This window comes from Silene latifolia, chromosome 10 (assembly GCF_048544455.1).
Source record: "Silene latifolia isolate original U9 population chromosome 10, ASM4854445v1, whole genome shotgun sequence".
Lineage (NCBI taxonomy): Eukaryota > Viridiplantae > Streptophyta > Magnoliopsida > Caryophyllales > Caryophyllaceae > Silene > Silene latifolia.
The window spans coordinates 102,644,853-102,716,941 of record NC_133535.1 but is presented as its reverse complement, the minus strand read 5'-3'; the positions used below and the strand labels follow the sequence as shown (position 1 = coordinate 102,716,941).

Here is a 72,089-nt window from a genome sequence, read left to right as displayed (position 1 = left end):
GATTTTACCTTTTGTCATGTAGGACGAGGTCCCTTCGCAAGGGTACTTGAAGAAGGACACACAGTGCATTGGAATTTGGAGTTCACTTGGTTCAGCATTATCCTCGTGCCTTCATAGTGCTGAACATCAGAACTCCGTTACTGCTGCTGCAGCTGGTCAGTCCCCATCTTAAAGACTCCTAGTGGATTTTCAAACCATGATTATAGATAGCTAATGTTTACTGCTTTTTTGTTGACTCTACTCTCGAGTATAAATATAGTAGGCGGTTTGAAACATACATAAGAGCCGTCTGCTGTTTAAAACCTCAAATGTGGACATGGATGATTAATTCCTGAAATCAGGGCTTACATTCAATCACACATACACTTTTATTAAGTAAGTACCATGTGAGGAGCAATAAGATAAGTATGAGGAAAAGAAGTTAATCAAATAATGATACAACTGACGGCTAATTAATTAAGTCAATCAATTAATAGAATAAACAAAAAAGCATGGGGCAGGTCAAGGAATCTAAAACAATGTTGCGGCTGGTCTCATGGCATAAAGGAACATATTTGAATAAACTTAGGTAACAAATTATTTAGTTCACTTTTGTTTTTGACTTCTTCGCCAAAGGTACTCATTGAAGCCAGTCAAGGTAATGTATTATGTTGCATTAATGACAGGTGAACATCCAGTAAAAGCGGTCGATATGTCAAAAGGATGGATATATCCTTTGGTGTATCACCTTCACATCTTAAACAAAAAGCAGATGGCTCTAACGTAGCAGTCCGCAGAAGCTCAAGTGTTCAGGGCAACTTGAAATTACAAACTGTTTCTTATTTAGAGTTTGGTTTGTCAGAAATAATAGATACATTTCGAGAAGATGATAAGCTTGTGTAATCAGTTTCCTGAGATCATGGACAAGAAACAGATGGTTTCAGTGTGGCAGTAGAAGGAGGCTCGTCTGTTCAGAATGACTTGGAATTAAAAAGCAAAGTCAGATTCTAGATTAGAGTATTGTAGGGGTTTAATTGATTGATTTATGAATTTAGACTATTAATTAAAATCATGTAAGATTGTATTGTATAAAATTGTATTTGATATTATTCATATATAAATCATTTGTTTGGATTGAATTTTTTTTATTTCTATTTTTTTTTGTAATTTAGAATACCTATTTGCTGCTCCTTTTTCAAAAAAAAACGCCGCAAATAAATACCTATTTGCTGCGCCTTTTTAAAAAAAACGCCGCAAATAGGTATTTATTTGCGGCGTTTTTTAAACGCCGCAAATGACTTTCCTATTTGCGGCCGCCTCATTTATTGCTACATTGAAAACGCCGCAAAAGGCCCATTTTTTTATGCCGCAAATAAATATTTTTGTACTAGTGTGTTGTCCTTGGTTCAAAGGTAATATCATAGGTGCTAAGCTGGACTGACCATTTGGCCATCCTGCCTGATAGTTCAGGCTTCTGTAGGACAGATTTTATGGGTAGGTTAGTCCTGACTACTATGGGGTGACGTTAAAAAAAAAGGACGCAACTTAGCACATGACATGATTAAAGCTAAAACATACTTCTCAAGTAAACCATACCTCATTTCAGCATCTAATGGGATTTTACTTACATAGTAGACAGGATGTTATTGGCCTTCATGTTCCTTCACCAGAACTGTGCTTACTGCAATGTTAGTAACGGATAAGTATACTGACATGGTTCTCCCTTTTCTGGTTTGGCCAGTAAAGGTGGAGACGACATATATAGCTTTAAATCCTGGAAGGCTGCTTCATGCTCAGGCGTCCACTGGAAGTGCTTACTTTTTCTGAGTAGGCTGTAAAATGTTTTACATCTTTCAGAAGACCTGGATATGAACTTGTTCAGGGCAGCAACCCGTCCTGTCAATTTCTGGATGTCTGAGACAGATTTGGATGACTGTAATTCTAGTATGGCTTTTATCTATTCAGGGCTAGCTTCTATGCCTCTCTTAGTCACCATGTATCCCAAGAACTTCCCTGCAGAAACTTCAAAATGGCATTTCGCAGGGTTCAGCTTCATGTTGTATTTCTCCAGGATCTGAAATGCTATTTCCAAGTGTTTTACATGATCTTTTGCATTGTTAGATTTCACCACTATGTCATCTATATAGACTTCCATGATGTCTCCTAGCTGATCTTTGAACATCATGTTGACCAGGCGCCGGTATGTTGCCCCTGCATTCTTCAGACCGAATGGCATGGCAGTGTAACAATATATGCCTCAATCTGTAATGAATGCAGTATTTTCCTGGTCAGCAGGGTGCATCTTGATCTGGTTGAATCCACTAGAAGCATCCATAAATGTCAGCATTGCGTACCCTATTGTCGCATCTACCAACTTTTGTGATATACCTCTTTGTTTGATAGCTTCTATATGGTAGCTCCTCCCCACCCACCACATAATACTCGTGATTGTCATCTATTATGTAAAACCACTGCTCATCCATGTGGATTGTGTTGCTAATCTCAGAAAACATGAATTTAGTGACTGGCATTGCATTGAGATCAAAAAATTCTTCTAATACTTGTTTAACCACTAATGATTTTAGTGAATGGATTAATCTCTGATTCTTGTGTAAATATGTGAGTTTAGGATGTCGTGGGCTTGAATGGGGTTTAAGTACACCTTCTTTCACCCATGAGTGGAGTGTTCCCACTGAAACTCCAATATGTTTTGCAATCCTCCCCATGGTATTTCTAAGAGAAAAATGAAGTGATTTGATATGCTTAACATCTGGTAGAATTCTTTCATATTTTTGTTGCCTATTCTGCCACGCTTTAACATCTAATTTTTCACCTACTAATCTTGGTTTTTTTTTGCAAGTCTCCAAATGTTAGAGATAGTTCTATCCTTGACATTATACCTTACAGCTGTTTTCTTGATAACACCACGAGAAAGCGTGCCATCTTTGGATTGTTGAAGCAAGTAAATGGCTACTTCATTCCTTCCATCTTCTGACATGCACTTGGCTTCCATTTCTGGATGAAGATTTCATTTTTTTGGCTGTGTAGTTTATTGTCAAGTGTAAATTTTTGGACTTTGTAATTTATGGATGTGTAAAGGTGTTGTTTGTTGTTTTGTTATTGAATGAAGGACTGTAAATATTTAGAGGGCTTTAATCTGTTTTTATAAAGCTGTTTAGGGATGAATATTGTACTTTGATTTGATTTAGTTTGGGGGGAGTTTGAAACAGTGTACATTTGGTGAGAGATTTGAATACTTATAATTTTTTTGTGGGAGTTTTAGGCACTAATCTTGTAGCTATTACCCAGTCATTCAGATTTAATAAAGCAGATTTTTTCTAACCTTTTGTCCTTTTATTAGTATTTTATTTTCTTCTTAAAACTTATGCATAAAGTATAGTGATAGTGTGGAGTTGAATGGAGGAGATATATTACTACTTGGAGGTTTTGTAAGTGTCATGACATTAGATTAGAAGTCAATAAATTTAATGTAGAGAGTTTTAGTCTCTTTCCTAAAAGATATGGAAGTTGTTGTTCCTTCTGTTGTAACGAAGGCGTCCCGTTACCCAAACAGTTACTTGATAAGGCGATAAGAACAATAAATAACGAATGTAAATAAAGTTGACACAAAAATTTACGTGGTTCACCAGTAAAATAACTGGCTACGTCCACCCTGGGAGGAGATCAAATTTCACTATAGTGGAGAAAATAGTACAGCAGTAGACCGGTACACACGCGCTCAATATGAGCCAAAAGTATACCCTATTCTACCAACAAATATAGTAGTCTCAAAGGAACAAAAGAGACTACCCCAATAAGACGGAGGACAAATAATCTTGAGGCCTACCAAGATCTGAACAAACTCCTCCGATCTTCAAAGACAAACGAACAACAATAATAGAGCTCGGAACAAACTGAGTTTTCTTCTTCAGAAGGAACCTCACAAATCGACCCTCTTTATTGTGCTCTCAGAACTCTCTCTTAATTAACCTAGAATAAAATTTGGGCCTTTATATATTTATTCCACCCAAGATAAAATATCTAGACTAATAAAGAATAAACTAATAGGAAATTAAATAATTAATTTCCTAATCACAGCCATACCACGGAAACTTACGTGCAAAACTAAACATACAACAATATAACTAGGAAGCACCAAGTGGGGTCCACGACCACTAATTTTCCTAAAAACATAAAGCCATTAGCAATGCACGCTGACTTGACTTACGGTACACATGACCAAATCAAGCTTCTTGTTACCGTAATTCATGCGACCCGGGAATGTATAGGAGTGACTCGCCCGTGTTACGAGCTGCATCTTCCCTTAGCTTATTCGTCTTCGACACAAATTCAAGGCACAAATTCCTAACAAATCTCCACCTTGACTTGAATTACCCAAAAAACGAACCAAACCCAAATCAGCTTTAATAGCGTTGATCCTCAAGTCACTATCTGTCCCGATAGTCTCCACTTTGACTTGAACACAACTCCCAAAATGGACAAACGAACCAAGTGTGCAACAAATGTGACCAATATACGAAGTACCCAGCGTAGTAAGCTGAAAACTACCAATTGTACTAAGTACCCAACATATCTTCATACCAATAGGAAGGCCAAACGCAGCAAACTCCGAAGAGGGCAAAAGCTACCAAACGCCAACACAAATATATGAGATACCAAAAGTCACTAAGATGGAACGGTGTACCAAAACAACAAACACAAGACTCCAAACAAAATCTCCTCCAAACTACATGGCTAAATGTACCGTCGAACCAAACTGTCCCAAAAAGAACACAAACGCCACGAACAAAACAAATGTCTCACTTGAGTATACTAGGTGTCATGACCACCACAGAAATGCCTACACCAAGGCAACAAAACTCAAGCCGAAACCAAAACAAAAAACAAACATTCTAAGTGAGCACAAATTACCTCCATCAAAGGTACAAATTGTTAGACAAGATAGTCCAACCCAAAAGCTCCAAAGAATAAACTCCCGTCAAAGTTTCAAATGACCCCTTCCGAGGTCCCAAACGGCTCTCTTTCAAGAGCCACAACAGCTCCATCTGGAGCCCCAAACCGCCCCACCTCTTGGGGTGCAGACCGCCTCATTGAGGCGCAGAGACAAAAGTAGATAGCTTGTCTTGAGAACCCTGTAGCTTGACCTGTACCGGAATAGACTCCACCTTACTGTCAACACTACCATTCTCACTAAAGCTATCCAAACCCGAATTATCCAGAATATCACCAAGTGACCCAAGCTGGATGTGCTTCAAAGTATCGTTCACATATCCAAGTTGCATATGCCCCAACTTAGACTCGAGAGAGACAAAAGAACGATTACCTGATGGTCCAACAGTCAGCACAGTGCCTTGAAGGACATAAACAGTTCCTTCCTTAACACCCCTCCAAGCAACAGAAGAACCCTTACCAACGCACAATGATCCACATCACCTTGAAAACTGTAGCCCTGATCAACTAACATCCCAAGTGATACAAGATTTCTCTTCAAACGTGGAACATGTCTAACACCTTCTAGGAAGACAACAACACCATCACATGTCCTAACCTGAACAGTCCCAACTCCAAGCACCTCACAAATAGACCCGTCACCCATGACAACATTAACCCCATGTGAAGCTTCATAAGAAGTAAACCATTCTCTAAAAAGACACATATGATAAACGCATCCCGTATCCAAAATCCAACTATCCGAAGAACGTGGAACAACATCAACAACGAGAGCATAATCTTCCTCAGAATCGTATTTAGCAACCTTTTGTGCAACAGCAGAAACACCAGCTTCCTTCAACTTAGGACACTGATTTTTCCAATGACCTGGTTCTTTGCAGTAATTGCAGACATTCTTACGAGGACCCTTAGACTTGGCTTTACCCTTACTAGAACCCTCCGAATTCACAACAAGCCCTACAGGACTACTGTCTACAACACCACCTGACGCTACTCGGCGCAAATCCCTAGTGTGAAGCGCTGACCTCACTTCCTCGGGGTCAAAGAATCTTTACCAACAACAAAAGACTCCACAAAAGTCTCAAACGAATTTGGCAAAGAAACTAACAAAATCAAGGCAGCATCCTCATCATCTACCTTAACATCTAAATTACGTAAATCAAGTAAAATAGAGTTAAGAAGGTCTAGATGGTCCTTGAGAGACGTACCTTCGTGCATACGAAGACCAAACAAACGCTGCTTAAGAAGCAACTTGTTGGTTAGAGTCTTTGTCATATACAAAGATTCCAACTTCAACCACAAACCTATAGCAGTTTCCTCATCGGCAACCTCAACCATAACATGATCAGATAAACATAACATAATTAAAGAATGAGCCTTCTCCTCCAAGACTACATCTGCATCTGTCTTTCTTTGTCTTTCTTTGCATCGATTTAACTAAGCTTTGAATTTGCCTTTGAGATAATAGACCAGACGCCTTGTTGTCTAAGCAAAGCTCTCATTTTTAACTGCCACAGCCCAAAACTATTTCTCCCAGTGAACTTTTCAACATTCAAAACATTCGTTCCCGACATCTTTTCACCTGAAAATCAAGAAACCCAAATAACGCCTAAAAGACAACTAACGCGGAAGCAGATCCCAAATCAGAACCATAGCTCTGGTGCCAATTGTTGTAACGAAGGCGTCCCGTTACCCAAACAGTTACTTGATAAGGCGATAAGAACAATAAATAACGAATGTAAATAAAGTTGACACAAAAATTTACGTGGTTCACCAATAAAATAACTGGCTACGTCCACCATGCGAGGAGATCAAATTTCACTATAGTGGAGAAAATAGTACAACAGTAGACCGGTATACACGCGCTCAATATGAGCCAAAAGTATACCCTATTCTACCAACAAATATAGCAGTCTCAAAGGAACAAAAGAGACTACCCCAATAAGACGGAGGACAAATAATCTTGAGGCCTACCAAGATCTGAACAAACTCCTCCGATCTTCAAAGACAGACGAACAACAATAATAGAGCTCGGAACAAACTGAGTTTTCTTCTTTAAAAGGAACCTCACAAATCGACCCTCTTTATTGTGCTCTCAAAACTCTCTCTTAATTAACCTAGAATAAAATTTGGGTCTTTATATATTTATTCCACCCAAGATAAAATATCTAGACTAATAAAGAATAAACTAATAGGAAATTAAATAATTAATTTCCTAATCACAGCCATACCACGGAAACTTACGTGCAAAACTAAACATACAACAATATAACTAGGAAGCACCAAGTGGGGTCCAGACCACTAATTTTCCTAAAAATATAAAGCCATTAGCAATGCACGCTGACTTGACTTACGGTGCACATGACCAAATCAAGCTTCTTGTTACAGTAATTCATGCGACCCGTGAATGTATAGGAGTGACTCGCCCGTGTTACGAGCTGCATCTTCCCTTAGCTTATTCGTCTTCGACACAAATTCAAGGCACAAATTCCTAACACCTTCTAGTAGCATAAATAACTCATGTGTTGCTTTATGAAAACAACAATAAAGCTACAAATTATTCTAGCAATATTCTTTAATCTTTGTTTGATTATATTGTCCCTAAAAACCATCACTTTGTAACCATAAACTCGTATGGATCCTGCGTATACATGCCGGTATTTAAAGATCCTTTATTTTATAATGTATTATTTGCATATTTAAAATTGACGTACTAATAATTTTTTCATATTTTAATATGAGGATAAAAAATTGAAATGGAAAACTAATCAAAGGAATTGAGTAAAGTAATGAAATGTGTATTTTAATAAAAATATTTACTGAAAACTAATGATTTCAATTTATAAATTTTCTCAAATATTTTTAAAGATTTTTTTTTTGTCATGAAATTAATAATATCAGTTCATGATTTTTTTTAATATTACGCGGTAATTTTTTTTATACGAAACTAATAGTATCAATTCATCGGTTTTTCATATACGAACTTTTAGATTTATACCTGTTTTTTTTTTTAATTAAAAGATTATATATTAATTAAAGATAATAATTTAATTAAATTATAGTTTTGTTTCCTTATTTAACTAGATTACTTTTGGAGTGATAATTATTGAGAACTTTTACTCTCTCAGTAATAATACACAAATTCTCATTTAAGACGGAAACTATCGTAACAAAAACAAAATGCCTACATATTAACAAAAAAACTTGTCTTTATCTATGAAAGTAGCATGTATTTGATCTGTTTTAATCTTAAGACCGATGTATCCGGCTTAATAAGAGAGACATTGAAATTCATAACTAATGATTTCCAGTTGGTGCATGTCGTATCACCGGATTTTGCATGCCGTATTTTACTAAGGGGGTGTTTGGTTGACTCTCTTGGAATGGATTGGAATGGATTTGCTCCATTCCAATGTTTGGTTGGAGTGTTTTGGAATGGAGTTAGATACCCAATGGATTCTAACTCCATTCCAACCCCCTAGAATCTCATACCCAACTTCTACCATTGGTATCAAACTCCATTCCACTCTTGTACAATTTTAAGATGAACCAAACAAGTTTATGAAGGAATGGATTTAGAATCTCATACCACTATGGATTCATATTCCAATCCATTCCATTCCATGCTAATGAACCAAACGCCCCCTAAGGAGTTAAGGGTAAGATAAGGATTCAAATTTTACCTTTTTTTCCAGTTAAGGAACACAATGTTCAAAGTTTACGGTTAAGGACCTAAGCACTAACCGTTAACTTAATCATCATTAAAAAAAAAAAAAAAAAAAAAAGCTTAACTCCTTACAACATGTTAATTAGTAACCCAAGATGTGTGAGTCTAGTGGAATTCCAGGGTAACCTCAAAGCCTCCTAAGGAGAAATTGCGAGGTCCTGGGTTCGATTCCCTAGATGAACACTTTCCTGGGGACCTGACGCCCGGAGAGGGAATAATCCCCGCGGGAAAGAACTCACATGGTACAGGCGCCTAGCAGGGTGGGGTCCTGTATCCGGGGAGGATCCAACCTCCTCGTCATCAAAAAAAAAAAAAAAAAAACATGTTAATTAGTACTCCCTCCTATTTACAATAAACGTGTCTTTCATTTTGACACAAAAATTAAGGAAACACACTACCCCATCATATAAATAAATTTAGACTACACAAATATACTATTCCACCATACAATTAAATTTGAACCACACAAACAATTACCAAAAGAGTAAATAAGAAAGTTATTGTGAATAGACGAAAAAGAAAATAAAGAAGTTTATATTGAATAGGAGGGAGGCATAAGGTACAATACATAATTATTTCTTGTGCCATAATCTTCTTGAATTGTTCATAAGCCTCGTAACACCTATGTATGCATAATCATTTACCCAACGTGATCCTAAAAATTTTTAAAAAAAAGGATTGTGGCATATCTATAAATTTTACACATGTAATTTAGAAATACTCTTATATTGATCGTTCATGGCCTTAAAATATGTGGGAGGATCATGTGAGGGAAGCAAACTAAAATTGACTACCAGCCATGACATCCTCACCTCCCCTATAGCACTGCCAATAAGACCCAGGCTGTGACGCCTCAAACAGTCAAACTCGACACATAGCGTTTCCTTTGCACAAAGGAATGAGACGACCATGTTGCTAGTTGGCTTGGCTAGACAGGGAAGACGAGATGTATTATACTTGTACATGTTAAGTGTTTGAGCATGCATTATGAAGAAGTGTGGAAGCATACATTACGAAGAAGGTGTATGTAGAATTGTGGCGTGAGTTTAGGGGTGTTCATTCGCGGTTCGGTTCACCGAACCTCTAATTTAATTCGGTTCGCACACGGTTCGGTTCGGTAAAACTCCGAACCTAAACCGCACCGTTAGAAACGGTTCGGTTAACCACTTTAAATGGTTATTAGCGGTTCGGTTACCGGTTAACCGATAATTGTTCTATATTACTTTTTTTTAAGTTTTCGTTAATTTTTGGGAATTTTTTCTAATAGTTAATTAAATTTTCATTATATATTATACCCAACAATAAAATTAATAAGCTAAACTTTAGCATTAAGCAATTTAAGAAATTTTAAATTTGGATACACTAAGAAAAGTAAACGAACGAACAGTTTTTTATATAATATTTTAATTTTTTGCTTACTTTTTTGTGAAACGGTTCAGTTCGCGGTTAACCGGTTATCTAAAATTGCGAACCTTAACCGAACCTTTTCCATAATAAAGTTAACGGTTCGGTTCAAAGAACCGCTTTGTCGAAACGGTTCGGTTAATCGAACCTTAAAAATGGACGGTTTTTCGGTTTTATGGTTCGGTTATTGCGGTTCGGTTTATTCTGAACACCCCTACGTGAGTTTATTGGAAACAAGTTCACTTAGGTAAATCAACATTCTGATAAAGATATTCTCATTCCCAAACGTGATCTCAAACATAATGAAATTACTATGGGTGAACAAAACTGTATACCCGATATGGTTTTGAAAATCGTATCGGGTATACGATTTTAAAAATCGCGAAAATCATTTACGGATCTGATACGATTTAACCATATATACGGAAAAACCGTATATACGGTTTTCGAGTACCCGGAAAAACCGTGTATACAGAATCCGTATATACGGATATGGTTGTTTGGGCCAAAATCCACACATTGGCCTAATAGGAAACAAGCCCATCTGATTTCGTCTAATGAGTTGGGCCGAGGAAGCTTGGCAATTACAAAAGGCCGTGAATAAAAGGAGCCCGCGCATTGAAGAATCATCAGGGAGAATTCAGGGAGATTCCAAAGAGATCACGGAGAACAGAGTATAGGGGGGGAGGTTATGGAAAGAAGCATGGTAGGACTAATATTGCTTACCATAAACGGAGTAGGACACGTCTAGGGTTCCTAGACTATAAATAGCCAAGAAGACAAGGAAGAGTATTCATTCAAGAACTATCATACAAACACAACATATTGTACTAGCTAGTTTATCGTGCCATCATCACTGTATTCGTCCTCCTACTTAAAGCTAGTGCAATCATTGGAAGGGTACCGTCCCTTCCCGCGATCGTTTCCCACATTGGGTTTTTCGCGTCACCAAATCTCTTGTGTTAATCTTTACTTACATCTCTTATTTCTTTATTAAGCATTAAACGTAAACAACTCAATCACATACAACGAGTAAGACCACATTGACCCTACTTAACCTAATTCGGTAGAAAATTACCAAAACAGTTTGGCGCCCACCGTGGGGCATTGTGGTCGTCAATCGTTAATTACTCAGACACATAATGGACAAACAAACATCAGCAGCTGTGTCAGGGAGCGGTCAGCCGTCGATACCACCAAATCCAGTTCAAAATCCAGCATCAACGGCTCAAACTCAGGCCCCCGGGCACACACCAAGAACCACATCCGTGACAAAAGTCACTCTGCCTCCCAAAACTCCTGCTGTGGCGGCACAACCCAGATCAGACAGGGGAACAGGAAGTTCAAACCTTACTCCACCGCCAAGTCCAACACAAACCTTGCTTAGTGGCATGGAAAATCTGTAGAAGGTCGTGGAAGGTATGCGAGAAGACCGGAGGAAGGCATAAGCTGAAGCAAGAAAGAGGAACAGGGAACTCTGGGCACAGATAAACATCCTGAGACAACAATCCAGCACACCAGCAAGCGCGGGGGATGAAGGTCAGGCTCCAGTAGTAGATCTCACACAGGGGGCATCAGGCAGCAGGAGTCAACCTCGGCAGATACCAGCTGAAATAGTAACAAGATTAGATCTGACAGCAGTACCAACAGGAGAAAGTATAACCCCATAAGGACTGGATACCTCACACTAGACATCTGGCAGCCAGCCAGCCGCATTGAAATACAACCACGTAACATCCCAGTTGGTAACCTCGTGATAACTAACCAAACACCAGGTGTATGATCCACAGGTAGTCCGCAAGTAAGCTGGCACCAGGGAACGCTCGTGACTTCAACTCCATTAAGGACCACGCCGCATCAGAATCCTCAGGAATTCGGGCCTGGAAGCAACACTCCAAATCAGCAGATAGCAGACAGACGCAGCTCGGACTCAGGAAGCCTGACCAATCAGCAGTATCTAGAACTGAGGGAGATGCTAAGCAAGGTCCCAGGACTGCCACCTCTACTCGAGAAGGCAGCACTCGACAATTATGCTGACTCGACATTCGTGGATGCAATATCTGTTATCGTCATGCCAAAGGGATTCACAAATCCAAACATGCCTCTCTTTGATGGCACAACAGATCCCTTTGACCACGTAAGCCAATACAAGCAGAAAATGATGACAGTGACAGCTGTAGGACACGTAAAATAAGCCTGTATGTGTAAGGGGTTTGGATCCACACTATCGGGGCCAGCACTCCGATGGCTCGTAAGTTTGCTTAGCAGATTGATATCCACGTTTATCGACCTGGTAAACGCATTCACTCAGCAATTCGCAAGCAGCCGAAAGCCACAAAAGCATGCAGGCGACTTGTACAGAATTGTTCAAGGAGCAAGTGAGACAATTCGAGAGTACAACACTAGATTTAACGATGAGAAGGTGGCGGTACGGGAGTATGACGTGTCAAAAGCAGTGGAAGCCTTCATAAGGGGCCTACATCATGAGTCAGACCTGTTTAAGCAGCTGACTATGCACCCTTGCCATAGCTTTGAAGCAGTGCAAGAAAAGGCAGCAGCTGCGATCAGACTAGAGGAAGATATCCTAGCCAGAGCCAACATACCAAGTACGCCAAGCGTACCCAGCACATCAGCCATGGAGAAGTCAAATAGAAAGCAACCCACCAGCAAGAAGGAGGAAAGATACAGGCCATATGGTAGGGGAGTCAACAGAATCGACAACAGAGAAGAGAATCAGCAGCTCCCCACACTGGCAGAGTATGGATTCACAAGTGGCGTCGGAGGGATCCTGAAAGCACTCAGAGAGATGGGAGACGGGGTAAGGTGGCCAAGGCCACCAGTAGAAGGACAGTCATGGCGAAAAGACAGTAAGAAAAAATGTGAGTTCCATCGTGACATCGGGCATAACACGGAGGATTGCTACACGCTGCGCAGGGAGATTAGGCGCCTATACGAGCAAGGGGAACTGAGCCACCTATAACCACGTGGGGACAAGCAGCAGGATAAGGTGGGCTCCGCAAAGCCTGCAGCGCCACCTACGTGCACCAAGATAATAAACGTGATAACATGCGGCTCAGACTTAAGCGGATTGACATATTTAGCAGCCAAAAGGCGTGCTACTGAGACTAAGGGAGATAGGCCAGAAGCTTCCTGTAGAATTCTCACAGTGACCTGCCTGCTATTGCTTTCGACGAAGAGGATTTACATGACGGACAGGAACATCGTGATGCACTTATCATAACACTGTCAATGGCCAATTGCACAGTTAGAAAGGTTATGTTAGATACTGGTAGCTCGGTTAACCTAATCATGCTGAAAACCATAGAAAACATGGGGTTCAGCGAGAAAGACTTGCAGAAGAAAACCATCTCGCTGGTAGGGTTCAGTGGAGAGACAGCTAACTCATTAGGAGAAATCGTGATCCCAACCTATGCAGGAGGAGTCAATAAACAGGTAAGGTACTTGGTCATAGATGGACCATATACCTACAATGTTATCCTTGGAAGATCATGGTTGCATCTAATGAAAGCAGTCCCTTCAACATATCATCAATGTGTAAAATTCCCCACACCATGAGGAGTGAAAACAATCCGAGGAGACCAGGAGGAAGCTAGAGGCTGCTACAAGAAGGCGTTAAAGTGCACCGCCAGCCCTCCAGCTTAGCAATTATAGAAACAGCGTGTCCAGGACGAATACATTGAGCCTCCAACCGAGGAGCTATATCAGATCAACCTAGACACGCTGCACCCAGAGAGAACCGTGCTAATAGGGGTAGGATGCACATGAGACCTCAGACAACACCTAATCAGGTTTCTGCAAGCCAACATGGATTGTTTCGCATGGTCCCATGATGACATGATAAGAATAGATCCATACATCATAACACATAAACTCAGCGTAGACCCAGGGTGCAAGCCTATCCAGCAGAGACGGAGAAAGTTCGCAGCTGAAAGGAATAAAGTGGTCAACCAGGAGGTAGACAGCCTGCTAGCAGCAAACAAGATAAGAGGTAAAGTATCCAGAATGGCTATCAAATGTGGTAGTGGTGCCAAAAAAGAATGGAAAATGGAGAGTATGCGTGGACTTCACCGATCTCATCAAGGCATGTCCAAAGGACCCCTTCCCACTACCACGCATTGACGCAATGGTGGATGCGACTGCTGGACATGAAATGTTAACATTCTTAGACGCCTGGAGTGGTTACAATCAAATCAAAATGGATCCAGCAGATCAGGAGAAGACAACATTCATGTCTGAGAGAGGAATATACTGCTACAACGTCATGCCCTTCGGCCTGAAGAACGCAGGATCCACATATCAAAGGTTGGTCAACCGGATGTTTAAAGAACAAATAGGAAGAACTATGGAGGTATATATTGACGATATGGTGGTGAAGTCAGAGAAAGCTAAGGATCACATGCAGCATCTGGCAGAAACATTCAGCACCCTCAGAGAATACAAAATGAAGCTAAACCCATCCAAATGCACCTTTGGAGTTTCATCCGGCAAATTCTTGGGCTACTTCGTAACTCAAAGAGGAATAGAGGCCAACACCGAGCAGATTAAGGCCGTACTACCAGCTAAAGTCACCGGAAAAACCGAAGGATGTGCAAAGGCTAGCTGGAAAAGTGGCAGCTTTAAGCAGATTCATCTCAAGATCCTCAGACAAGTGCAGGATATTCTACGATATATTGAGAAATAACCAGAAGTTCGAGTGGACAGCAGACCATGAGCAGGCGTTCAGGGAGCTGAAAGCACTACCTCAGCACCCGCCCGCTACTATCAAAGCCAGAACAGGGAGAACCACTGTTTCTCTACTTGGCTGTCACAGAGGTAGCAGTAAGTGCGGTTCTAGTCAGAGAGCATGATAAGGAGCAGAAGCCAGTCTACTATGTAAGCAAGTATCTGCTACCAGCAGAGACCAGGTACACATATCTGGAAAAATTGGTACTAGCACTTGTTATTGCATCATAAAAACTGCGCCCCTACTTTGAGTCCCACACCATACATGTCGTGGCCAATTATCCATTAAAATCTGTAATGAGGAATCCTGAGTTGTCAGGCAGAATGTCAAAATGGTCCGTACACCTTAGTGGCTACGACATCAGGTATGATCCAAGAACGGCGATAAAATCACAGGCGCTGGCAGATTTTGTGTCAGATTTCAGCCCAGCTATCCAGAATTTGGCAGACGAGGAGATCCTAACCCTTAAAGGGAACAAGGAGGTAGAAGTCTGGCAGATGCACATCGACGAAGCCTCCAACCAGGGAGGGGGGGGGGGGGGGCAGGTGTAGGACTAATTCTGCGATCACCACAAGGAGATCTGATAGCGCAAGCAGTGCGATGTGAATTTAAGGCAACTAACAATGAAACAGAGTATGAAGCCCTAATACTAGGAATGCAGCTAGCTCTGGGATTAGGAGTCAGGAACCTACAGATATTCAGTGACTCCTTACTGATAATTAACCATGTGAATGATGAATTCATAGCCAGAGACTCAAAGATGATCGCCTACTTAAAGGTGGCAAAGGAGCTGAAATAAAAGTTCAAAGATTGCAAGCTCAAGCAGATCCCCAGAGACCAGAATGTGGAGGCAGATGCCCTAGCAACTCTGGGGGCAACCTTCAAACCAGCCAAGTTGGCTAACATCCCCATCGCACACATGCTGGAACCATCTATCCAAAAATTAGAAGAAGCAGATAAAGGAGAACTAGAAGATCAGCAAGATGGGGCGACAGTTCTACCTACCACTGATGATCAGACAGCTGTCCAGCCAAACGATCAGACAGCTGACCAAACAGATGAGTGGGACTGGCGGATGCCATACCTAGATTGGTTGAGACACGGCAAGCTGCCAGATGACAAGAAGGAGGTAAGGGGCTTTAAAATGAAAGCCTCCAGATTCATACTAATTGACGACGTGCTTTTTAGGAAGTCGCTGGCAGGACCCTACTTACAGTGCCTAGATAGGCAAGAAGCACAGACTGTGTTGCATGTCCTCCACAGTGGAGAATGTGGAAACCATGTAGGGGGCAGGAGTCTGTCAAAAAAAGCCCTCAGACAAGGCTACTTCTAGCTGTAATACCCCGTATTTTGATAGTAATTTATGATAATAATTTACGTAATAATATAATTAATATAACTAGTTTATAATTAGTTTAATTGTATAGATTAATAATTGTGATTATTATATTTGTTTAGGTGACGGAATCATTGGGAAGCTTTGTTTATTGGATTTCTATTTATTCGGATTGCGTTATTGGAATTTGTTATCAAGGTAGGATAGCTACTCAATCACTTTAATGATGACTTGGATAATGTTATATGATTGTTTGATTGAATTGTGTTGGATGAATTATGATTGTTGAATTGTTGGATTGAGATGGCTATATCGAGATTAATTGTTTAATGATTACCTTAGCTCGTGACTGAGATGATTTGATTATTGACTACCTCAGCTCGTGACTGAGATGATTATATTGATTATTGGATTCCTTAGCTTCGTGTCTGAGATGGTAAGAAATTGTGTTGCTCAATTGTTTGCATATCATATCATGAGCACTTGCATTGGTTTTCCCAGGCTGGTTCTGTAGGACTTGTCTCTAGGATGTTATTGAGATTACCCCGGCCAGGGATTGGCGGGATGAACGGGAGCGTCGGAGGATTGATCATGAGCATGTATTGCATTTGCATTTAATATTGTTCTTGTATCCATTTATTGTGGTTGTTTGGCTATTCCTACTCAACCTCGTGGTTGCTAGTGTATTCGTGAACACCTGTGGTGAACAATAATAGGGAGCAGATTTGACAGGTACTAAAGATTAGCTGACTTGGGAGCTATGGGATGCGTGAGGACTTGGCCAATCTACCTAGAAGTCTAGATCACGTAGATTATGAGATCACTTTATTTATTTCCGCTGCGAGTTGTAATTATTTTATATTAAGTTTTAGTAAGTTAAGTTGTAATGAACATGTAATCGCTAAGTTTTAATTTAAAGTACTTTGGTGAGTTGGACTTTATTATTCACTACCTCGGGAAACTGAGATGGTAACAGTCTTATTTATTTGGGAATGTTTAGCTAAAGGCTCCTAAATAAATGGGGGTGTTACACTAGCCCACAATGAGGGCAGACTCGACAGAATATGCCCGGAAGTGCGACGCCTTCCAGCGCTCAGCACCAATGATCCATCAGTCAGCAGAGCCCTTACATCCCATCATTTCTCCCTGGCCATTCATGACGTGGGGAATGGATATAGTGGGTCCTCTGCCTAGAGCCACAGAAAACAGAATATGGATGCTAGCAATGACAAACTATTTTTCCAAATGGATAGAAGCAGAAGCATTCACAGAGGTAAAAAACAAACAGGTCATTTCTTTTATCAAACGTAGCATAATTTGCAGGTTTGGTATCCCGTCAGAAATTATATGTGACAATGGATCACAATTCATCTCAAACGACGTGGAAGGATACTGTGCCAGATGGAACATCTCCCTGAAAAAGTCAGCACCCAGGACTCCAAAGTCCAACGGGCAAGCTGAATCCAGCAATAAGATCATCATGGATAACTTAAGAAGGAGGTTACAGGAGTTCGGAGGAAAGTGGGCAGATGAATTGCCACTAGTGCTATGGTCAGAAAGAACGACACCAAAGACGGCGACATGCCAGACACCCTTCAGCCTGGTGTTTGGCGCAGAAGCAGTAATTCCATCAGAAGTTCTAGTTCTAACCCACAGGTATGGATGTATGACAGGGGAACTAAACAGTGCAGAGATGATCAGGAGCCTGGACACGATTGACGAGCTGCGAGCAAGTGCAAAAATACGTATGGCTGCCTACAAGCAGTCAGTCGCCAGGAGTTACAACAAGAACGTAAAAATCAGGCTCCTGGAGGTAGGAGACCTGGTTCTCCGTGAAGTGTTCCAAAACACCAAGAATCGTAAGGCAGGCAAATTCGCCTACAAATGGGAAGGACCATACCAGGTAGAAGGCGTTGTTGGCCATGGGGCGTACAGATTAATGATTATGGACAGTCAAATTATACACAAACCATGGAACATACTTCACCTGAAGAGGTATCACTTTTAATAATAAGTAGAGTTTAGTGTACAGAGTAGTGTATCTAGAAAAGTAAAAAAAAACGGTAGTAGGCATATTGCCAATTTTGTTCCATTTTCTTTTCTTTTATTTCTTTAAACTTTAAAAGCTACTATTGAAGTTGTGTGGTTTGTAAGCTTCCTGGGACCACAATTGCTCTGGCACCCCATGAGACAGCATCAGGTACTTCACATCGCTCTGGTGGAATTTTCTGTTTTCAGGCTTCTTTGAATGCATCACTCTGAACTCTAATATCTATGGTACATTGAAATTGTTGCTAGCAGGACTGTCAACTGCAAACGCGGGGTGACAAGGCACATGGCACTCCAACATGCCTAACCTAAATTCTCCAGTAGGAGCGCCCTCACCAGGTGGCTTGTGGAACATACGAAAGGGAGCCTGGCTGACAGCTTAAAGCTCATCCAGCTACCCTGGATACCACCCCCAAAAAACATAGCTCGCAATACCAAGTACTCGACGCAATCAATCAGGGCCCCAACATGCATGCACAAACATATGGAGCGCAGGGATCTCTGAGCTACCAAAATCTTGCAACGTTCTATTGGTCCTGGAATGACGATAAACTTGCCTAAGATACGCCCCTGTTGGCTTTAAACTTGATGAACACACCTTGCGTCATGAACAAGGTTAAGTAGTCAGAATGCGGCATACGCCTAAATCAGTCATTGGACTGACACGGCAGCTAGCTGAGTCTAAATCAGTCTTTTCAGGCTGACACGACTGGTCTAAATCAGCCTCATAGGTTGACACGGCCACTCCACCCAAAGTGCGGCATATGCCTAAATCAGTCATTGGACTGACACGGCAGCTAGCTGAGTCTAACTCAGCCTCGTTAGGCTGATGTGACTAGCCTAAATCGGCCAGCAGGCTGACACGGCAGCTTCCTAAGCTAAGTATATAAGTAAAAAAAACAAAGCAACACAAGTTGTGACGCAAATAAAACTTGCCAAAACTAAGGCAAGGGGTATTTTAAAATATGGCCAAAACACAGCCTCAAGTTCAGTTAACCGTCACCACGACGGGCAAACACAAGACAAAATGTTTTGAAATTCTTACAAGTCTGCCCATACAGGGTCAGACTACCATTCAGAGAAATAATTTTTTTTTAACTGGAGGCCAGATCAATGACCTCCCTTTCTGGCATCTCCTCTGCCTTCTTCTGCTGACCTCCCATTTCAGATACAGGACCAAGTTGCACGCCCTCAGTACCAGCAGCTTCTTGAGCTCCCTCAGCCACGACAGTCTCCTGAAAGGAACCAGCCTCCTCAGCAACTGTTTGCTCCATCAGCGCAGGAGAGTTCACCTCGCCAACCTCAGGCATCAGCACGCTCAAGTCAGGCTGAATCGGATAGAGAGTCGTCAGCTGCCTTTCTTCCTCCTCAATAGACTACAGGGTTGGAGGCTCATCAAGTGCAGCACGCATCCCGCTAATCTAACCCCGCCAGGTAGCATAAGCAACGATATTGGTGGCAAGGGTGATAAGCTCGCTGATCTTTTCATCAGAACGCTTAAGGGAGTCAGCAAAAGTGCTGCACACTTCCTGGGTGCGCGCCAGCTGGTCAGCCCCCTCCTTCAATTTCTTCTTGGCACCAGCAAGTTCAGCTTTCAGCTCCACCACACGTCCTCTCAGATCAGAGCGCTGATGTTCCAAATCAACAATGGTCCCAAACAACTCTTGGTTCCTGGCACTGGTAGCTCGACTAGTGGTCTGCACCACGTTGATCATTTTTCTGTTATAAAGAGCTAACTGGAAGGCCTGTGAGTAGAAAAGGAAGAGTTAGCAGGTTCGACATAAATAATTCAGAACAGGTGGCAGAGGAAGAATACTCACTATGAAGGCATTGTGCACGTCATTCTCCACCATCTCTTCCGGCCAGAATTCTGAGAAGACTTCCAGTGGAGAAGGGAAGGGGATCTGGTCGATCTCAGGCCAATATGGCACCTTATCCACGTTCCTAAAACCCTCACGGAAGTGAGCAATGATGCCACCATTGGCAGCATCAGCAGGACTAGCAGGCGGAGTAAGGGGATGACGGGACAGTGGGCTGACTTCCAGAGGCTCAGGACGAACAATGCTAGAATGGGTAGGAGGAGACTGAAAGGAGGCAGCAGGGGCACTCCTCTTCGACGCAGACTCCACATCAGGACTCCCAGCGACTCTCTTTCTCTTAGCACTCTGAAGGATGGCCTCCAGAGGATCGACTTTGGAACCTGCAATCAGCCAGACGTCAGGTATCGCGAGTCACCAGATAAAACAGCAAGATGTCAGGCATCAGAAACGTTAGATAAAATAGTTAGCATAAGGCGACATACCAGACGACATGCTGTGAGCTGATTGTTGAGGGTTGGAAGAAGAAGCATGTGAGAAACCAGGTAGCAGATCAAGAAACCTTCTCTCAGGCACGGAGATGCAAAATAATTTGTTGCGGGCAAATGCTGAATCACCCAGACGGATCAGGTTGCAGGGGCCTGCACAAAAGCAAAAAGTAAGCCAGTAAGCATTGGAGGAGCAAAGCAGGCGCCAGGAGAGTTACTTACTCGAGGTTATGACCCAGTCTTCGAAAATATAGTCGGCATGTGGCTGAATAGAGGCCTTCCTCAGGTAGAAGAAATCCTCAAACCATTTTTCATCCCTCGACTTTGACACGTGCCTGAAGGGAGTCTCACCACGGCCGCGGAAAGAAAACTGGCCTCTTCCGAAGGACCGGATCTCATACATATGAGCCAGCTCACCCAAAGAGATGGTGCTGCTGGTATTCTGGCTGGCTGACAGGGAGTAGAGGAGAACCCTCCAGATGGAGGCCGAAATTTGGGCCATTGCGAAATTGTTGGTTCGAAGGAAATCTTACATGAGTTTGGGGAAGGGGATACGGAGACCATATCTGAAGGGATAGAAGTAAAGGCAAACCCATCCTGCACGGACAGCGTCCGCCTTTTGGCCCGACTCAAGGATAGCGATATAGACCCCATCGCCAAGACCAAGAAACTCCTTGATCAGGGGGATATCGACGGTGGTCAGGGAGGATTTACAGTCGTGGGGGTGGACGAAAAGATTACGGGAAGGAAAAGTAGGATCTGGGTTTTGGTCGGTCGGAGTAGAGGTCGAGGCAGTGTGACGAGTTTTACCCATGGTCAAAGAAGGAAAGAAAAAGAAGATCAAAGAAAGATTGCAAGAGAAGGGAAGTACCTGACAAAGCAAAGCACCGATGAAGATGGCGGAATACGGCGAGGGAGCGAGGGGAAGAAGAAGGGTTTTAGAAAGAAGGTGGGCTTTTGAATTTTAGAATTAATGAAGTGAGGAAGGTAGGGAGTTGAGATTATAAAGGAGGAGAGAGGGAGAGGAGCGCGAGAAATGAGGAGAAGGGGTAGGGGTAATGATGAGTGCTTGGGAAGTTGTGTGAAAGACAGCGCGAGATTTAAAATCCGTAATTCCTTATTCGATGCCTCGAGACGTATCTCACAAGGAATTAGGGGCAAATTGTTTGGGCCAAAATCCACACATTGGCCTAATAGGGAACACGCCCATCTGATTTCGTCTAATGAGTTGGGCCGAGGAAGCTTGGCAATTACAAAAGGCCCGTGAATAGAAGGAGCCCGCGCATTGAAAAATCATCAGGGAGAATTCAGGGAGATTCCAAGGAGATCACGAAGAACAGAGTATAAGGGGGGGGGGGGGGGAGGGGGGGTTATGGAAAGAAGCATGGTAGGATTAATATTGCTTACCATAAACAGAGTAGGACACGTCTAGGGTTCCTAGACTATAAATAGCCAAGAAGACAAGGAAGAATATTCATTCAAGAACTATCATACAAACACTGCATATTGTACTAGCTAGTTTATCTTGCCATCATCACTGTATTCGTCCTCCTACTTAAAGTTAGTGCAATCATTGGAAGGGTACCGTCCCTTCCCGCGGTCGTTTCCCACATTGGGTTTTCCGCGTCACCAAATCTCTTGTGTTAATATTTTCTTACATCTCTTATTTCTTTATTAAGCATTAAACGTAAACAACTCAATCACATACAACGAGTAAGACCACATTGACCCTACTTAACCTAATTCGGTAGAAAATTACAAAAACAATGGTTTGGTGACAAATGCGCAATTAAACATTGTATTTATTCAAGAGCTAATAATTACCTCTAACACGACTACCTTTGATGAAGGGCTAATTTTTATTTATTGAGATAAGTTAGTAAAATAAGTGATAAAAAACATTAGGAGTGGAAGTTGAAAGAGGAACTTTGCGTTTTTTTTTTTGTTTTTTTAAACAAAAACTTTAAACCGTGTCGAAAACCGTATATACGGTTTTGTTTTTGCCTGACCCGGATACAATACGGTTTTATGAAAACCGTATGGTATATACGGATTTTCGTATCGTATATACGGAAATCTGTATAACTCAAACCGTATACCGTATCATATTCGTATGAGTAAGTCTTGCTTAAAACGGGTCGGATTTTAAGACGGGTCGTTGTGTGAGAGGAAATGGGTAGAGGGGACAAAGGTGGGACCCTCCATGTGCTTCTCCACTCACCCTAAATGGGTATTTTGTGAGAGAATATGGTATCCGTCTTATTAATAAGACGGATACCTTGGTCTGAAATAAGAATTGGGGTATTCGTATTATAAAACCGTATCGTATATTATTGCTCACCCCTAAGGTAATTATTGGAGTATAAAATTAGTATCAAACTTTAACAAAATTTGAAAACAATGTAAAGATAAAAACTTTAGACATGACACAGGAGTTCTATTCCCGTATAAACCAAACGAGGCCTTACATAATACAAACAATGATCAAGATTGAATTATTTGGCTCCAAATTGATAGAGATGTAATTCCCCAGTGCCTACTTTGATGGAGAAAGACGTAAAATAAATTGAGAATGATTTAGCTGTTTAGGCTGCCATATTTTTAAAAAAGGAATTAACATAAATATTTTAGGTGGGCTCATTAAACATTAAAACACATGGAGTTAACAACGTTAGTTTTCGAGTCTGTAAAGTTTGAACGTTGAATTCCTTAACTGGAAAAATAAGTAAAGTTCGGGTCCTTGTATTATCCTTAACTCTCTTACTAAGCATATACGGAGTATATTATTTGATTCGGCATCTGACAGATATATGAGATAAACATAACATAGATATGAAAGGCAAACTAGAATGTGAATATAATATTGTGATCAAGGATTCCGACCTTGAAATACAAATCTAAAATGATGACTTGGTGTTAATGTGTCACTACAAAAGCGACGGGCACATGACTCTATGCTCCACGAGACACAATCACACTAAACACGCTGCGAGATCCCCTTTTTCATACTCCCTCAAATTAACAATAAACCTCCCATTTTATTTTGGCGCACAAAAATTAAGAAAACACACTATTCCACCATATAATTAAATTTAGACCACACAAATACACTACCCCACCATATAATTAAATTTGAACCACATAAACACTTATCAAAAAAGAAAATAGGGAGATTATTGTGAATAACCGAAAAAGGAAATAGGGAGGTTTATTGTGAATTGGAGGGAGTATTAAACTGTTATAGCTTCACAAACGGCAAAAGCAGATTCATTATAGCGAATAACTTAATAAAATACGGTTAGTAATTTTGATAGCAGGTTTGACCATCAAATTAAATTAATAAAATTATGAAATGGTGTTTGGTCATCAGCAAATTATAGGATAGTTAGAATGATTTTTCATATATCAATTGAATATATTAGGTTCCGACTAATATGCTGTCACATAAAAATACTAATTAATTAATTAATAAATAAAACAAAGTCAAAGCAGTATACTACTAAGGGTGTGTTTGGTTGGAGTTTTTGGAATGTATTGGAATGGATTCAATCCATTCAAGTGTTTGGTTGGAACATTTTGGGATGAAGTTAGATTGGATTATAACTCCATCTCAACCCCTTGGAATCTTATACTCACATCTCCCTCATGTTTTAACTTCATTCCATCCAATATTCTATTATTCTTCTCCATTCCAAGGTTGAACCAATCAACTACAAATAAGTATGGGTATCTAAATCTATACCACCATTGAATTTACACTCCATTTCGATCCATTTCAATACGTTGAACCAGAGGACCCCTAAGTGTCAATGGAGTAGTACAATTTAGTGGAAAACACCCTGATTCAGAAATTCAAAGCATTGCCTAACATATTAACATTCCTTTTGAATAATAAAGGCTCCTTTGTTCCCCACAAAACTTCTTTCCCACAAAATCTTTGATTATTAGCGCACTAATAATTATACGAAGTAGTGTATATCTTAATAAATTCTTCAGCTATGTCTTCTTGTAATTTCTCATCAATCTTATTCATAGCAGCTGTAGTTATATACACATTTGCAGTATTAACCTTATTCAAAGATGATAATCCCGTTAGATTAGTATCCGACTATTTATATGACTTGGACCATCTTGATTATCTCTTACATCCTCGTCTTTCCAGGTTTGATTTCATCTCCTTTCTCTTATTGCATTTTTCATTCATTTAATCTCGCATTTCTTTCTATCATTTTCCAGTTAATGTCCTTATACAATTGAACTCCGTATTACTTTCAACTTTTTGACTTAGTGAAATACCGTCTCTCATAGATATCCGTGTTCTTAAATGTCTGTCACATTTGTTGTGCAAATTTGTGTTCACTCTATAAATCGCCACATTCCATCAATTTGAATTAACCCCATTGATTCAAACCAGTCGTGAAAGTAAGGCCACATTCCATCAATTCGTGTTCTTATTGGGGCAGTGGCCACAATGAAAATTTTGAAAATTTTTAATTTTTAAAGTTGCTTTCTAATTAACCTAATTTTAATATGGAGTTTATTTTCGCAGCCATAATAGTTTCCAATTCTAGTTAAAACTTAAAACTATCTGTTCCCCTGGCATTAAACTTTAAAGTAAGCCCTGGTTTGGGAAGATGAACTGATTCTGGTTAGAAACTTTGAGTACAACACTATGGCCCACAAACGAAGGACATCATTGACTATTTTTAAATATAAAATTTGGTTAATGGTTGCTTTCCTTCAATTCTGTAAAATTAACAGTTGCGTTACAAGAATAGTAGCCGCTATAAACTAGTTCCTGACGACCCACAAATTTATCAATTTTAATTTTTTGTGCCGACATTATCCCCATTTTCTAAATTAGTTTTTCCTTTAGAGTAAAATACTTCCCCTGTTCTGATTGATTTCTTTATGTTTACTTTTTGCACTAATATAGTGAGATAGGGAGGTATTGACAATGAAAATACTTTATAACCCCAAAGCAATTAGGATAGGTAGGGTATTATAGTTAGAGAGGTCGTAAGTGACTAAGACCCCTGAATCTGTTGGGATTAGTGAGGTATAGGTGAAATGAGGATTAGTGAGGTATAGGTGAAATGAGGGTAAAAATATTAATGAAATAGGTGAACTTGTGAATAATTAATGAGTAGGTAGTTTAGCATAAACAAATTATAAGGGTCGTTTTTTTTTTTTTTTTTTTTTTTTAAGAATAGTGTGTATAGGATAATTTTAATGTTGGTGTTTTTTTTTGCATTGATTTAAATGAAAAGCGTACTATTTTTTTTTTCAATTCGTCGATATTAGAAAACGGTTATGAATTTATAGTTAATATAAGTTGTAAGAACTTGTATAAACTGAATTTATAGGAACTGAACTTATAATAACTTAACTGAACTTATTGGAGCTGAACTGAATTTATAAGAACCGAACTGAACTCATAGGAGCCGAACCGAACTCATAGGGAGAGCCGAATTGAACTCATAGGAACTAAACTGAACTTATAGGAACCGAATTGAACTTAAAGGGGTGACTTTAAGTCTAAAAGAACATGGCCTAAATATAGAAATGCAAAGAATCAATAGATACAATCCAAAATGGAATAGGTAAAGAACTCAATGGGAACCGGAAAGCAAGTCATCATGTATTCCTTTTAGGACCTAGTATGGTATATGCTCAGTCTTTTATTCCCCTATTTTTTTGGATTATTTAACAATAATTCAAACTATAGTTAATTTTTTTTTACAATAATCCAAACTTTATTTTAACTCATAATCAACAAAACTATTACTCCATCTTCTCAGAATAGACTTAATTAGATGACCTACTACCTCAATAAGAAAACTTGACAACTTCTCCTTATTCCCCTCACCAAAACCCTCTCATCTAACTCTTCTCCCTCGCTTAACAGCTACACCATTGACCACCTACAACCACCACTAGCGGCGCACCATCACCTACACCTACCGACTGGACCATGTCGTCGATCGCCATTACCAGCACCCACCAAGCCACGAAGCCACATTGATCGGTAATCGCCACCCACAAGTCTATCATCAACTACGATCGCTGCCATCTTTACCCACCATTCAACCATTCACTCATAGCAACAAGCGCATCATCAATTGCCACCATCCACCTACAACAACTTATGCCCAACTCACTAACTCACTAGTCACTAACCGCAACAATTTATGCCCAACTCATGAACCACTTGAAGGGATTTGTTGGTACTTAAAACGATTTTAATAGACAAATCTCCAGGACCATATGCATGTTAGAAATCAGAATTAAACATCAATAAAGAGGGCAATCGAATTACCTCGCAGCGGAATTAATCCGTGAGCAAATAATATCCAACAAGTAAGAAAAATAATAACCGGATCGGAATAACCCAACTGCTACAAATAATCACGAGCACCCCAATTGTAGTGCCTCCACTAGTATCCACACGTATGAATAGGAGATGCGATTTGTATGCTAGTACACAAGGTAGGGTTTATTATTTCTCACAGAAGAATAGGATGGATGAAACTGACCCCCATATATCTCTATATATATAGGAAAACAAAGACTCAGTTTCCTAATCAAACCCTAACTTTAATCGTAGCTGGGCCTAATCTAATTAGAGCCCTATTTCCATATTTCAGTCTGACTAAAAAGGAAACACCGTATTCATCTTGTGTGTGACCCAATGGGCCCGTTTAATTCTACACGAGTCCTTAAGCTCATTTAAGACTCGGTCCGTAAGCGGCTTCTAGCAAAACGTTACGATTAAATAGAATATAAACGGGTTACCTTAATTGGACTCCGGACATAAATCTAACAGTCTCCTCTTTGCTTCTATTGTTCCAATCAAGACTAAGGTAGGAAAAGTGTCAACCTTATATGTCTTAATCATTTTTCTCGAATCTCTAAGTTGAATTGTTACTGCAGACGACTGACAATCACCTCGCCTGAGCGCGGCCACGCATTTTACAATTCACACTCTTCGAGAGGCCAGAAACAATAAACTTCCTTCAGTAAAGAAGGAACAAATCCCATGTTGTTTAACCACATCCTATCATATGATCCATAGTAAGTCCAAGCATTGCCGTTATAGTCACCAGTCACGGCTGACGTTTTACAATGTCAAAACAAACTACTTAGCATGTAGAGAATAGTGAAAAACTAACTAGTGATAAGAAACTTTACTGACACTAAGCGAATCCTTAGTAAAGTTCTTAACGGGTCTGTCTAATACATGTTCTCTAACATGTACCCATATGCCTGGTTTGATATCCCAATATCATGACTTAAGGAACTTAGTCATCAACCAGCTCATATACTAATCAATTTTTGGCATTCAAGTGTTCCAATTTAATGCCCTGATTAGAGACTATAATAGAAAATATCATCCAAATAGAGTTCCAAAACTAAGTCACGTACTTGGTGATCTATTTAATCAATGTTGACTATTGTGGAACAAACATTCAATTAAACAATAAAATGAATAAAACCAAATAACAATTTTATTGAATAAATGAAGTAAATGTTACATATAACTAATTAAACATGTCAAATAAACTCCCACTAAAACAAAGATCTCATAATAGGACTAAGACCACTCGCTAATGCATCTTAGACCAATGGCAGCTCTATGACGCTCATGCTTAGACTGCGGGAGAGGCTTTGTTAAGGGATCTGCAACATTTGCATCAGTCGGTACTCTGCATATCTTAACATCACCTCTATCAATGATCTCTTTGATAAGGTGATATCTTCTATGTGTTTGGATTTTTGATGTGACCTCGGTTCCTTAGCTTGTGCAATAACACCATTATTATCACAATAAACATTTATGGGGCTAGAAATGGTAGGAATCACTCCAAGTTCACAAACAAATTTTCGAATCCAAACAGCTTCCTTTTTGTTTATCGAAGCGAAGAATATACCGCCTTTGTTGTAGAATCACCATAGTATCTGTTTGGAACTCTTCCACTAATGACTCCACCATTTAGCAAGAATACATATCCAGATTGATCATCCAGATCGATCGAAAACTAGCATCGGTGTAACCACTTACAACGAGCTCTTCATCCCCACCAAATACCAGGAACATATCCTTAGTTCTCTTAAGATACTTTAGGATATTCTTGGCAGCTGTCCAGTGACCTTCATCGGGATTATTTTGGTATCTACTCGTCATACTCAATGCACAAGCTACATCAGGACGAGTGCATAACACGGGATACATGATAGAACCTATGGCGGAAGCATAGGGAATCTTTCTCATGCGCTCTTGCTCATCAGGTATCGAAGGACAGTGAGTCTTGCTAAGAGTAATGCCATGAGACATAGGCAAGAAACTTTTCTTGGAATCAATCATATTGAAACGTCGAATCATCTTATCTACATAAGTGCTTTGACTCAGACCAGTCTGCTAGGTCTATCTCTATAGATCCTATTACCCAAGATGTAAGCTGTATCACCCATATCCTTCATGGAAAAACAACTTCCAAGTCAATCTTCAATCTTACGGATTGTAGCATTGGAATGTCGTTTCCAATAAGGAGAATGTCATCGACATAAAGAACCAGAAATGCAACTGCACTCCCACTATTCTTCTTGTACACACATGGTTCTTCTTCGTTTCTAAGGAAACCAAACTCTTTGATTGCCTGTTTAAAACGAAGATTCCAACTCCGAGATGCTTGCTTCAATCCATAAATGGATATGGATCGTTGAAGCTTGCAAATCTTCCCAGCAAGTGTTGTGAAACCTTCGGGTTGTGTCATGTACACATCCTCTTGCAGATTTCCATTAAGGAAAAGCTGTTTTCACATCCATTTGCCAAATTTCATAATCATGAAATGCAGCAACTGCTAAGAGAATCCGAATGGACTTAAGCATGGCTACTGGAGAATAGGTTTCATCATAGTCAATCCCATGAATTTGCTTGAAACCTTTAGCTACCAGTCGCGCCTTATATATATCCATATTTCCATCCATGTCAATCTTCTTCTTGAAGACCCATTTACACTCGATGGTTTCAACACCATCAGGTGGATCAACCAAAGTCCATACTTGGTTATGGTACATGGATTCCATTTCGGATTTTATGGCCTCAAGCCATTTCTCGGAGTCAGAGCCCATCACTGCTTCTTTATATGACCTTGGCTCATCATTCTCTACCAAAAGTAGATCACGATGCTCAGTCACTAAGAACCCATATCTCACGGGATCCTTACCAAAATTAGATCTTTCAGATCTACGTAGGGCGGGTTCCACAGGAGTAGAAACTAGAACTCTTTGTAAATCTAAATATTGTTCCTCCTCATTAGGTGGAGGAATTTCCCGCGTCTCTCGAATTTCTTCGAGATCAACTCTACTCCCACTGGTTCCTTTGGAAAGAAATTTTTTTTCCAAAAAGACACCATACCGAGCTACAAACACTTTGCCCTCAGATGGATTGTAGAAATAGTACCCTTTAGTCTCCTTAGGATACCCTGCAAAGAAGTATTTGTCGGATTTGGTGCCAAGTTTTTCAGGAAGTAACTTCTTTACAAAAGCCTCGCAACCCCAAATCTTTAGGAAAGACATCTTAGGAACGTTTCCAGTCCATATCTCATATGGTGTCTTTTCTACCGACTTTGATGGACACCTGTTAAGTGTGAACGCAGAAGTTTCAAGTGCATAACCCAAAATGAAATTGGAAGACTAGCATGACTCATCATAGACCGAACTATATCAAGTAAGGTCCGATTCCTCCTCTCAGACACACCATTCCATTGTGGTGTTCCTGGAAACGATTCCACAACCTCTAAGATGATCACCAAACTCTTGGCTCAAGTATTCTCCTCCACGATCAGATCATAAATAGCCAAGAAGACAAGGAAGAATATTCATTCAAGAACTATCATACAAACACTGCATATTGTACTAGCTAGTTTATCTTGCCATCATCACTGTATTCGTCCTCCTACTTAAAGTTAGTGCAATCATTGGAAGGGTACCGTCCCTTCCCGCGGTCGTTTCCCACATTGGGTTTTCCGCGTCACCAAATCTCTTGTGTTAATCTTTTCTTACATCTCTTATTTCTTTATTAAGCATTAAACGTAAACAACTCAATCACATACAACGAGTAAGACCACATTGACCCTACTTAACCTAATTCGGTAGAAAATTACAAAAACAATGGTTTGGTGACAAATGCGCACTTAAACATTGTAGTTATTCAAGAGCTAATAATTACCTCTAACACGACTACCTTTGATGAAGGGCTAATTTTTATTTATTGAGATAAGTTAGTAAAATAAGTGATAAAAAACATTAGGAGTGGAAGTTGAAAGAGGAACTTTGCGTTTTTTTTTTGTTTTTTTAAACAAAAACTTTAAACCGTGTCGAAAACCGTATATACGGTTTTGTTTTTGCCTGACCCGGATACAATACGGTTTTATGAAAACCGTATGGTATATACGGATTTTCGTATCGTATATACGGAAATCTGTATAACTCAAACCGTATACCGTTCATATTCGTATTATAAAACCGTATCGTATATTATTGCTCACCCCTAAGGTAATTATTGGAGTATAAAATTAGTATCAAACTTTAACAAAATTTGAAAACAATGTAAAGATAAAAACTTTAGACATGACACAGGAGTTCTATTCCCGTATAAACCAAACGAGGCCTTACATAATACAAACAATGATCAAGATTGAATTATTTGGCTCCAAATTGATAGAGATGTAATTCCCCAGTGCCTACTTTGATGGAGAAAGACGTAAAATAAATTGAGAATGATTTAGCTGTTTAGGCTGCCATATTTTTAAAAAAGGAATTAACATAAATATTTTAGGTGGGCTCATTAAACATTAAAACACATGGAGTTAACAACGTTAGTTTTCGAGTCTATAAAGTTTGAACGTTGAATTCCTTAACTGGAAAAATAAGTAAAGTTCGGGTCCTTGTATTATCCTTAACTCTCTTACTGAGCATATACGGAGTATATTATTTGATTCGGCATCTGACAGATATATGAGATAAACATAACATAGATATGAAAGGCAAACTAGAATGTGAATATAATATTGTGATCAAGGATTCCGACCTTGAAATACAAATCTAAAATGATGACTTGGTGTTAATGTGTCACTACAAAAGCGACGGGCACATGACTCTATGCTCCACGAGACACAATCACACTAAACACGCTGCGAGATCCCCTTTTTCATACTCCCTCAAATTAACAATAAACCTCCCATTTTATTTTGGCACAAAAATTAAGAAAACACACTATTCCACCATATAATTAAATTTAGACCACACAAATACACTACCCCACCATATAATTAAATTTGAACCACATAAACACTTATCAAAAAAGAAAATAGGGAGATTATTGTGAATAACCGAAAAAGGAAATAGGGAGGTTTATTGTGAATTGGAGGGAGTATTAAACTGTTATAGCTTCACAAACGGCAAAAGCAGATTCATTATAGCGAATAACTTAATAAAATACGGTTAGTAATTTTGATAGCAGGTTTGACCATCAAATTAAATTAATAAAATTATGAAATGGTGTTTGGTCATCAGCAAATTATAGGATAGTTAGAATGATTTTTCATATATCAATTGAATATATTAGGTTCCGACTAATATGCTGTCACATAAAAATACTAATTAATTAATTAATAAATAAAACAAAGTCAAAGCAGTATACTACTAAGGGTGTGTTTGGTTGGAGTTTTTGGAATGTATTGGAATGGATTCAATCCATTCAAGTGTTTGGTTGGAACATTTTGGGATGAAGTTAGATTGGATTATAACTCCATCTCAACCCCTTGGAATCTTATACTCACATCTCCCCTCATGTTTCTAACTTCATTCCATCCAATATTGCTATTCTTCTCCATTCCAAGGTTGAACCAATCAACTACAAATAAGTATGGGTATCTAAATCTATACCACCATTGAATTTACACTCCATTTCGATCCATTTCAATACGTTGAACCAGAGGACCCCTAAGTGTCAATGGAGTAGTACAATTTAGTGGAAAACACCCTGATTCAGAAATTCAAAGCATTGCCTAACATATTAACATTCCTTTTGAATAATAAAGGCTCCTTTGTTCCCCACAAAACTTCTTTCCCACAAAATCTTTGATTATTAGCGCACTAATAATTATACGAAGTAGTGTATATCTTAATAAATTCTTCAGCTATGTCTTCTTGTAATTTCTCATCAATCTTATTCATAGCAGCTGTAGTTATATACACATTTGCAGTATTAACCTTATTCAAAGATGATAATCCCGTTAGATTAGTATCCGACTATTTATATGACTTGGACCATCTTGATTATCTCTTACATCCTCGTCTTTCCAGGTTTGATTTCATCTCCTTTCTCTTATTGCATTTTTCATTCATTTAATCTCGCATTTCTTTCTATCATTTTCCAGTTAATGTCCTTATACAATTGAACTCCGTATTACTTTCAACTTTTTGACTTAGTGAAATACCGTCTCTCATAGATATCCGTGTTCTTAAATGTCTGTCACATTTGTTGTGCAAATTTGTGTTCACTCTATAAATCGCCACATTCCATCAATTTGAATTAACCCCATTGATTCAAACCAGTCGTGAAAGTAAGGCCACATTCCATCAATTCGTGTTCTTATTGGGGCAGTGGCCACAATGAAAATTTTGAAAATTTTTAATTTTTAAAGTTGCTTTCTAATTAACCTAATTTTAATATGGAGTTTATTTTCGCAGCCATAATAGTTTCCAATTCTAGTTAAAACTTAAAACTATCTGTTCCCCTGGCATTAAACTTTAAAGTAAGCCCTGGTTTGGGAAGATGAACTGATTCTGGTTAGAAACTTTGAGTACAACACTATGGCCCACAAACGAAGGACATCATTGACTATTTTTAAATATAAAATTTGGTTAATGGTTGCTTTCCTTCAATTCTGTAAAATTAACAGTTGCGTTACAAGAATAGTAGCCGCTATAAACTAGTTCCTGACGACCCACAAATTTATCAATTTTAATTTTTTGTGCCGACATTATCCCCATTTTCTAAATTAGTTTTTCCTTTAGAGTAAAATACTTCCCCTGTTCTGATTGATTTCTTTATGTTTACTTTTTGCACTAATATAGTGAGATAGGGAGGTATTGACAATGAAAATACTTTATAACCCCAAAGCAATTAGGATAGGTAGGGTATTATAGTTAGAGAGGTCGTAAGTGACTAAGACCCCTGAATCTGTTGGGATTAGTGAGGTATAGGTGAAATGAGGATTAGTGAGGTATAGGTGAAATGAGGGTAAAAATATTAATGAAATAGGTGAACTTGTGAATAATTAATGAGTAGGTAGTTTAGCATAAACAAATTATAAGGGTCGTTTTTTTTTTTTTTTTTTTTTTTTTTTTTTTTTTTTTTTTAAGAATAGTGTGTATAGGATAATTTTAATGTTGGTGTTTTTTTTTGCATTGATTTAAATGAAAAGCGTACTATTTTTTTTTTCAATTCGTCGATATTAGAAAACGGTTATGAATTTATAGTTAATATAAGTTGTAAGAACTTGTATAAACTGAATTTATAGGAACTGAACTTATAATAACTTAACTGAACTTATTGGAGCTGAACTGAATTTATAAGAACCGAACTGAACTCATAGGAGCCGAACTGAACTCATAGGAGAGCTGAACTGAACTCATAGGAACTAAACTGAACTTATAGGAACCGAATTGAACTTAAAGGGGTGACTTTAAGTCTAAAAGAACATGGCCTAAATATAGAAATGCAAAGAATCAATAGATACAATCCAAAATGGAATAGGTAAAGAACTCAATGGAACTGGAAAGCAAGTCATCATGTATTCCTTTTCCGGACCTAGTATGGTATATGCTCAGTCTTTTATTCCCCTATTTTTTTGGATTATTTAACAATAATTCAAACTATAGTTAATTTTTTTTTACAATAATCCAAACTTTATTTTAACTCATAATCAACAAAACTATTACTCCATCTTCTCAGAATAGACTTAATTAGATGACCTACTACCTCAATAAGAAAACTTGACAACTTCTCCTTATTCCCCTCACCAAAACCCTCTCATCTAACTCTTCTCCCTCGCTTAACAGCTACACCATTGACCACCTACAACCACCACTAGCGGCGCACCATCACCTACACCTACCGACCAGACCATGTCGTCGATCGCCATTACCAGCACCCACCAAGCCACGAAGCCACATTGACTGGTAATCGCCACCCACAAGTCTATCATCAACTACGACTGCTGCCATCTTTACCCACCATTCAACCATTCACTCATAGCAACAAGCGCATCATCAATTGCCACCATCCACCTACAACAACTTATGCCCAACTCACTAACTCACTAGTCACTAACCGCAACAATTTATGCCCAACTCATGAACCACTTGAAGGGATTTGTTGGTACTTAAAACGATTTTAATAGACAAATCTCCAGGACCATATGCATGTTAGAAATCAGAATTAAACATCAATAAAGAGGGCAATCGAATTACCTCGCAGCGGAATTAATCCGTGAGCAAATAATATCCAACAAGTAAGAAAAATAATAACCGGATCGGAATAACCCAACTGCTACAAATAATCACGAGCACCCCAATTGTAGTGCCTCCACTAGTATCCACACGTATGAATAGGAGATGCGATTTGTATGCTAGTACACAAGGTAGGGTTTATTATTTCTCACAGAAGAATAGGATGGATGAAACTGACCCCCATATATCTCTATATATATATAGGAAAACAAAGACTCAGTTTCCTAATCAAACCCTAACTTTAATCGTAGCTGGGCCTAATCTAATTAGAGCCCTATTTCCATATTTCAGTCTGACTAAAAAGGAAACACCGTATTCATCTTGTGTGTGACCCAATGGGCCCGTTTAATTCTACACGAGTCCTTAAGCTCATTTAAGACTCGGTCCGTAAGCGGCTTCTAGCAAAACGTTACGGTTAAATAGAATATAAACGGGTTACCTTAATTGGACTCCGGACATAAATTTAACAGTCTCCTCTTTGCTTCTATTGTTCCAATCAAGACTAAGGTAGGAAAAGTGTCAACCTTATATGTCTTAATCATTTTTCTCGAATCTCTAAGTTGAATTATTCTAGGCAGACGACCGACAATCACCTCGCTACTTTGAGCGCGCCACGCATTTTACAATTCACACTCTTCGAGAGGCCAGAAACAATAAACTTCCTTCAGTAAAGAAGGAACAAATCCCATGTTGTTTAACCACATCCTATCATATGATCCATAGTAAGTCCAAGCATTGCCGTTATAGTCACCGATCCACGGTGACGTTTTTTACAATGTCAAAACAAACTACTTAGCATGTAGAGAATAGTGAAAAACTAACTAGTGATAAGAAACTTTCCGACACTAAGCGATCCTTAGTAAAGTTCTTAACAGTCTGCATCTAATACATGTTCTCTAACATGTACCCATATGCCTGGTTTGATATCCCAATATCATGACTTAAGGAACTTAGTCATCAACCAACTCATATACTAATCAATTTTTGGCATTCAAGTGTTCCAATTTAATGCCCTGATTAGAGACTATAATAGAAAATATCATCCAAATAGAGTTCCAAAACTAAGTCACGTACTTGGTGATCTATTTAATCAATGTTGACTATTGTGGAACAAACATTCAATTAAACAATAAAATGAATAAAACCAAATAACAATTTTATTGAATAAATGAAGTAAATGTTACATATAACTAATTAAACATGTCAAATAAACTCCCACTAAAACAAAGATCTCATAATAGGACTAAGACCACTCGCTAATGCATCTTAGACCAATGGCAGCTCTATGACGCTCATGCTTAGGATCGGGAGAGGCTTTGTTAAGGGATCTGCAACATTTGCATCAGTCGGTACTCTGCATATCTTAACATCACCTCTATCAATGATCTCTTTGATAAGGTGATATCTTCTCTCTATGTGTTTGGATTTTTGATGTGACCTCGGTTCCTCAGCTTGTGCAATAACACCATTATTATCACAATAAACATTTATGGGGCTAGAAATGGTAGGAATCACTCCAAGTTCACAAACAAATTTCCGAATCCAAACAGCTTCCTTTGTCATTTTCAAGCAAAGAATATACTCGACCTTTGTTGTAGAATCAGCCATAGTATCCTGTTTGGAACTCTTCCAGCTAACAGCTCCACCATTTAGCAAGAATACATATCCAGATTGATCATCTGTATCAGTCTGAAAACTAGCATCGGTGTAACCACTTACAACGAGCTCTTCATCCCCACCAAATACCAGGAACATATCCTTAGTTCTCTTAAGATACTTTAGGATATTCTTGGCAGCTGTCCAGTGACCTTCATCGGGATTATTTTGGTATCTACTCGTCATACTCAATGTACAAGCTACATCAGGACGAGTGCATAACACGGGATACATGATAGAACCTATGGCGGAAGCATAGGGAATCTTTCTCATGCGCTCTTGCTCATCAGGTATCGAAGGACAGTGAGTCTTGCTAAGAGTAATGCCATGAGACATAGGCAAGAAACCTTTCTTGGAATCAATCATATTGAAACGTCGAATCATCTTATCTACATAAGTGCCTTGACTCAGACCAATAAGTCTGCTAGATCTATCTCTATAGATCCTATTACCCAAGATGTAAGCTGTATCACCCATATCCTTCATGGAAAAACAACTTCCAAGTCAATCTTTAACGGATTGTAGCATTGGAATGTCGTTTCCAATAAGGAGAATGTCATCGACATAAAGAACCAGAAATGCAACTGCACTTCCACTATTCTTCTTGTACACACATGGTTCTTCTTCGTTTCTAAGGAAACCAAACTCTTTGATTGCCTGTTTAAAACGAAGATTCCAACTCCGAGATGCTTGCTTCAATCCATAAATGGATATGGATCGTTGAAGCTTGCAAATCTTCCCAGCAAGTGTTGTGAAACCTTCGGGTTGTGTCATGTACACATCCTCTTGCAGATTTCCATTAAGGAAAAACTGTTTTCATATCCATTTGCCAAATTTCATAATCATGAAATGCAGCAACTGCTAAGAGAATCCGAATGGACTTAAGCATGGCTACTGGAGAATAGGTTTCATCATAGTCAATCCCATGAATTTGCTTGAAACCTTTAGCTACCAGTCGCGCCTTATATATATCCATATTTCCATCCATGTCAATCTTCTTCTTGAAGACCCATTTACACTCGATGGTTTCAACACCATCAGGTGGATCAACCAAAGTCCATACTTGGTTATGGTACATGGATTCCATTTCGGATTTTATGGCCTCAAGCCATTTCTCGGAGTCAGAGCCCATCACTGCTTCTTTATATGACCTTGGCTCATCATTCTCTACCAAAAGTAGATCACGATGCTCAGTCACTAAGAACCCATATCTCACGGGATCCTTACCAAAATTAGATCTTTCAGATCTACGTAGGGCGGGTTCCACAGGAGTAGAAACTAGAACTCTTTGTAAATCTAAATATTGTTCCTCCTCATTAGGTGGAGGAATTTCCCGCGTCTCTCGAATTTCTTCGAGATCAACTCTACTCCCACTGGTTCCTTTGGAAAGAAATTTTTTTTCCAAAAAGACACCATACCGAGCTACAAACACTTTGCCCTCAGATGGATTGTAGAAATAGTACCCTTTAGTCTCCTTAGGATACCCTACAAAGAAGTATTTGTCGGATTTGGTGCCAAGTTTTTCAGGAAGTAACTTCTTTACAAAAGCCTCGCAACCCCAAATCTTTAGGAAAGACATCCTAGGAACGTTTCCAGTCCATATCTCATATGGTGTCTTTTCTACCGACTTTGATGGACACCTGTTAAGTGTGAACGCAGAAGTTTCAAGTGCATAACCCATCAACAATATGAGCTTGACCATATAAAATACCATTACGCATAATAGAACAACATTTGTCTTTTATTCGAATATCAAAACCATTCATGTCCAAACACGAAACAGAAATAATATTCCTGCTAATGGCAGGTACATGATAACAATTATTTAGTTCTAAAACTAAGCCAGAAGGCAACGATAAATGAAATGTTCCTACAGCTAAAGCAACAACTCTTGCTCCATTGCCCACACGTAGGTCCACTTCACCTTTCGCCAATGATCTACTCCTTTTTAGTTCCTGCACATTACAACAAATGTGAGAACCACAACCGGTATCTAATACCCAAGAAGTAGAACAACGAGTAATAACATTTACTTCTATAACATGAATACCTGAAGTGGTTGCGGTTCCTCTTCCAATGTCCCTTTTCATTACAATAATGACAGACATCTTCAGAAGGCTTACCCTTTACTGACTTGGGCTTAGGTTTGAGTTTGGCGATATTTGCCTTACTCTTACCCTTACCCTTATCTGAACCTTACTTTTTAAAGTCCTTTCCCTTCTGTATCATTAGAACATTAGAGGTAGGAGCTTTCTTAATGCTAGGCTCAGCTGTCTTAAGCATCCCATGCAATTCTTTCATAGATTTGTCCAAGTTATGCATATTATAATTTAAAATAAAATCATTATAACTTGGATTCAAAGACTGAAGCACAATATCAGTAGCCAACTGTTGGCTTATTCCAGCATCAAGTCTTTCAAGGTTATTAAAATAACCTATCATTTTTATGACATATGGACTAACAGGCTCATCTTTTCCCATCTTACAGTCAAAGATAGCCTTAATAGTATTATACCTTTCAGTTCTAGCTTGCTCCTAAAACATAGCTTTCAGGTTTTCAACAATCTTATATGCCGACTCCACATTCTCATATTGCTTCTGAAGCTCAGAGTTCATGGTGGCAAGAATCAAACACCAAACATCAGTATTAGCATCAGAATGCTCTTTCCACGCGTTCTTAGCGGTGGTATGGGCATTATTTTCTGGTTTCTTAGGTAATTCCTTCTCAAGGACATATACCTTTTTCTCCTGCTTGAGAACAATTCTCAAATTGCGATACCATTCCAAGAAGTTTGAACCATTCAACTTTTCCTTCTCAAGGAGGGAACGGAGAGAAAATGAATTGGTAGTATGAGACATTATCTACAACAATATGAATATGCAAGTGTAAGTAACATGCTAAAATATGTAACAAATGAATCCTAAACAATTTTAAGATAATAAAATTGTACATGTAAGTTGTAACCCTCATACACATACAATATTCCAAGACCCCAAATCCCCATAATTTAAGTGAGCTTTGGCTCATTGCCCAAATTATAAGGATTAAGGTAAACATCTCTATGTTAATTGCATCTCATATACAACTCTCGGTTTGTTAAATAATCATCATATGAATTTTAACTACATGCCTCAAAGTTCAAAACTGTTTTGAAAAACTTTGTTAAAATAACCAACCTACATGTGTAGATAACTATTATCCACCTTTTCAACTTACATAACCAGAATGCTCTACTTTGGCAGACCCATCACTTGATGATATAAGATTATTACAGTCATTAGGTTGGAAAGGCATAAACTTAATATTCAAATTGAGGGATTAAACATATATGTCAATTATGAATGCATACAAATGAACAAATATATATTATATGCATCTCATACATAAATGAATCAACATTAGCATGTCTCAAATTAAAATAAAGACATATCATTAACATAATCTCAAGATAGATTAATAAAACATTAAAATTTTTCAACTTTTAAATCAAAAACTGCCCATAACTCAATCAAATCTTTCGAATTTAGCCTTAAAACGCAGACCTTGCTTTGCAGTCCTGTTTTGAATGCCATTTACTTGCGAAAAAAACTACTTTTTCATTAAAATCCGACGACTCAAAACTGATGAACAATATTTACGAAACAATTTCAATAAATCGTGTTCTCTAATTTAATCTTATAAATTAGTCGCAAATAAATATGAATTTAAGGGCAATAACATATATCATATATATATTGAGATTTAAATTAGAATAATCAAATTAGTCACCTAACCAAATTAGGGTTTTACTTTGTTAACCAATAAACATTAAAACACTTAAACAATTAATTATATGCTAGCATGTTCAACAAACATCCGCAACATCTCGCATGATTAATAAACAAATTGTCATGGGTAACCAATCCCATAGCAAACTGACGAACTCGATATCAATATAATCAAAACTATACGTGGTGATCCATTACATTTTCGTTCTTCCCTTTTTTTTTTCATCTTCCTTTTTTTATTCGCATTTTGAGGCGTTCATTCACCCATGGACGGTTCGAAAGGATGATTCATGTCAGCCGACCCCAAATCATTTTGGGATAAAGGCTCTGATGTTGTTGTATACGTGGTGATCAATTTTGACAGTGGGTTTTATCTATATGACTATGCATCTCACATGCACATAGATTAACAAAACTCGCATACTAAATACAATACACGTCAAACATATATTGTAAACTCAGCCGACAGTTCTTAATGCGCAATCCAAATTAGGAGCAGGTTTCATAAAATAAAACGAATCGAACCAATCAATACTTTAATTCAATTTTTAACATTACATATCCGCTCTGATACCACTGAAGGGATTTGTTGGTACTTAAAACGATTTTAATAGACAAATCTCCAGGACTATATGCATGTTAGAAATCAAAATTAAACATAAATAAAGAGGGCAATCGAATTACCTCGCAGCGGAATTAATCCGTGAGCAAATAATATCCAGCAAGTAAGAAAAATAATAACCGGATCGGAATAACCCAACTGCTACAAATAATCACGAGCACCCCAATTGTAGTGCCTCCACTAGTATCCACACGTATGAATAGGAGATGCGATTTGTATGCTAGTACACAAGGGAGGGTTTATTATTTCTCACAGAGGAATAGGATGGATGAAACTGACCCCCATATATCTCTCTATATATATAGGAAAGCAGAAACTCAATTTCCTAATCAAACCCTAACTTTAATCGTAGCCGAGCCTAATCTAATTAGAGCCCTATTTCCATATTTCAGTCTGACTAAAAAGGAAACACCGTATTCATCTTGTGTGTGACCCAATGGGCCCGTTTAATTCTACACGAGTCCTTAAACTCATTTAAGACTCGGTCTGTAAGCGGCTTCTAGCAAAACGTTACGGTTAAATAAAATATAAACGGGTTACCATAATTGGACTCCGGACGTAAATCCAACACCACTTACATCCACCCTCACAGCCACCATAACAACACTACCCAATACATACCTAAACCTTATATTAACATCTACCCCAAACTATAATTGATTTGAGAATCTAGGGTTTTGGAATAGGAACGGCTCACTACGTACGAGGATGACGCGCGGCGATGGTGGCCAATGGCTAGGACGATGCACTGGGTCGGCGGTGCGCCGGTGCCTTACGGCTAGGAGGCTAGCCATGACTAGTATGTAGTGGCTTCCAATTTAACATGATTTGATTCTGAGCCGAATGACCCATTGCCAGGATTTGTCTTTATGTTATAGCTAATAAATTGTCTTACCTCTATATTTGACATACGACTAGTAATTTTGTGTTCGACATAAAACGGTTTCGTAAACGCGAAAGTAGTAATTGAGCTCCATTACTTTGGCTAATCGTGAGATTAAACCTCTTTAGTTTAGATTGTAGCAATTAGGCCCAATAAGTTATGCAAAATGTGAAATTAAGCCCTTACCCAATATCTCGTGATAAATTCTATATATCATATTATATAAGTGAGATTATACTTTTTACAATATACAATCAAAACAAAAAAGTTAACAATGAAATCAAAATTTAAAATGAATTGGCATCAATTAGAAAAGTTTTTAATTATTTTATAAAACTCAAAATATTTATGTTTTATCAAAGAAGTGAATTTTTTTCTTAAATTTGTTAACAATTCTTTACGAAATAAAAAATATATATAATGTTTTTTTATTTTTATTTTTTGTGAGAAGATGTGAAGTACAAAAAATATACGTGCTTAGTTTTTTTATGTAATAGAGGTATATTTTAATAAAAATAACGATTTTATCGAAAATTGTAAAATAAAACCAAAGTTTTCAATTTTTCAGAATTTTAAAATTTTATCTTTGTTTACATTTAAAAAGGAAAGAATTAATCCCTAAGTTTGATTACATCTTTAGTTAGTTACTACTCAGGGATTAATTCCACAAAATATCAAATGGTGGTGATTTGCTAGATTTTCCAATAACCGAAGTAGTAACTGAGTAACTATGTGGAATAAAAACATAGATTTATATGGATTGGGGTTACGTAATCGTGTGAATCTATGTTTTTGGCTTTTCAGTTTGATAAGAGGCATTTAATTGTACATCTTGATTTTTCTCTCTCATAATATTATACAATCTTGGGGGAAAAACAGACATTCGGTTGAAGCTATCTATCAATTTGGAGATTCACTTTCGGACACGGGCAATTTCAAAGTGGAAAATCCATATTCCAGTTTTTCTCAATCTCCCTATGGTGTAACATATTTTCATAAGTCAACTGGGCGTTGTTCAGATGGACTTCTTATGATTGACTACTTAGGTAAGGTGCACCTTTTTAAAGTTTCAGCTTTGTTTATGTAGGCATTTGTTTTCAGTGACGAAACCAGAGATTTAACTGTAAATTGAGAAGGCAACATAATAACCGGGAAAAAAAGAAACTTTTGAGCAGAAATTTCAAATATTTGACTACTCACGAGAGGCTAATCCATGTGGATGCTCAATCTCATAGGATGGTAGCAAACTGCCGTTCAGAAAATTCTTAGAAGTGATTACAATATTTTGTTGCTTCTTAATCTTATGAAGAATTTAGAGAATTAGAGATTGTATGGAATCATAGATCTTAAAACATTACATTTCCTTGAAAATGCAGCTGAGTTCTTGAATCTGCCATTTGTTGAGCCTTACCTTAATAAAGATGGGAATTTTATGCATGGAGCAAATTTTGCTGTCGTTGGTGCCACTGCTCTTGATACATCAACTTTACAAGCAAAAGATATCATGCCATCATTTACCAATAGCTCTCTATTTGTGCAACTCGAATGGTTTAAAACACATCTTACTTCCATTTGTTCAAACACTTCAGGTAAACTTGCTATATTTCCTATTTAATCGTCTAATCATAAAATTATGCTTACATTTTCTTTGTTTTTAAAAAAGCATGCACTACTAATAAAACTCATCACTGTCACTAGTAATATATTACAATTTGCAAGTGTCATAGATTTAATCTAATAACATTGCAGACGAACTCTCAAGGAAGAGAGGCAGAGCCTTAGCTTGTGAATGCCTAAGCCCAGAAAGATGCCTCTAATCCATTTTATTTCACACATAGCTACAGACATAAAACGATATTCCTTTTTAGTCGAGAAACAAAACACTGGGTATCGCTTCTTTAATTTGTTTTCCATAAAATGGGAGATTTCTATGGATTTACTAATCAACCTGTGAGAGATAGTCGTGTAAGGTACAAATGGCCCATTACAAATTGTTGGAAGTATTGCTTCAAAAGAAGTTCTTATTATCCCACATTGGTATAATTGGTGGGATTGTTAGAAGTGTTGGAATTCTATGCGGTTTTTGCACAATTTCCAAGTTTGATAGTTCAGTCTTCTATACTGATTGTCGCGGTTTTTCCATACGGATTACTCAGTCTTCTAAACTGATTTTTGGCTTCTCCATGCTAATTGTGTAGTCTTCTATGGAACAAATTACAAGACGATATTTAATACGTCTCTAGACCCTTCCTTCTATTCCTATAAATACTCCATGTTTATGCCTTTTTCTACACACAACAACATCCATTCTCTCTAAATATTTTGTGATATTCTAAGCTGATATTTGGCAACGTTCTGCAAGTGGTTCTCATTCCGAGTCTTTGTCGTACACCTTAGACTCGGACGTCGTGTAACCCTGGGGTTGGTTGCCAAGAGGCCGTGTGTATCGAGCGTGGCAAATTCAACTTTAGGGCAGTGATGCTCATCACGCCACGACATAATCTCTCCTATATTCTGTAAAATTTACTATTCATTATTTTCGTACTAGTCATACCGCCTATAGTCTAAAATTGAAATTTTAAAATTTTTCTTGCTCGTTAAATTTCTTTTTAGGCGATATGGCTATCCGTCACCAAAATTCGTATTATTATTTAGGGTTATTTCATGAGAATAATCCGAAGTAAGCCTCTCCTTCTCATTTTAATCCAAATTAATGTTTAACTGAGAATAATCCTATCTATGATATCATTTAACGTTCATTGAACTCATTCAATAATTGACCTGTTACTCCCAGTTTCCCAACAGGCAGGTGACCTTGTAGGTCCACTTCTTTTCTATTTTTTTTCTGATTCCTTCTGATTTCTTGTTCTTCATTTCTGCATTCCTCTCCAACTTCTTCATTTCTCCTTATTCCCTTTTTCTCTGGTTCCTTAATTTATTCCTCTTTTCTTCTTTAAAATTGTTATGGACATCATGTGCCAATAGACCTCACCTCCATTGTAAATGAAGCTACAAAAGCCTCTTAAGTCTTAACCTTTTTCTGGAAATTTGTTGAAACCTTAATATCAAAATCATAAAAAAGAACCAGGGAGATAGAGAGATAGGAAAAATCTCTATGATAAACTTTAATAATCAAAATTATCAAAAAAAAAATGATAAAAGTTGAATCACAAAAAAATGGGGTGTTGATTTCTCAAGAAGGACTACTGACTTTAAGAAGATTCACACTTGATTTTTATTTTTGATTGTATCTATTGAGAAATGTTTAAAACTGAGTAAATTTCATTGACCAGAACACCCTACCGCATTGAGATGAGATTCCTCTAATTTCTCTCCAATTCTATGTTCCTCTCAAATTCTAATCTCCCACTAACTATTTCAATTATTATCCCTCTCAAAGTCAGCAATTTGGTTTCAAAAGTAAATTATTTTCCTGAATTAGCACTCCACTTTCCTTACGATCAACAAGTGAATTGAAGATGATGTATATGAGAAGAAGATGGTGGAAGAGAAGATAAAATTGAAGATGATGAATGACAAAATTTGGAGGAAAATTAATTTCTGGGTTTTTTTTATTGGTGAAGGGGATGAATATGTTGTGTGTTGTATGCATCAAATGAAAAAATTCAACTGATTGATTAGGGTTATAGTTAAGGGAAACCGGTTGTATTGGTTTCCCTTCCATGAGTTCACTGCAAGTTAAATGATACAATAGCTCGGATTATTCTCAGTTAAACATTAGTTGAGATTAATATAAGAATATGAGCCTTAGTTTGGATTATTCTCATGAAATAACCCTATTATTTATTTTTATTTATTTTTGCATATATGTCATTTGTACGGTAATATGGTATCCTTATCCTATTTCTCCTTGACCTATAGTAAGATATATATACTCCTTGACCTTTGGTGACATATATAACTTCAGATGTGGCCTGCTAAATTTTTGACATAGTATGAACAATATTTGGATACATAGAACACATGTCCGTTTTCATGATCCGGCTAATTCATTTGTTATCCGAGCCCATTTAAATGAATTATTGTTGAGATTGAACAACTGAAAATCTGGAATGTAAATATATCTCCCTTGTGAAATTACGAACCTGGAATAATTAGTAAGTAATTTATGTGAGGTAATATGCTCGTGTAGCGTGAATAATGATTTCAATTCTTTTTCATAAAAGTTGGATATCATTCATTCACCTGTCTACTTTTGTTATCTATGTTTATGAGTCTCTACCATTTACAAACTTTATCAAGTAATGCAAGTGTGATTTGAAAACGTGGAAGTGAGAATTCTTATTCATATGGTGAATTTTTTGTAGTACACTTGTTGCATATTAGACATGGTCTAGCTACGTTATGATGCTTACTTATTTTTGGTATATCTATTACATAAAAGTTTAGTCACATTAAGAATTATATTCTGTAGATAAAATTTCATTTAATGTGCTTAAATGTTTATCTACGTTGATGAACAAGTAATGGTTGGTGTGTATAATAGTTGAGATTTTTGTGAGGAAATGAGTTTTTTTTTTATCACGACCATTAGTAAGCTGTGATTGTTTGGGTTAAATCGTATGCTTGTTATTTGAGGAACATTTAATAGTTTTTTTTATGGCCTCATATGACTGATTAGATCCATGTATACATGACGTTTTGAATGTTGTGTTGTCACTTATGTATAATGTGACGTACAACATGTGGGGGAAGTAGTATTATTTGAGTAAACTTTGTAAAAGTTTCGTCTATCCTCTCTAAATTGTGAAAATTTGTCCCTTACATGATATACTTGGAATTATATGGACTCTGTTACAAGAGAATATTGTATGATTAAGTGCAATACAAAATTGGATCTATTATAATTGGTTATGACAAAGTATAATTTGGCATCTTGGTTTATGATAATAATTTCTTATATGACAATGTTGGAAAATTGATGACATGTTAATCTTTTATCATTGAGTTATTCCATCCTGAATTCGTGATTGCTAGCCAAGTCTAAAATGTTAAACATTTTCACTGCTTTGAAGTTTGTTGTTGGCCGGATGTTTATAAACTTTATTAACATTGTCGATTCTCATGAGCATGATTGGTATGATTAGAGGATGTTTTCATAGTTAAGGCTTTGACTTTGAGGTAAGTCGTGGATTGTGGGGGTGTCCGGTGACGGTAAGACTCGGTGAAGGTAAGACTCGACCGCCTTACTTTTTGTTGTAAGGTAATTGAGTTTTAGTTTTGGAAGTGGTTATAATGACAATTACATTGGATTGGGTGATAGATTGTGAATACTGTGATATTGTGATTGTATAAACTTGTTTCTCCGTTTATGAAATCTATGAATGATTGTTTTGGTAATACATATGTTAAAGTAATTACTTTTTATTTGGTTTAAATGGTTATAGTAAACCAAGAAAAGGAAAAGGACGAATAATATATATTTATTTGGTTTTGATTTTGGCAATGTTTCTTTAACGGAAGTTTTTGGTGATAATTGGAACACTAATATATGAGTTATTTAAGATGTATTCTTGAGTTTATACATGACAATATGAAATTGGTGGAAAGGTTTATATATATGATGTTCTTATGCGTCATGAGAGATATGATATAGCTTATATCGTTGTTATAGGTGATGGACACCATGGTTTTTTGTAAGCTAATCTATGAAAACAATTGTATCTTTGGGAATGAGTTTGCAATTTCATTGAACGTCGAATAATTATGATATTCATTTGACAAACGGTGTCTTTCATAATGCTATATCATGCAAGTTATAGATGCATAATTGCATTGTTGAATATGTAATGGAGTATGAATATATTGTGAAGAATTTGCAGGATAAAAAGCTGAATGGCTAAGTGGTTGTATTCCTTTGTGGGAATATTTTGACTCCATTAATTGTCATGCATCATAATCTATCTGATCAGGTTTTTTGGCGGATTATCAAGAGTGACGGATAATCTGGTCGGATAATGGGTTCACAAAGGTTGTGAATGGTAAGTGGATATTGAGATTACTTACACAATGTCATATCACTGGATTATAAATCGGAGAGGAATATTGCGGATCCTCTCACGAAAGGCCTCTGCACAAAATTAAATTAGTGCTGGAGTCAGCACGAGGAATGGGTTTAAAGCCTATTGGGAGTGAATCGTGACGGGACTCCCCCACTTGGGTTTACCAAGTTCAATGGGTCAAACGAAGTCACGAGGATCTTATGTTATAATACTACTACCATTCCCATTTTAATAAAAGTGATGTAGTATTCTTTCTATATATTGAGCTATTTCTGTCATGTGAGGAGAGGAAGGTTGAGTTAAGCTCTTAATAAGTCCATAGTCCTTGTTTAAGGATGGTTTGTGATAGTCAAACCTGATGGACTTACCTATGTGAATGTGGGGAAATGCCCTACCCCTATGAGGTCTTTAGACTTTAGGACCTCTAGAGCGTTCACGAGATCCCGGGCATGTGAGGGGCACCGTTTATGACATTTCGCGAGGACGAACACAGATTCGAATGCAGGTTTGTGCGCACTTATCTGTTACAAACCACCGTGGAGAGTCCAATGCCGAGAGCAACTCGATACGGCTGTAGACAATTCAATTCCTCAGGAACATTGTCATCTTAAGACTTACGTTCCGTTGCCTTATATCAGCTATTCTTTTTCTCTTCTTTTGAATTATGTGGGGGATTGTTGGAAGTATTGTTTCAAAAGAAGTTCTTATTATCCCACATTGATATAATTGGTGGGATTGTTAGAAGTGTTGGAATTTTATGCGGTTTTTGCACAATTTCCAAGTTTGATAGTTCAGTCTTCTATACTGATTGTCGCGGTTTTTCCATACGGATTACTCAATCTTCTAAACTGATTTTTGGCTTCTCCATGCTAATTGTGTAGTCTTCTATGGAACAAATTACATGACGATATTTAATACGTCTCTAGATCCTTTCTTCTATTCCTATAAATACTCCATGTTTATGCCTTTTTCTACACACAACAACATCCATTCTCTCTTATATTCTCTCTAAATATTTTGTGATATTCTAAGCTGATATTTGGCAACGTTCTGCAAGTAGTCCTCATTCTGAGTCTTTGTCGTACACCTTAGACTCGGACGTCGTGTAACCTGGGGTTGGTTGCCAAGAGGCCGTGTGTATCGAGCAGGGCAAATTTAACTTTAGGGCAGTGATGCTCATCACGCCACGACATAATCTCTCCTATATTCCGTAAGATTTACTATTCGTTATTTTCGTACTAGTCATACCGCCTACACAAATCACATCATCCAGCTAATGTCCGTCGATCAATAACAAACCACAAAAGGAATGTCTGATCGCACTGTGGTATTGGTGCGGTCTCCCTACCAAGCAATGATAGGACATGACAGCCTCTCTAAAACAATGGCTAGCTATATGTGTGCTGAAACTGCGTGTCCAAGAAAAAAACGAGATTCGAAACAAGAAGGGCTGATGGACCAGATGAGACATAGTTGGTTGTCTTTCCTGACAAAAAACCTATTACTTTGGCCATGACCCATATAGGTTGCAGGGACTCTAGACTCTAGACTGTGGGTGGTGGTTCTTGCAGATTATCTACTTCATTGTCCTCGTAACGCCATGTAAGCTGGAAAAGACTGCAAATAAGCAGCCGCATTATTAACCAACAGACCAAATTGACGGAATTGGGGGCAAGGGTGACATTTGATTGTCAATAATACTCGGTAAAAGTTTGGGGTACCAGAAGTTTAAAAACTGATAAACTGTAAGGGATTTTGAAGAATTGGCTTAAGAGCCTTTAATTAATTGGGTGAGATTAACGTGATACAAGCAAGGCAATATATATACAGAGATTAGCAACAATAGTCGACCCATCAGGCAACCCAATGGTCGAAGGAGCACCCTGCCATAATTCAGAAAGGGCATCTCGACAACCTGTCATATGGTGGGAACATCCACTATCGAGCATCCAATTATTCAGATTAAGAGAACGGGTACCTTGTAATTTTTCATGAGTGTCACCTTTAGAACCGAGTAGAATCCTCAATTGTTCTATTTCATCCGCCGTCAAGTCTGGTTTGGAAGCAGCACCTTCATCAGCGGTTGTTGTAGCATTTGCGGTCTGATTGTTGCTTCTGGAACCGCGTCCACCACGACCACTGCGTCCTCTCCTTCCCCTCCCACGTCCTCTGCCGCTAAGTCCCAATTTCTCCCAACATGTGGCCTCCGTGTGGTACCACTTTTTGCAATGGGTGCAGCGTGGGGGTTCGTATTCCTTGGAATCAGGCTGGATGGTGCTACGGTTGCTATCTGCCCGTGCACTCATGGCGACTTCAGTAGCTGGTTCGTCACGAATGCGAATGACTGCTTTATGTCGCTCCTCCCTCAAGATGATTCCATAGACACGATTTAGGGAAGTGAGGTCGTCATCCATCAATAGGTTGGAACGAATGTTATTATATAAGGTATCGTTTAGTCCCATAATGAATTGATGAATTTTTTCTTCTTCTTTTTCTTTAAGGAAAGCAGTGGCAGCACCACAGGTACAGTCGGGTACACCAGTCGGGCGACTGGTACACCCGACTGTAAGTAGCTAGTTCGTCCCATAAGGACTTTAAATTAGTGTAATAATCAACAACAGATCGATTACCTTGCCTGCATGCTGCGAGGTCGCTTTTCAATTGATGAATGCGGGCTGCATTCCCGGCTGCGTATCGTTCTTGGAGTTCCTTCCAGATTTCGACTACGGTCCCAGAAAAGGCAATGCGTGGGTGCAATTTTTCGTCTATGACACTGCGCAACCAAGCCTTTATCATGGCGTTGCATTGACGCCAAGCCACAACTTCGCAATCCTCGTCCTCTTTTTCCTTCAGGTTTCGGCAGAGTCCCATTAACAAGCCCTAATTTATTCTTTGCTTCGAGCCCGTTCTTAACTGCGTCAGCCCAGAGATCATAGTTCTCACCATTGAAAATGATTGAGGTAAGTTTGAGACTCGGACTTTCCGAAGGATGTAAAAATAATGGTGAAGAAGACGGAATCGTTTTGGTGTTAGAATTGGTTGAATCGGATTGACTTCCGATTTTTGTCATTGTGAGACTGATATTTGTGTGTTTGAAAAAAAAAGGACGGATGCTAGGATTTAAACCTGCTCCGATGATACCATGATAAACTATAAAGGGATTTTGAAGAATTGGCTTAAGAGCCTTGAATTAATTGGGTGAGATTAACGTGATACAAGCAAGGCAATATATATACAGAGATTACAAAACTAGGGCAAAGTTAGTTCCTATGAAAAAGGAAACAGATAATTACACTAAGGAAACCGAATAACAATATATCGTAATCAAATATTCCGAGCATATCCCACATAGCCCGAAATATCCGAAGGATATATTTCCATACTCCCCCTTAAGTTGGAACATTAGGTGACCTAATGCCTAACTTACGACTTAAATATGCAAATGCCTCTCCACCAAGGGCCTTAGTGAAAAGGTCCGCAATTTGCTCCTTACTTTGAACGTGGCTTGCTGCAATGTTCTTGCTCATCAAATGCTGTCGAATGAAATGACAATCGACTTCAATATGTTTCGTACGGTCATGAAAAACCGGATTCTTTGCAATGTGTAAAGCCGATTTGTTATCACATAGAACTCGCATGGAATGTGTATGATCAATACCAAGTGAGAGGAGGAAAGATTTTAGCCAAATTAACTCGCTTGTCACTGCTGCCATAGCTCGGTATTCTGCCTCTGCAGTGGACTTCGCTACCGTTGGCTATTTTAGAACCTTCCAAGAAATCGGAGTTGTACCTAATGCGACAAAATAGCCGGTGAGAGACCGTCTGGTTAAAGGGCATCGAGCATAGTCAGAGTCGGAATAGCCATTGAGTTGCATCACTGAGTCCTTGCTCATAACTAAGTCCTTGCTCATAACTATCCCCTTCCCAGGATCGCCTTTGAGATAGCGCACAACACGGAGTGCGGCTTCCAAATGCTCCTTCCTTGGTGCTTGCACGAATTGTGACAAGGTATGGACAGCGTATAACAAATTCGGCCGCGTGATTGTGAGATAAACAAGTCGTCCTACCAATCTTCTATACATAACAGGGTCTATTAGCAAAGCACTAGTGGAAAGTGCTAGCTCATGATTTTGAATAATGGGTGTTTGGACTGGTTTCGCGCCTTCCAACTTAGCTTCCTTGATGATTTCCAGAGCATATTTTCGTTGGCAAAGAAACAAACCCGATTCACCATGTGCTACTTCTATCCCCAAGAAGAATTTTAATCGGCCAAGATCTTTTATCCCAAACTTTGCATCGAGAAATTGCTTCAAATTATCACTTGCTTTGGGATTATTACTTACAATGATCATGTCATCCACATATACTAATAAACCAAGAAAAATTCCCGACTTGTTCATTGTAAATAAAGAATAATCTGCGAGCGATTGAGTGAACCCATATCCCCGTAATGCATCCGTCAATTTAGCAAACCAATTTCTTGAGGCTTGTTTTAAACCATATAGAGATTTTAATAGGCGACATACCTTTCCTGTCGTTTTGGCTTGGAAGCCTTGCGGCAATCGCATGTACACTTCTTCATCCAAATCACCATGAAGGAAAGCGTTGTTTATGTCTAGTTGAGAAATATTCCACTTCTTAGCCACCGCCACTGCTAGTAGCAACCGAACACTGGTCATTTTAGCCACGGGCGCGAATGTTTCATGATAATCAATATCCTCTATTTGAGTGAATCCTTGAGCCACTAACCGAGCTTTATGTCTTTCGATCGTTCCATCCACTTTGAGTTTGGTTTTGTAAACCCACTTGCATCCAATTGGTTTCTTTCCGTCAGGGAGGTCTACAATTTTCCATGTCCCATTCTTTTCGAGCGCATCAATTTCTTTCCCCATGGCTTCTCGCCATTCGGCTTGTTTAACAGCTTCATAGTAACTTCTAGGTTCGCGAATGACATCGACCGCTCCAATGAAATTTCTGTGAGACAATGAAAAACAACTACTTGTGGCATAATTAATTAATGGATAACGAGTACCTTTCGTGGATGACGGAGTGTTGGACGAGTGCGTTGCTTTGGTTGGAATGACACGAGTGGATTGGCAAACTGTTTGGCAAACACAGTCTTTCTTCCATGCGGGTTCAAACCTTTGTCGTGCTCCTCTTCCTAACTGTGATTCCTCCTCGGCTGGACCTTGCTCCCCCTCAACACTATCACTCCTGACTACCTCATCCGTGACAGAGACACCCTCGGGAAAGTCACTGGCAGCAGGTGTCTCGGTTTCAACTGTTGCCTCGGGTGCAATGGTACCTGTGTCCGGTGGTGTGCCCAAAACTAAGGATGACCCAGGAATGTCATCAAGGAATGGGAGTGAGTCATTAGCACCAGCCGTGCTACTGTCAGCAGGAGTGTGTTCGGACTCAAGAGCAAAAGGAAAAACGTTCTCATAAAAATGCACATCACGAGAAACAAATTGTCGTTTTGACTTCAAATCATAAACACACCATCCTTTTTGTGTTTTCGGGTATCCAATAAAAATACATCGAGTTCCACGTTCCTTAAATTTGTCCTTAGGTCGTTGCTTATTGTGAGCGTAAGCGAGACATCCTAAGACTCTTAAATGGTCGAGATTGGGTGCGTGGCCATGTAGCAACTCATAGGGTGTCTTCCCGTTTAAATTTTTCGTGGGAGTCCGATTGATAAGGTACACTGCCGTTAAAACACATTCCCCCCAAAATTCGATGGGTAGGTTGGCTTGAAAACGTAGGGCTCTAGCTTTTTCCAAAATGTGTCGATGCTTTCTCTCGACACGACCATTCTGCTGCGGGGTGTCAACTACACTAGTTTGAAACAGCATACCATTCTCCTTATAAAATTGTGTTAACTGGCCCGACAAAAATTCAGTTCCGTTATCACTTTGTATGACTTTAATTTGCTTGCCAAACTCTGTATGTATCATTTTACAAAAGTATTTCATTAAATCACACACCTCCCCCTTATCTTTCATAAGATGAACCCATACGCTTCTGTTATGATCGTCAACAATAGTTAAGAAATAATGTGCACCGGGTAGACTACTCACACGATATGGTCCCCATATATCACAATGAATTAAATGAAATAAAGTATCACGCCGCTTATTATTAAGCTTAAAACTCAAACGGGTTTGTTTTGACCGGCAACAAGAATCACAAATAAAATCCGAATCAACTGACAAAGGTTTCGAAATCAAGCTGCTAAAAGAAGGAAAGACATTTTTTGAAGGATGACCAAGTCTTCGATGCCATACCCGTGCCTCATTCACTCCAACACGCGCAACAACTTCTCCAACTCGTGTCATGTAATAAACTCCATCTCGCAACTCACCCCGTCCAATCTCCGTCTTCGTAGATTGGTCCTGTATTATGCAAAAATTAGAATTAAAAGCCACTAAGCAATTATTTTCACGAATGAGTTGAGGGATAGAAATAAGATGACACTTTAAATTGGGGACGTATAACACATCCCGCAAATGAAATTTCTGCGTGAGTTGGACTTTGCCATGTTCATTAGCAACAATAGTCGACCCATCAGGCAACCCAACGGTCGAAGGAGCACCCTGCCATAATTCAGAAAGGGCATCTCGACAACCTGTCATATGGTGGGAACATCCACTATCGAGCATCCAATTATTCAGATTAAGAGAACGGGTACCTTGTAATTTTTCATGAGTGTCACCTTTAGAACTGAGTAGAATCCTCAATTGTTCTATTTCATCCGCCGTCAAGTCTGGTTTGGAAGCAGCACCTTCATCAGCGGTTGTTGTAGCATTTGCGGTCTGATTGTTGCTTCCGGAACCGCGTCCACCACGACCACTGCGTCCTCCTCTCCTTCCCCTCCCACGTCCTCTGCCGCTAAGTCCCAATTTCTCCCAACATGTGGCCTCCGTGTGGTACCACTTTTTGCAATGGGTGCAGCGTGGGGGTTCGTATTCCTTGGAATCAGGCTGGATGGTGCTACGGTTGCTATCTGCCCGTGCACTCATGGCGACTTCAGTAGCTGGTTCGTCACGAATGCGAATGACTGCTTTATGTCGCTCCTCCCTCAAGATGATTCCATAGACACGATTTAGGGAAGTGAGGTCGTCATCCATCAATAGGTTGGAACGAATGTTATTATATAAGGTATCGTTTAGTCCCATAATGAATTGATGAATTTTTTCTTCTTCTTTTTCTTTAAGGAAAGCAGTGGCAGCACCACAGGTACAGTCGGGTACACCAGTCGGGCGACTGGTACACCCGACTGTAAGTAGCTAGTTCGTCCCATAAGGACTTTAAATTAGTGTAATAATCAACAACAGATCGATTACCTTGCCTGCATGCTGCGAGGTCGCTTTTCAATTGATGAATGCGGGCTGCATTCCCGGCTGCGTATCGTTCTTGGAGTTCCTTCCAGATTTCGACTACGGTCCCAGAAAAGGCAATGCGTGGGTGCAATTTTTCGTCTATGACACTGCGCAACCAAGCCTTTATCATGGCGTTGCATTGACGCCAAGCCACAACTTCGCAATCCTCGTCCTCTTTTTCCTTCAGGTTTCGGCAGAGTCCCATTAACAAGCCCTAATTTATTCTTTGCTTCGAGCCCGTTCTTAACTGCGTCAGCCCAGAGATCATAGTTCTCACCATTGAAAATGATTGAGGTAAGTTTGAGACTCGGACTTTCCGAAGGATGTAAAAATAATGGTGAAGAAGACGGAATCGTTTTGGTGTTAGAATTGGTTGAATCGGATTGACTTCCGATTTTTGTCATTGTGAGACTGATATTTGTGTGTTTGAAAAAAAAAGGACGGATGCTAGGATTTAAACCTGCTCCGATGATACCATGATAAACTATAAAGGGATTTTGAAGAATTGGCTTAAGAGCCTTGAATTAATTGGGTGAGATTAACGTGATACAAGCAAGGCAATATATATACAGAGATTACAAAACTAGGGCAAAGTTAGTTCCTATGAAAAAGGAAACAGATAATTACACTAAGGAAACCGAATAACAATATATCGTAATCAAATATTCCGAGCATATCCCACATAGCCCGAAATATCCGAAGGATATATTTCCATAAAAACAGAAGGGCATTAGGCAGGAAACGAAAGAACACAAGATACTATGTTTTTTTTTTTTTTTTTTTGGTGTTGACCAGGAGTATCCCCTACCGACAGTTGGGGCAATCTCCTTCGGGGTACTGAAGGCAATTTAATGGGTTGACCCCTTCCAAGTTTGGCTTTTTCATTCGCAAGAGTCAGGAATCAAACCCCTGACTACTTGTTTAAGAGATGAGAGCCCTTACCACTCACACCAGCCAACTTTGGTTACACAAGATACTATGTTGAAAAACCATAGTACGGGAAAAGCAACTGTTAACATGTGGACTATAAGCACATGCTAGCAAATTAAAATTTGAGTAGGTCTTCTGAGAGACGGTCTCTTAATAAGCTTTATTGAGAGACCATTGTACAATTTTAAGAAAAAATGGTACCAAATGTAATAAAATAGGTACAAATCATGATTAATGATAAAATGGGTACATTTATTATGTAAATAGGTACGAAAATATTATGACACGATAAACAACAAAAGGGGTACGAAATACAAATAAAAGGGTGCAAAAGATTGGTCTCTCAATAACTTAATGAGAGACCGTCTCTCTCAAGTTTTAGTGTTAAAATTTAATCTTATAAATTTTCAACTCTTAACCTTATTGTTGAGCATTAATAATTTTTCAGAATGCAAAAGCAAGCTTTCTAAGGCGCTTTTTATAGTCGGTGAAATAGGAGGCAATGACTACAACTTCGCCATTTCTCGAGGTAAACCACCGTCATTTTTGTATCAAATGGTCCTTGAGGTTGTTCAAGCCATATCGAAAGTCGTGGAGGTAATTCTTTTGCCTTTTTGCATTTTTGTTCTATTAACAAATCATATTAGCTATCTTTAGATCATCTTAATTTAATATATTTGAAAATGATCATGTTAATTTAATATATTTGGAGAGGCGAAGGACGCATACAATGGATGTATAGTAATTGATAGAGATCTCCAATGCTCTCACATCGAAGAGCCCATTCATCTCAATTGGGTTAATACCACATGAGTATTTTGTAGATCTCCAAATATCACATAAACATTAATTTTGGTGGGCAGACGGCGGATCGGTAGTCGGCCATCAATTTGAGTTTGTACCTATTATTCGCAATTTCAACAATTCTAGAAATCTCTTTAACTAAAAAACGCTAACTATTTACTACGTATAAAGGGTTCCTCAAATGTCTATGGATAGAACTACACAACAGCGAATAGTGAGAACAGTGAACAAGGTGCAAAGCAAATAAAAGATATGTTTTGGTAAACTTTTAAACATATATTCCGTATGTATGTATCAATGTAAGTTTAGTGATAGAACTAGTCGTCTGCGTACACATTAAGCTTCTTGCTAATATTACATACCTATGATTATGTTTTACAGGAATTAATTGGTCTTGGTGCTACTCAAGTAGTTCTTCCAGGAAATATTCTGATGGGATGCATGCCAGTTTATCTTGCAGGGTCCATACCAAATGACTCAATATTTTATGATGAAACTAAATGTATCAAGATTTTGAATGATTTCGCAAAATTTCACAATGATCAACTACATCAAGCTATTAGACAACTTCAACTAAATCACCCAGATATTGCAATTGTGTATATGGACCTTGCTAAAGGCATGAAGAAAATTCTTCATCATCCAACTTCATTCGGTTAGTATACCAATTCATTATTGTTCCAATTTTTTAACACCTTGAAATAATTTGAATTTTTTCTAATGACATCTCCTATTATCTTTTTGGTCATATCACGGCGGTAACTATGAGTTTTGGCCCTCTTATCGAACATACCCTTTTCCATGTTTCCGTCATATTACTGTTATTTTCTGGACTTCTCTGTTGCAAAATAGGCTTGCATTCTCGACACTAACTTTGCAACGGATCTCATGTTTGTGATGAACATTGGATTGTATTGTTGCAACATGACCAAATTTTGGCCAACATTACGTGTTTTGTCCTAACTTTCCAGAATTTTGTTTGCGACGGATTTTTCATGGTTTGCGATTGTATTTTTCAGCGCAATAAAACTGCTTCTTGTAACGTACTTTAAAAACTACAAAAGTTATCTTCATTTTTGTCATAATTTTTAGTATTATTAAAAATTAAAAATTCAGTCGCTACGCATCTAAAAAAAAGTCAGTAAAAGGTAAATGTTTTCTCATAACCGCATTTTATACCGTAAAATTTGGGGACGTGTGGGGGGTATTAAGATCCCCACATAGCAACACATCCCTCTCCTTATTTCTTAGGGACATGATGAGAGCTTTCGATTTGATATATATCAACCTTCAACAAGAATCTAATTAAGTTGTATTTTAAATGTTAATTACAGGATTTGACAAGAATAATATTTACAGGACATGTTGTGGAGGGCATGATGACCACAACTTTAACTCAAGTAAGCTTTGTGGAATGTATGGAGTAAAAGCTTGCCGACATCCGGAAAAGTACGTAAACTGGGATGGTTATCATTTAACTAGTCATGCTTATAAGGTTATAACTAGACGGTTTATATCGAAATCTTTTTATGATTTCTCAGCCGTCTCTTAAATAAATTTTTTTGGTGTAAAGTTACTCATTGATTAGGGAAAATATAAACATCTATGGGTTGTTGAACGAGTCTATATTAAAAAAAACATCTTAGAAAATTTTGCCTTACTAATGGTTTATGCTAAACCTCATTACTTTTTAGGGGTCGCCTGGAATCCAAGAAACTTTATAGGGGGAAATTTTAATGAGGGAATGATTATAGGCGAAGTTGTTACTGGGTGGGGGGGGGGGGGGGGGGAATTTTTTCATGGATACATGGTTTGGCATGTGAAAGGAATAATTACTAGACTAATATCCCCTAAGTTTGGTACCAAAGTAACCAATACAGCCGAAGTGGAATTAAGATGCACAATCCATCGGCTATATCTTAATTCAGAAACCACATAAGAACAACTATAGTTTTTTTCGCTTCCCTGACGATATCCTACGCGTCGTAGCTGCAACTCAAATCAAGCATATGAACACAAATTTATCAAACCGCTCCCAAATACACGAATAAAATCTTCAAAAACAACAGATCGTCACAAATCCAATTGAAACGCCCAACTCAAATTCCACCAGAAAAAAATACCCATGAAAAATTTCAATTGAAATTAACATCATGAAATCTCAATAAAAATTAAATATATAAACCAAAAAAAAAAAAAAAATCCTACGACTTAAATTGGTAGGTATCAATTTAATGCTTCATTTGAATTGATTTTACATGAGTATTAACAAATTGATGATAAAATTCTCTAAATAATGGGTAAGAGCAATTATTAATGTGTAAATTATCAAAAAATTCATCAAATTTGACAAATAATTACATTGAAATGAAGAGAGAGAAGAAAATATGCCTGCGTAAATGTGTTGATGAACTGAAGAAAGAGAAAAAAGTATTCCTCCAGTAATTGTTACGGAGGTGGGAGGTGGGTAATCTATTACCTCTTGGAGGGAGTAATTATTACTGGATCTGAACAGTTACTTCTATACCAAACTTATGAGAATGAGCCAGAATATTTTCCCCTTACATTTTCAGGCCCATTACAGCCATACCAGGCGACCCCTAAGATGGAAAAAGTATCCTACCACCAGTAATATAATTAGGGGAAGGTGATAGACCTTTTCTTACAAATTTACTAAGGTCAGTTTATGTAAATTCATTAACTAATATAATAAGAAATGAAATACAATAATTTGTTACAATATCTGTTGGTGGATTACGACTGAAGTTATTGAGAGACCACTTTTTCCATATTTTTGTATGTGTGTTTTGTATTTCTTAGTGATCATGACACACAGTGACTCTTTTATTTTGACATGTATTAATTTGTACTCATATTATTATAGTGTGACAATTTTATTATAGATAATCATAGGGCGTCACCGAGTGTTAACGAGATTATTAGGTGACACCCTCTCACATGCATCCTTTATTGAAGGGGTCTCACTTATTGCATGAGAGGGTGGCGTCAAGATTGGGTGTCACCTGGTAGCGCCAACTCATTTTCCTTTTATTATTAGGCCTCGTTTGGTTGCCCACCCAGTTCATGGGAATTCTAAAATCCCATGAATTGTGGTTTGTGGAGGTTGTTTGATTACCCCATTTTTTTATAAAATGAGGGAGTTTTAAACTCCATATGAGTTTCCAATTCCTACATGATAGGTTAACTACCTATCCGCCTCATGATCATTTAAAACTCCTAGAAAACAAACTCCACCATGAGCAACCAAACGTATTATTGCAATTCAGGTGAATTTCGATGTAGGAATTAAAATCACGTGCATTACAAATTAACACATCAACTTAATTTTGTATGAACCAAATGAGGCCTTAGACAATTTTATATAATACCTACCTATTTTAAGTGTATGTTTGGTTGTCCACCGAATTCATGGGAATCTAAAATCCCATGAAATGAGTTTTTTAAACTTGTTTGGTTACCCTAAATATTGCAAAATGGGGGAATTTACAACTCGTACATGATTAGGAGTTTAAGCAAACAAACCATAGGAGTTTAATTTATGGGAAAAACAAACTCCTTCAATACAACCAAACACGTTTTTGCCATTTCATATGAATTGCATATGGAAATTGGAATCCGGTGAATTGTAAACTTTCATAGAAGTTCAATTCCAGTGTGAACCAAACAAGCACTATTCTTTTTAGTACCATTTTTTAGTTAATATTATAAAATCTTCTATTAATAAGTTAGTGAGAGATCGGAATTTTGGTGGACAGAGAGTTGTAACGTTTTATAATTTTTACATAGTAAATTGCAAGAACTTTTAGTGAAAGATCATCTTGTATATAGAGTTTTAATTTGGTTGAAGTTTTTACATGGTAAATTTCTCGCAAAATGTAGTGAAAACAATATGTGAGACGAAAATAAAGAGCTACTAAAAATCATAAATAGTTAGAAAAAAAATTAAGAAAAATAAAAAATAGAAAAGTAATTTTCGTTTTTGCGCAAATATCGAAAGGATAGAACCGTAATTTACAAGACTGACTACACCACTGTAAACTAACTATTGACTTCTGATTTAATTTGTGAATGCTCCGTCGTATCATTGCCGTTTCCCCGTCTTTTTCACAAGACTTGGATTTAGACTGTTTGGGAACCTGTATTTCCAATTGTCTGACCTATCTCTTCATCTTCCTATCCACGGATCTTTCTTTTTCCCTTTTTGAATTGTGTAGACAACGAAAGTCAAAAATCTTGTAGGTATGGCTACATCACGCATTTTTTTTTTGCTTGAATCAATGTTCATTGTAGTATACATTAGGGTTTCAATTGATCTTCAACCTACTTTTGATACTTGATTATATGGATGGTGCCCAAGATCAAATTAGGGGTTATAATTGCAGGTGTGATTAGGTTATATGTCCATTGATGTCTGATGGTAAACAACTCACAAACCAGAGGTCTATTTCAAGTGATTCTTTTTGGATATGAAATCTAACATCATTAGCTTTCATTTGATATATCTTGAGCATTTTTATTGGGACGTGCTAAATCTCGCACATCATTTTACTCAATCCCGCACTTAATTTCGCCTTATTCCAAGACTACCCCTCTCATTTCTCCCCCTCATCAAATGAGAAACAAGAGAAAATAAAAAACCCCAAATAATTTTCACCGGCACCCTCCTCCCTCACCGCCCGTCCCTGCGCCGCCGACCACCCCACCACACCCCCATCCACGCGACGACCATCCCTTCACACCGACAGCTCCCTCCCCGCATCCGACCGTCCCGATTCGACAGTCTCCTCCCCGCGGCTGACCATCCCGGAGTTGACAGCCCCCTTCCCGCAGCCGACCACCCCTCCGTGCACACATGTGAGATCGTCTCACAAAACAAACACCAAGCGATAAGAGCACATCAGTTTGCAATTGCTTATCATCTATATGATTGCTTTGGTTACAGGAAAATAAATTGATGGAGACAAATGTTCAATTTTATGATTTTTTTGTTTTTGAAGTAAAAGATTAATTCATTAATAAAATGCCAAACGACACTTACAAAAGATAGGTATATATAATCGAAAACAAATCATATAGAAACCAAAAGATAAATTTCTCTTGTAAAACTATGGATCTCAAAACATGATATGACAATTCGGCTCGTCCCTGTATCGCTCTCTTCATGTAGCTTTTAAGGGGATCCTTCGTTTGATTCATTGATGGAGAAAATTTACCTTCTATTGGCACCATAGATCGCTGACGAATAACGCATATCCATGGTAGAGTCGTATGATGAATCATCAACAAACCGCTCTTATCTATAATTCCAATAATAATACTAAACCCTAGAAAAACAAGGACCGGAAAAACTCCGAAAATAGAGAAGGAAAAATAGATCTCACCAAAAGGGAGACTTTTATTGATTAAATTATAATATTTCATACTAGTAATTGATAAATTAAACTATTTGAGGGGCTTACCATCGATCAATGGTCGATGGAAGCCCCAAATTTGGTTGGTGGAGGGTAGGGTTTTTAGAGAGAAAGAGGAGAGATTTTTTTTAGAGAGAAGATTTGATATTAATAATACTTAACACTCAATTTTATGATTTTAATTGTTTGTGACTCTCGCTATAATGTCTAATAAAAAGGAGGGCATCCTTGAAGATGAAGAAGAACAAATCGCAGGTTAAGAGAGCATCCTTCTCCGACCACCCTACTTTGGTCCGACGTCCCCACAACCACCCTTCAACAACCAAACTTAATCCAAATCCTAATTGTTAAAAAAAAAACCCTATTTTTAATATCAAAAACATCATCTAAATCGACTAAAAGACGGGGTCTTAATAAAATTATTGATAAAATGACGAAATTATATTTGATATGTGCGAATTACGATTCATAATAGTCGAACGATAAAGGGATTGATTAGGTTAAGAGAGAAAAATTCTTTAGTAGTCTTTAATTCTGGTTTTTTACCAAAGGGCAAATATGGAAAATTAGGGTAAAATGTGTAGGATTTAGCAAACAAGCGTGCAAGATTTAGCATATACGTTTTTATTTGATCTAAGCTAAGAGATATGCGGTCTGAAAGTCGCTGCTGCTGCACTAGGGAATGATGAACTTTCAGAATTGACCTGAACTCACTTACAGCTTTATAACTCATAAACCAGGCAATGTTTTTGTAAAATTGGAATTGGAAATGAAAGCCAACTCTTCTAGCTTTCATATGGTGCATCATGGACTGGATAACTCAACCCGAGCTAAGAGATACAAAGCGTCAAAGTTGCTCCTACAAGGGGTGAATGCTGAACATTTTAGAACAGACATGATGCTACTCAAAATTGAGTATCTGGAGTTCTGCTGAACATTTGTGGGTGATTTTTCTTGGGGATGATAGCTAACCACTTTAGCTTTCTAATGAATGTCGTGGTTTGGGCAATGATATAGTCGATATCACTCATAGATTGTTTTGTTTGTTTGTATAAGGAATTAGGCAATTGTAACATGAGCTAAATCTTGCAAAAATGTGTGAAGTAATGTAGTAGTTACGTCTCACTTCCTCCTGCCTCTATAATTTCAGATTTCCAGCCTTTTTTACGGTTCATCGTATGAAATTGTTTACAGTATGGCCAATTTCAGAGTAATTTTTAGACGATCGTCTAACAATTATTATGAGAATGATAACACGAAAATCCATGGAAGATGTGATGTAAATTCATAAGGTTTAAATTTTATTTTATATAGAAAAATAAATCAAAAACGTGATTTCCAGCCTAAAGGTTTAACAATAATCTTATTGTTTTAAACCAAAAGAATATCAATCTTTATTCTCCAGTAAGGTCAATGACCTCGATTCTGTCATCACTTGTCAGATCGATAATCTCGACCGCTTTGCCTTTCTTCTTGCTACGGTTGTCGACCGTAAGATCAATTACTTCTAGTTCGTCTTTTGTAAGATCAATTATTTCTGGTCGAATTCATGGTATTTGATCAGTATTGACGAATTGGGTACTTTGAGTATGTAGCTTGAATGTATATGGAGCATTGGAGTATATAACTAGTGTTTATATAGAACTTGGTAGCTACTATATCCAGGTTATACAAGATTTTCTTCCCCAACTTTACGGTAGATGATTTTGGCGCCAAAATCATACTGCATCTTGTTTGTTACCGCAAGAGACGAAAGAGTGATAGACTCAATTACCAAGATAACATTAAAAAATGCAAGAGAAACTTGGGACACTTTAGTTAGACCCGACAAAACTTACGCGACCGGATGATCTGCCGAATAATGGGACCCAATTTCAAATTAACGAGAAATAAAATGAACAATAATAATTATAATAACAATGACAATAAATAATAATAATAATAATAATAATAACAATAATAATAATAATAATAATAACAATAACAATAGTAATAATAGTAATAATAACAAGAACAATAATAATAATAATAATAATAATAATAATAATAATAATAAAATATAATAATGTAGTTATAATTCAGTTTAATATAGTTCAATTCAGTTTAAACATTGTTCATTTTTAATTTAATAATCCAATTCACCTCCGCTTACTTCAATTATGTGTAGCTCAATTCAAATTAATTAGGTTCAATTCAATTTATTTAGCTCAACTTAGCTAAGCTACGCTCGGAATCCGACACGAAATTAACGGGTTAGGGTTAAAGCTTGATAACTCATTTATGTAAGTGATTCGGCACAACCACGACACGAGAATTAATTTATTTGGTTGGTTTTGGATTGAAGGGGTTCGTCACCCATTTGCATGTGACACGACCCCGATCTGTAAGTGGGTAGACATTAACAAGTTACAAGATTTAACTGGGTCGGGTTTAGGTTGAAAGGGTTCGTGACCCGTTTTCATGTGACACGAACACAAACTGCACACGACACGATCTCTAAGTGGGTCGACACTAACACGGCACGATATATAGCCCGCCCATGTCCGGCCCAAACTCGTACTTGATCACCTCTATTATTTACACGTGACACAAGCACGAACCCGACACAAACCCGATTAGTTTGCCTTGTCTATATGTGTAGGCACGTAGCTCATTTTCGTCCAGTTCAGTTGAATAGAATAACAACTTAGTTGAGCACTTTTCAAAACTGAGTTTAACACGGCACGATATATAGTTGGGTTCGTGACCCATTTGCATGTGACACGAACACAAACTGCACACGACACGATCTCTAAGTGGATCGACACTAACACAACATGATATATAGTTGGGTCGGGTTTGGGTTGAAGGGGTTCGTGACCTGTTTAGTAGAGTTATTCATGGGCCGTCTCGTCTCTTGAACCCGGCTCATCCGGGCCGCCAAATAAGTGAGTACGGACAAGGCATTTTAATAAAATCACAAAGGCCCAACCCACTAATCCGTCCCAAATCCGCAAACCCGTTTGTCCATGTAACACCCCCATTTATTTAGGAGCCTTTAGCTAGACATTCCCAAATAAATAGGACTGTTACCATCTCGGTTTCCCGAGGTAGTGAATAACAAAGTCCAACTCACCAAAGTACTTTAAATTAAAACTTTAATGATTACATGTTTATTACAAATTATCCAACTAAACTTAATATAAGATAAATACAACTCGCAGCGGAAAATAAATAAAGTGATAAAATCTTCTATGTGGTCTAGACTTCTAGGTAGATTGGCCAAGTCCTCACGCATCCCATAGCTCCCAAGTCAGCTAATCTTTGGTACCTGTCAAATCTGCTCCCCATAAAACGGTTCACCGCAGGTGTTCACGAATACACAGTCAGCCGCGAGGTTGAGTAAGAATAACCTAAACAACATAATTAACGGCATGATAAATCTCACAGTGCTAACACAATATTAATAGATCCACCCTGTCAATACAATCACAGGTTATGGTAACACCCATTCATCCGTCACCACTCCTGTAAACTCCATCTTAACGCTTCCTCAGCTCCGAATGTGCACATCTCCCTAGTAGTGAGGCTACTAGAGAAGAAACTCGAGGGGCGGCCAGTGATCAACTGACGCCACAAGGACTAGCGGTTGCTCAGACCGGTCCCTTCAAAATAATAACCAAGGACTAGCGGTATATCGGTCCCTTCAACAAATAACTCACAAGGACTAGCGGTATATCGGTCCCTTCAAAATAATATCACCATCACCCACTCCTTAGTATCCAAATTCTCATCATACTCGTTACATCTCCAACATCATAATCACAACTCCATATAATCGAAACCACAATTTTCCAAGAACAATATATTCACAAACAATTACAATTGCACAATTAAATAGTTGAGTAGGATAATCCCTACCTGGCAAGCAAGCACTCCAATTACGCAATCCAAATAAATAAAGCAAATCCAAATCCGATTATAATTCTTCACAACTTCCGTCGCCTATATAATAATAACAATTAGAACAATTATAATTACTAACTTTATTTATTTATTTATTCCTTTTATTTAATTATTTAAATTAATTAATTATTATAATTATTAAAGGTTTGTGATAACTAAAAACCCGATTCAATTACGAACCCGACTCACCCGAACTAATTATCTAATTAAAACCCGCTTACAAACCCCAACTACACCCATACAACCCGCCACAAACATCCCTCCTAAACCCCTCCTTCCACGCCACCAAAGGCCTCCACTCACACCACCCAAGACCGACACCAGCAGCCTGCAGTACCCCGACTCCCGACAACCACCAACCTCCAGCTCCACCACCACCAGCTACCCAAACACGCACGCCTTAATCCCCACGACACCAACAACACCCACCTGACACCCCCATAAAACACGCCCATAACCACCACCTAACACCACCTTCACCGCCACCTACAACCACTAATCAACTCCCCTATCCTCCCTAGACAAGAACCACCCAAAAACCCCCTAACCCAGACCACCAACAACCCCCAAAATCCCCCCGAAAACCGCCTGCCCAGAACACAACCTCCTCCCCTGTTTTCCGTCACCACCGCACAAACCACCATCCCTGACCACCCCAACACCACCAATACGACCGCCCCCTGCCGACAATACCAACCACCCAAACCCCAGGTCAAGCCGTGTCCAATTAGTGGGTCAAATAACCGTTCCAATCACCCACAACCAACCCGTATAACCCCCCCTGACCAGCCACCTTTAGCCGCCCTAAACACCACCCTAACAAGGTTCACGTCGGTCAAATCAGGTCAGGTCAGAATCTCGGCAGTGCAAGGTTGCTCTAGGTCCAAATCTCGAGTCCTATGGTGGTTATAGAGGTCACACGGTTGTCTTAAAGATGCTTGCATGAAAAGAATATAAATCGATTTAAGATGAATAATTACCTCGAGTAGATTAATTGTTTTATGTTAATTCCTTCTTCTTCCGTCTCCTAAAGCTTCTTCTTTTAAATTTGTGAATTACTTCTCAGATTTAAGGTGGTATTTATAGTGTAAGATTTAGAGAATACGAGGCCAATTAGGAAACCATGTAACTTTCCTTATTCTAATTAGTATAGGAATTGTCATTATAATTTATAAGAATAATAATTTATAAGAATAATTTATGACAATTCCTATACTAACTTTAGGAGACGGAAGAAGAAGGAATTAACATAAAACAATTAATCTACTCGAGGTAATTATTCATCTTAAATCGATTTATATTCTTTTCATGCAAGCATCTTTAAGACAACCGTGTGACCTCTATAACCACCATAGGACTCGAGATTTGGACCTAGAGCAACCTTGCACTGCCGAGATTATGACCTGACCTGATTTGACCGACGTGAACCTTGTTAGGGTGGTGTTTAGGGCGGCTAAAGGTGGCTGGTCAGGGGGGGTTATACGGGTTGGTTGTGGGTGATTGGGACGGTTATTTGACCCACTAATTAGACACGGCTTGACCTGGGGTTTGGGTGGTTGGTATTGTCGGCAGGGGGCGGTCGTATTGGTGGTGTTGGGTGGTCAGGGATGGTGGTTTGTGCGGTGGTGACGGAAAACAGGGGAGGAGGTCGTGTTCTGGGCAGGCGGTTTTCGGGGGGATTTTGGGGGTTGTTGGTGGTCTGGGTTAGGGGGTTTTTGGGTGGTTCTTGTCTAGGGAGGATAGGGGAGTTGATTAGTGGTTGTAGGTGGCGGTGAAGGTGGCGTTAGGTGGTGGTTATGGGCGTGTTTTATGGGGGTGTCAGGTGGGTGTTGTTGGTGTCGTGGGGATTAGGGCGTGCGTGTTTGGGTAGCTGGTGGTGGTGGAGCTGGAGGTTGGTGGTTGTCGGGAGTCGGGGTACTGCAGGCTGCTGGTGTCGGTCTTGGGTGGTGTGAGTGGAGGCCTTTGGTGGCGTGGAAGGAGGGGTTTAGGAGGGATGTTTGTGGCGGGTTTTATGGGTGTAGTTGGGGTTTGTAAGCGGGTTTTAATTAGATAATTAGTTCGGGTGAGTCGGGTTCGTAATTGAATCGGGTTTTTAGTTATCATAAACCTTTAATAATTATAATAAATAGCAGGTTTTGAGTTAGCTGGATATGGGGAGCTTGGGCGTGTGAGCTTTCGGACCTGCAGGAGTCTAGATCACAAATGTAGTTATATCACTTATTTAATTTCCGCTGCGAGTTGTATTTATTTTTACATTAAGTTCTAGTTGATTAGAAATTGTAAGACAATGTAATCATTAAAGTTTTTATTAAAGTACTTTGGTGAGTTGGACTTTGTTATTCACTACCTCGGGAAACCGAGATGGTAACGCTCTCATTTACTTGGGAATGTCTAGCTAAAGGCTCCCGAATAAATGGGGGTGTTACAGTCCATGAGCCAAAAATTAACGTTAGCCTACCCATGTCCAGCCCAAACCCGCACTTGATCACCTCTATTGTTTACACGTGATACAAGCACGAACCCGACATAAACCCGATCAGTTTGCCCTGTCTATGTGTAGGCACGTAGCTCATTTTCGTCCAGTTCAGTTGAATTTAGTTATGAATAACAACTTAGTTGAGCACTTTTCAAAACCGAGTTTAACTTAACTTAGCTCAATTCAGTTTAGTGCGGTTTTGTTCAGCTCAATTCAATATAGCTCACCTTTATTTTCTTATTTCAATTTAATTCACTCAAATTTATATATTATCGCTATATATTTTAAAAAACAATACATTAAAAATATATTACAACATATAATTTTGCCATCACTATAAACTATAAAATAAAAAAATTGTCAAAATAAAAGTTTAGCATATGATATATAATCTTTCAGTTTCGCACATTTGTTTATCTATGATTAAAATATCTCTCTCATAGAATATACTCCCTCCATACCGGTCATTTGTTTACTTACTTCACTTTTGGGTGTCTTAATGAATTGTTTAACTTTCTATTTTGGGAATGTTTTTGGTGAACAATTTGAAGATACGTGGTCAATTTTGTCCACTTGTCATCTACTAATTAGCCCCTTACAAAGGTATACAAAGTGATCGAGACGGAGGGAGTAATACGTAAACAAATGACCACACAAAGAGTGTATAAGATAAAGTATACTTTAAATTTTTTGTTTTTTGGACTCCTTCTATAAAACAATAAGTCACTCTAATATAAATATCAGTTTCCGTTACTTAAATACGTAAAGCCATATTAATATCAAAAATTTAACAAATTTTTTTTTAAAAAGGACAAAATATTATGTTAATAAATCTTGAACCTCCAACTACTCACTACTCACTACCTAACATAAGCCAGTAGCACAATGACAATGTGTTTTTATATGCTCTTAATTGAATCATCTATTGCTAAGTTTAAGTTAAATTATGATCTTGCCAAAGGCCAGGAAACTAATTATGCACGTGATAGATAATGAACATGTATTCCATATGTTCCGCACCTCCACTAATAATGCCCGCAAATAAGGCTTAATCGGTTGTCAATTTTTTTTTTAATTATTATCTTAAATTAATTAATTAATGTTAGTTTCCTAAACTATCCTTTACCACCAATAAGTTTAAAATTTGAATGTTGATGGAGGGAACACAAATTACATGAGTAAATTACAATAATACCCCATGTGTCGCTCACTTTGAGTAACACCCGGTGTCGCCAAATCATTTTCCTATAAAATACCTACTGTTCGTGGACATAGAATTTTATCTTTTTGGGATTTTTACATAGTAATTCTTATACCCTACACCTGGTACTTCACTGTAGCAAAAAAAACAAAAAAAATAAATAAAAGACAACAACCTCCACTATTAAACAGTTTCCAATTTCCCCAAATCCCTTCCTTTCATTCCAAACCTAGATCTTTTATACGAGTATTTATCAAACAAACTATACATAAAATGAATTTTCCATCCAACCTATTAGTTTTATAATTGGGATTTCGTGTGTTGATTGATATTAGGAGTCACTAAACTTTATTTAAACTTCTGTTGTTATGTAATTATTTAATAATCCGGCTATTCAGTTATTTAGTTTGGAATTTGTAATAAAACCTAAGAGAGTTTATCAGTATTTACATTATTTCTTTAAAGTACCGTTGTATTGTTAATGTTTAATTCCAAGGATAAAGTATGAGACAAAGTACACAATAGTTTAATCATGGTTATTGTAAAGTTCAATCACGGTTATTGTAAAGTTCAATCATCGTTATTGTATAGTTCAATCACGATTATTGTAATCATTACTATAGTACACCATAGTTGACGCATGGTTATTGTAAAGTTTAATCACGGTTATTGTAATAATTTAAGTCAATTATTATACAACTCTGATGTAATTACTCTATTTTTATGTTCTAAACAAGTGTTGCTTATGTCAAATTTAGATTCCAATTCATCTTCATCCTCTTTTTATCATCCAGTTTCTTATATATTCATCTTCCTCGCCTTCTTCTTCTAAATCACGCTCGACAAATCGGGAAGGGCTTTATTAGCTTGGTTATTGCATTAACCAATATCAATCATTTCATTGAAGAAAATCAATTATTCAATTGAAAATAATGGCCATTATTGAATTAAACAAGATGAAAACAAACAACAGATAGATTGTTGACTATATTTGAGTTTCATCTCAATACAATAATACGTTTTATTCATTACAATAACCGAGTTTCTACATTATAATAACTACAAATAGCATATTTTCTACATTAAAATAACTGAGTTTCTACATTACAATAACTACAAATAGTAGAGTTTATACATTACAATAACTGAGTTTCAACATTACAATAATTGTATTACAATAACTGAGTTTCTACATTACAATAACTACAAATAGCAGATTTTCTACATTAAAATAACTGAGTTTCTACATTACAATAACTACAAATAGTAGAGTTTATACATTACAATAACTGAGTTTCAACATTACGATAATTGTAAATACCAGAAAACATTATTCTCATTAAACAACTGAGTTAACTATAAAATAACTACATTTCTTCATTAAAATGACCAAGTATATATATCAATTTTCCCGTTGAACGTCAATTATCGCGTCTATCGTGATTCGACCTGCAAATCACCAAAAAGCAGAATATTACTTACTAAAACTCCCAAGAAGTAACTACAAGATACAATACCTGAGTTTTAATAATACAATAACAGGGTTCAAGTAATACAATAATCGAGATTTAATGTTACAGCAACTAATGGGTAAACAAGAAATTTAAATATATTTGAGTTTCATCACAATACAATAACACAATTTATTAATTATAATAACTCAGTTTCTACATTACAATAACTACAAATACCAGAGTTTTTACATTACAATAACTGAGTTTACTGACTGTGTACATTACAATAACTGAGTTTCTTCATTATAATAATTGAGTTTTTGCAATTGAATAACTATTAAATAACCACAATTTTCCATTACGATAACTGAGTTTGTGCATTTAGTTAGACATTTTAACAAACAGTTGGTGTGCTAATCTA

At 38.1% G+C, this 72,089-nt stretch overlaps 2 protein-coding genes and 1 long non-coding RNA gene across 7 annotated transcripts in view; all 3 read left to right on the top strand.

The window, feature by feature from the left end:
- Window positions 1-1,118, top strand: part of LOC141605784 (uncharacterized) — a 3,344-nt gene extending 2,226 nt beyond the window's left edge. For 2 of the 3 annotated variants that reach the window (XR_012526478.1, XR_012526476.1), the window contains 2 exons: window positions 23-155; window positions 666-1,118. This is a non-coding gene — a long non-coding RNA (uncharacterized LOC141605784). Of the gene's footprint in view, window positions 1-22; window positions 156-476; window positions 569-665 lie in introns of all 3 variants that reach the window. The other variant, XR_012526477.1, reaches the window with a different exon arrangement.
- Window positions 1,119-12,281: 11,163 nt separating this feature from the next.
- LOC141607985 (uncharacterized) lies at window positions 12,282-13,657 on the top strand. The gene is made up of 2 exons (XM_074427336.1): window positions 12,282-12,899; window positions 13,238-13,657. The coding sequence occupies exons 1-2, from the start codon at window positions 12,282-12,284 to the stop codon at window positions 13,655-13,657; spliced, it is 1,038 nt and encodes a 345-aa protein (XP_074283437.1).
- Window positions 13,658-32,484: 18,827 nt separating this feature from the next.
- LOC141605783 (GDSL esterase/lipase At1g28670-like) lies at window positions 32,485-58,810 on the top strand. Of its 3 annotated transcripts, none has more exons than XM_074424677.1 (6): window positions 32,485-32,884; window positions 42,904-43,070; window positions 43,401-43,613; window positions 56,805-56,885; window positions 57,621-57,815; window positions 58,495-58,810. In XM_074424677.1, the coding sequence occupies exons 1-6, from the start codon at window positions 32,721-32,723 to the stop codon at window positions 58,710-58,712; spliced, it is 1,038 nt and encodes a 345-aa protein (XP_074280778.1). In that variant the 5' UTR covers window positions 32,485-32,720; the 3' UTR covers window positions 58,713-58,810. The 3 variants fall into 3 exon arrangements, with proteins under 3 accessions (XP_074280778.1, XP_074280779.1, XP_074280777.1); XM_074424678.1 differs by having other exon boundaries at window positions 56,805-56,953; window positions 57,542-57,815; window positions 58,520-58,810; XM_074424676.1 differs by having other exon boundaries at window positions 56,805-56,953; window positions 57,542-57,815.
- The last annotated feature ends 13,279 nt before the right edge of the window (window positions 58,811-72,089 follow it).

What these genes read in the sequence shown, in the direction of transcription:
- LOC141607985 (XM_074427336.1), top strand. Translation starts at nt 12,282, where the DNA reads ATGTGTAAGGGGTTTGGATCCACACTATCGGGGCCAGCACTCCGATGG. An exon ending in TCAGAGAGATGGGAGACGGG is followed by an intron (nt 12,900 to 13,237) that starts GTAAGGTGGCCA and finishes AGCTTCCTGTAG; the next exon opens with AATTCTCACAGTGACCTGCC.
- LOC141605783 (XM_074424676.1), top strand. Translation starts at nt 32,721, where the DNA reads ATGTCTTCTTGTAATTTCTCATCAATCTTATTCATAGCAGCTGTAGTT. An exon ending in TCTTATGATTGACTACTTAG is followed by an intron (nt 43,071 to 43,400) that starts GTAAGGTGCACC and finishes TTGAAAATGCAG; the next exon opens with CTGAGTTCTTGAATCTGCCA. An exon ending in CATTTGTTCAAACACTTCAG is followed by an intron (nt 43,614 to 56,804) that starts GTAAACTTGCTA and finishes ATAATTTTTCAG; the next exon opens with AATGCAAAAGCAAGCTTTCT.